Source organism: Nicotiana tabacum, chromosome 17 (genome assembly GCF_000715075.1).
Source record: "Nicotiana tabacum cultivar K326 chromosome 17, ASM71507v2, whole genome shotgun sequence".
In the NCBI taxonomy this organism is placed as follows: Eukaryota; Viridiplantae; Streptophyta; class Magnoliopsida; order Solanales; family Solanaceae; genus Nicotiana; species Nicotiana tabacum.
In genome coordinates, this window is record NC_134096.1 from 25,380,072 (window position 1) to 25,452,160 (window position 72,089).

At 36.5% G+C, this 72,089-nt stretch overlaps 3 protein-coding genes across 5 annotated transcripts; 1 reads left to right on the plus strand and 2 right to left on the minus strand.

Annotated features, from left to right (window-relative positions):
* Window positions 1-10,156: 10,156 nt before the first annotated feature.
* On the plus strand, window positions 10,157-12,217 carry LOC107779112 (uncharacterized). Its single transcript, XM_075235433.1, has 3 exons — window positions 10,157-10,684; window positions 11,099-11,311; window positions 11,918-12,217. The coding sequence occupies exons 1-3, from the start codon at window positions 10,157-10,159 to the stop codon at window positions 12,215-12,217; spliced, it is 1,041 nt and encodes a 346-aa protein (XP_075091534.1).
* Window positions 12,218-14,094: 1,877 nt separating this feature from the next.
* Window positions 14,095-18,579, minus strand: LOC107759701 (uncharacterized). The gene is made up of 4 exons (XM_075235434.1): window positions 17,790-18,579; window positions 17,285-17,310; window positions 14,610-14,719; window positions 14,095-14,245 (listed from the first exon to the last, which is right to left on the minus strand). Exons 1-4 carry the CDS (start codon window positions 18,577-18,579, stop codon window positions 14,095-14,097), a joined length of 1,077 nt encoding a protein of 358 aa, XP_075091535.1.
* A 13,694-nt stretch (window positions 18,580-32,273) lies between these two features.
* On the minus strand, window positions 32,274-42,569 carry LOC107759702 (DEAD-box ATP-dependent RNA helicase 15). Of its 3 annotated transcripts, none has more exons than XM_016577705.2 (12): window positions 42,362-42,569; window positions 42,131-42,267; window positions 40,445-40,545; window positions 36,651-36,823; window positions 36,310-36,541; window positions 35,952-36,070; window positions 35,236-35,292; window positions 34,972-35,156; window positions 33,631-33,775; window positions 33,452-33,535; window positions 33,305-33,368; window positions 32,274-32,535 (listed from the first exon to the last, which is right to left on the minus strand). In XM_016577705.2, exons 2-12 carry the CDS (start codon window positions 42,244-42,246, stop codon window positions 32,525-32,527), a joined length of 1,287 nt encoding a protein of 428 aa, XP_016433191.1. In that variant the 5' UTR covers window positions 42,247-42,267; window positions 42,362-42,569; the 3' UTR covers window positions 32,274-32,524. The 3 variants fall into 3 exon arrangements, with proteins under 3 accessions (XP_016433191.1, XP_075090217.1, XP_016433190.1); XM_075234116.1 differs by having other exon boundaries at window positions 36,651-36,926; window positions 42,131-42,282; window positions 42,362-42,568; XM_016577704.2 differs by having other exon boundaries at window positions 42,131-42,282; window positions 42,362-42,543.
* Between the last annotated feature and the right edge of the window lie 29,520 nt (window positions 42,570-72,089).

Consider the following 72,089-nt stretch of genomic DNA (forward strand, 5'->3'; position numbering starts at 1 on the left):
TTACACATTTACTCAAAGTCAACCAAAATATCTATCTGGGGCCCGCACATAGAAACCAAAAAATATTTAAAAATCCGACAACTCATTCAATTAGGAGTCCAACCATACTAATTTCATCCAATTCCAACTCTGAATCGATGTGCAAAACCCAATTGTTCTCTTTAGAAACGTTTTTGATAAAATCCCTCAATTCTTCAATCAAAACATAGATTAATTCACAAATGAACTACTGGAATCATGTCAAAATACAAAAATTGAGATTAGATACTGACCCCCTTGAAAATACGGGAAGAACTCCGTGAACATCACCTCAATCGGAGCTCTATAACTCAAGATATGCTCAAAATATCAAAAGAACGCAGTCTGAATTTTTATACACAGGCATTTCCGCTTTTGCGCCCAAAAAGGCGCACCTGCACATTTCCTGCTGTCATTTCTGCGGACCATTTTTCGCACCTGCGGGGTCACAAATACGGACCCAACTTCGCATCTGCGAAGCACCAGCACCAGCTCTCGTCTCTAACACTAAAATGAGCATAACTCCCTCATACAATGTCCAAATTCGATGATTCTTTTAGCAATGGCTCCTTAATTACAATATAGATCTAATGCTTCAATCAAAAAATAAATTGGAGCTCATTTGATAAATGTGGTACCATTTATGCTTGAAGAAATGACGTTGAAACATAAAAAAACGAGCGCAACACAATCCAGACCTATCTGAAACTCACCTGAGCCCCTCGGGACCCGTCCGAACATACCAACAAGTTCCAAAATATAATACAGACTTACTTGAGGCCTCAAATCACTCATGACAACATCAAAAACCACGAACCGCTCCTCAAATCGAACTTAATGAACTTTTAAAATTTCAACTTCCAAAACTCGTGTCGAACCATATCAAATCAACTCGAAATTAACTCAAATTTTGCACACAAGTCCCAAATAACATAACAAGGCTATTTTAATTCTCGGAACCATAATCGGAACCCGATATCATCAAAATCAACTCCAGATAAAACTTATGAACTTTTCAAAGCTTCAAATTGTCAATTTTTGCCAAATAGCGCTGAAAAATTGTACAAACATCCAAATGCAAATCCGAGAATATTCCCAAATCCAAATCACCATCTGAACCTAACGGAACCATCAAAACTCTGATCCGAGGTCAAATACACAAAAGTCAAACTTGGTCAACGCTTTCAACTTAAAGCTTCTAACATGAGATTAATTCTTCCAAATCACCTAAGAATCAAAACCGACGATTCACACAAGTCATAACCATATGAAGCTACTCAAGACTTATAATAGCTAAACGGAATGCAAATGCTCAAAACGGCTGGTCGGGTCATTACATTCTCCCCCACTTAAACTTACATTCTTCCTCAAATATGCCAAGAGTAGCTCCATGGCCATCAATTCACTGTGTAATCTTACCATGCACATACCTGGGCCACATCACCCCAATCCATAAAATTCTGTCAACTCAACATAACCGAAGATTCTTCCTTCAACATTAGCCCATAAGCCTTGGGACCCAATTTCCAACATCCGGTATTCCTTACAAGACCCAAATCTCGCATCTACCCATTTTATAAGTCTGAACAAGTTATATCAAGCCATAACCATAACACCAAGATGTAATCACATGATATACCACATAACTCACATACTCGTAGCAATAATTCTGATCACAGTAGCTTCTCAAAATAAACCTAGTACCGGTAATGAACCTCATATCAATTAAAACTTCGTTCAAAACCTTCGTACACTGCCAATGATGAAAGAAACACGTAAAAACTCATAACCACTCATCATATCAACAAGCCATGGAATTCTCTCTCGTCCAACAAGCACCAAAGCCAAATTATAAGCCGGCTTATGATATTATCCTTCCAAACATATCGTAATCAAATTCGATATTACCCATTCTAGGTCCAATGACCCCATCTTATCAAACACAACTATTCTATTAACATGTCATACCAATACAACCCAAAGCCACAAACCGTGCAATCTGTGCGCCAATAAGCAACAATACAAGTGTACTCAAACATGGAAAATGACTCAAATGAGAGAACCGTCCCACAAGCTCGACAAGTACCACAACAAATGCAATGCTATGAACCCACACACATAGTATAACCAAGATACACGAATCTATCACAAAGGAATATATCCCAACATAACCTCGCTGCAATATGTGACCCCATCCAAACACTGGTCCATATGAAATTCCTCGAGCCACAATGCTCAGAATCAACAACCACACGTAATTCAACATCAAGTACACAAAGTGCATGATCATAACCATGGAGAAGCGAATAACACAATATACCATAGCCCTAAAAGACCATAACCAAGGCGCAATCAACCATTCCACACCCCAATCACCATCTCACTCGAATTCCGCTACAAGGCCCAAATAGAACCGTGTCATGTGTGCATATAACCAACGAATCACAAACCCTCATAGCATAGAAGAGTAACACATAGAACATATCAAATCATGAACAAGATCAACTCTAACCAAATGACACACCCCTCAACACTAATAGTTAATACACATCCTCATTGAGCCTACCAATGGGCCCCCAAATCAACTCCGATCATCCCTAAATGGATAAATGGCCCTCCAAAAGTCCACAATGACCTAACCATAACACGTACCACTATCTGGCTAACTTTGGCCACATCTTCATAGTCCGCAACCCCGAAACAATCTACTTCTGAGAACTTCTAGTCTCCAAATTCATAGAACACATGAATCACCATAGCTGATCCCAACTCCACCACTCGAATGACTAACATATCTCTTATACAAAATCATCCCACGATAAATACTTTTATAATTCTCCCGTGCTACATCGCAAAATCTGAACATCAGCAGTCGATCAACCAGGCAAGTATCCCAATACCAATGAAGCATCCGTAAGTCAAAACACGATGCGCCTTCTGAAATGTGCATCCTTCTCAGGCAATACCAAGTGGTAATAGCATTCATCTAAACATCTGAAACCGTTAATCTTGTCAAAATTCATGACCTTCCCTCCAAAATTGAATTGTCGCCTTGTACATGCAAATCTCAATCCCACAGGACGCACCGCATCTATCATGCCATCATGTGAAAAGCACGAGAATCTCATTATCAACTCTGAGTCACAAGCAGAATACATGCCCGATCAGTCAAAACCTTTTCACTCGATCCAATCCAGGATAAAATTACAACACGCAACATACCCCTCATACTTGCTGATTATATCCATCTCAAATTGTGGCAGAAATCATCAAGAACACTTCAAAACCTATACCCATAACCAAGCCATTAGAACTTAATCTCTCTAACTCAACCAAGCCTCATAGGTCGCCAAGCCCAAGAGTATTGCCACAAAACACATGTACAGACTCACCACATCATAAGTACCCAAAGAACCGATTATATCTATTACCCTGTCGATCCAACCTACACCAAGTTTTCCTATTTCTTCAAGTTTCTTCTTACTTACCCTCAATTTGATACTTCTCCTTGCCAGAACACCACGATCTTTACCCAAAACTCACCATAAGATATCCTAGCATAAAACCATACCGCCCTAAGGCCCATGAGCCGATGTATTCCCTCTTAAGCACCCCCCAAAAGTACCACAACTGAAACACCCACTTTGAAGAGACCTTCTGTGAATTTAAAGTTATTCCTATTACCTTTCTGATACTGTAACGTAGAATCCAATAATGATACAGAAATATTGCGAGTCCCAACACCATCTAATGCAAATCTCAGATTCTAGCCATATACAAATCCAGAAAATTCTCAATTGCCACATATAAATCTTGAATCCATTCGAACCTTCTCGAGAGTCATCCACTCTACTCAAATCTCAATTGCACTGCCCAAACGGGTCGAACAACCCTGCACCCCATTAGCACAACAACACCTAAAGAAGTAACCTCACCTGAACGCAACTGAGTGACTCCCTTTTTTAGCACATTATATCCATCACGAATAACAAACTCAAATAATTTCAAGATTTCTATGTATCCATGAAGTGCAACACATTACGCATCCAGAAATTCCTTACTCGAATCATCCTCGAAATCAACATCTTCAAGTCATAACTAATTTTCAAACATACCTCAGGCTGAAATTACTATAACACACGCAATCTGATCGCCAATAGTAGACTCCCCCACTTGCCTCGAAGCCATAGAACAAAACATTCGATAATTTACAATATCCATACTCTATTGCTGCCATAATCTCGCACTGAAATCCAACTAAAACCTTTATGAGCTCATGCAACACAAACCATAAAATACCTCAAATCATCCGCTAAGCTTGCATTCATCCTTGTGACAGTTAGGTCAACTTTCTCAACAAACCCAAACTCAAATCGCAACACATATAACCCACTGTTAGAAAGAAACTGTCCACGTAATTATCTTAAGAGCCACACAACTTCAGAACATCCTGCAGGGGATAACCCACCTGCTTAGCCTCAATCTGGCATCTCTCTATGCCCTTTCATGGTCACAGCCATTATTCAATCACTAAATCTTCTCGAGTCTGAACTCGTTAATAAGACATACGAATCTACTTCATCTCAAAATGAACAACATGAAAGATCCATCAAACTCTCATAACTCAAGACTATACAACACATCAAAACAGAAATAAAGCACCCAATAATCCTTTCCACATATCAAGCAAACTCTTCGCTCCACATCTAAACCATTTGAACGCATACCGCAATCACGTCATACTCATCACATAGCCATTCAACCACTCACCGAGCCATAAATTTTACTCATAGGGGCACTACCGGACATATAAGTCCAAAAGCAAATGCACACACAACTGAAACTACTGAGCCTAAGTAGTGGTCTAAACATGGCCTCAATTACTCTAGACTGGACCATTACCAAAACACAAAAAACACACCTCACACCTCATCCATGGAATCACAAGTCGTCGATACACAGCTAATGTCGAATACTCACATACGCATACGAGTGAGTGGAAGGAATTCAAAGATATACGCTTCAAGCTGAATCAATGACGCACGATAAGGAAAGAAAGATGGGAAGTTTATCCTAAATGCCCTGTAGCCTTTCGAAGATAGGTATAGACGTCATCATACCGATCTACAAGACTCTACTAGACATTTGCTCATAACTTGTAGAACCCATGGACCTAGAGCTCTACCAACTTGTCACTGCCCAAAATCTAACTAGTCGTGATGGTACTTAACCCAAAGGTAAGCCAATTAAAAATAAAACAATTCAAATGAGAATTATTAAGAAAATAATGATGAAATAACTAAACTTCTATACAGCCTCCCAAGGACTGGTAGTACAAATCATGAGCTTCTAAGACTTAGAGTTTACAAAGTTGGTATTAAATAAATACATCATCTGTTCGAAATATACATAAACAGATTTATAAATCTAAAGCTACCAAGAACAAGAGGCAGCTATAATCAGAACGTAGGTAAATCTTCAATGCGAGCTCCCGCCATACACAGCAACGTCAACTCCAAAATATGCACGCAAGGTGCAGAAGTGTAGTATGAGTACAATCTACCCCATGTACTCAATAAGTAACAAATCTAACCTTAGGTTGAAAGAAGTGATGAGCTTGGAAATAGGTCAGGGTCCAACACTAATAGTCAAGAACTACTCGTAACAATATAAAAAAGCAGTGCAAGTAATAAATCAAAGATATTATGTTCATCTTGTTCACAGCTATGGAAAATATGCATGCTTTTCAGATATAACAGTAAAACCCAAGTCTTTCACCGCAATTACCAAAATATGGGTATATCAAAAATTTGTGATTTTTCCCAAAACTTTTAAACAACAGATAAGATATTTCATTATCAGATAGCATAAGGAAAGTACATCTCTATACCTACATGTCAATGTGTGTGTCAAGTCATGAATGTCACAATATCATATAGCATGAGGAAATGCATCTTTATGCCTACATGCCAAGTATGCATGTCAAATGAATGATTGCACGTTGATAATACCAAATACTGACACTCTTAGAGTACTCAATCTGTCTATCTCAAACTCCCACTCATCACACACAATCACTCAGCATTGTACGGTACTGCGCTTAGTGCTGGTATGTCAGACTCCGGAGGGGCAGATCCCACCCAAGCGCTAATTTTGATTGTGAACTCAAATCTACTCGAAATGAACTCGAATTTTTTCACACAAGTCCGAAATGACATAACGAAACTATTTCAATTCTCGGAACTACAATCTGAACCCGATTTCATCAAAATCAACTCCCAGTCAAACTTATAAACTTTCCAAACCTTTAAATTATCAATTTTTGCCAAATAGTACCGAAACCTTCTAGAAACATCCAAATGCAAATCCGGGCGTATTTCCAAGTCCAAAATTACCATCCGGACCTAACGGAATAATCAAAATTTCGATCTGGGGTCAAATACACAAATTTTAAACTTAGTCAACTCTTTCAACTTAAAGCTTCTAATATGGTTCCGGAAATTGAAATAACTATTCATTAGCATTCATAATCAAAATTAATTGCCCTTGTCCAATTACATGCAGCATGCACAACTGATCAAGAATTCATTCGAAGATCAAATGAAATTTTGATTTATTAAAAGAAAGAGTCATCTAAACACAGGGATGGCGGCTGCTTAGTTACTACTGGTTCTGCAAGTACTTCTTTCCACAAAGCAGTTATAAGCAGATTTTAATGAGCATATTGATTTTGGACCGTATGTCATCCACCAAGATTATTGCTTTTCATCTTGAATATTTCTATTGCATCTGTCTGCAATAACATAGATTCACACTCATGACTAGAAAGCAATAGAATAAGTTTTTCATGCTAGCAGAACGCAAGTAAATAGCAAAGAATTAAGTCACTATAACATCCCTCAATGTGCTCAATCGGCTCAATGGAGTTCACAACTGTTAGCACAACAGAAACTCCTAAACTGAGGTGGAATTCTAATATTGACATCAAATTAACGCATCCAATCGGGCTCACTCGGGCGCTCTCCTAGCTATGTGAGTATATGCTTCTTTTACATCAATCACAATTTTCAGGTTTTTGATTTCCTTTAAGTTAAAAAAAATTGATTTCTCTCATATCACAATGCAACTATATTTGATGATATTCTAACATGAAAAATCTAATACAAAAGCAGAAGATTATAATATTCAGAATAGCACACGAAGACACAAAGAATACAACAACAAAGAGTCGGCAAGGCAATGGAAAAAGAATATGCATCATAGTAATGAACAAGAGAGAGAGAGAGGGGGGGGGGGGGGGGGGTAGAAGAAGCAGCAGAATGAGGAGAAGAAGAAGAAGAAACATAAGAAGAAGTGTAACATTTGGAGTAAGTACTAACCTTGGTTGTTACTACAAGTAGATAAACGATTTATTAGTTGAATAGCATCTTGTTGCGCAGAGGAAGCTTCTCCAGGTGAACGAGCACTAAAATTTAACAAGTTAGGATCAAGTCGTAATCCTGGATTCAGACATCGAAGTTGTGCAACGACATTAAGTGTAATTTCTTGTTCCATAACATCCTTTTGTGCATTGAATTTTTCTTGCATTCTTTGTTGCGTCCTCTCTTCCATTTCCTACATTTTTTGCTGCATCCTCTCATCATAACATTTAAAGAGAGTCCAAAATCTCCCAAAATCTTCACTTTCTTGAGTTGATTGTATCTTTTTCATTTCAGCCTATAAATAGAATCCAACATAAGAGAGTTTAAGTAAATAAAATTAAGTCAATTTAAGAACAAATAAATGATCTCGACAAACTTTAAGTTAGAAATTTCATACAATTTTACTAATTGTATTCTCATAGTAGCCTTTGTATACTCGACCAGGTTTTTATTCATGTAGCCACAAAGATATGCTTACTTGATTATCAGAAGTTTCCTTCTTTTTTGCCTGGATACACAAAAATTGATAGAAAAAACTTTTCATGTGAAGCTAACAAGTTCATACGGGGCCCAACAATGTTTTAGTAACTACACTTTAGGAAAGTAAAAGCTGCATCACGAAGGATTAGCATAGAAGCAATTATAGACATTCCAAATTTTTCCTTCTTTAGTAGTTATTATTGATTGTTACTATTACACTGGTATTTCATCTCTCAACGTTAACAAAATTAATTACTGATAAAAGAAGGCGAAGGAGAATAAAGAGCATTATACAAAGAAACATTGAAATTATATATAAGGTCATAGCTAGCAATTAAAGAACTTGTCCATATAAATCATTGTTTGCCTTCAGAAGAAGAAGAAAACTTATTTAAAGTGTACACAAGATTACTGAGAAATAGCAACACCACAACTTCACCTAGCTGATTGAAAATAACCCACATGAAGCATGAGCTATAATTTTTTATTTTTCCTCTCGTCTTTTGCCCGGTAAGTTGTCATTGTAAGCACACTAGAGGGAGTAGATTCATGAACAAGTTGCAAAACTTTACAGCTTGTGATGACTTCTGTAACTTTAATAGCCTGTTTGGCCAAGCTTTTTTTTGAGGCAAAAGTATTTTTTTTGTCAAAAGTGCTTTTTTTCTAAAATTAAGGTGTTTGACCAAGCTTTTGAAAGGAAAAAAAGTGCTTTTGAGGAGAAGTAAAAACAGTTTTGGAGAAGCAGAAAAATGTAGTTTCTCTCCAAAAACACTTTTTTGAAAAGCACTTTTGATAAAAATACACTTAGAAGCAGTTTTTTAAAGCTTGGCCAAACACTAATTGTTGTTCAGAAGTATTTTTCAAATTAATTAGCCGAACACAAACTGGTTCTCACCAGAAGTACTTTTGAGAAAAGCACTTTTGCGAAAAAACACTTCTCAAAATAAGCTGATTTTTACATGGCAAAACGGGCTATAATTAACGAGGAAGACCACACAGAATAAAAGAAAGGAGGTGAGAAGTAAGGAAAGGGATATCAAGTTTCCATTTTTGATTTGATTAAAAGAGAGAAACTAATAAAGGTGTGTCATTGGACACTAATATGCAAAACACTTTTGTCTGTTCATAATGTTAAATGCTCTCTAGGCATAACAAAAAGTTTGATTGGAAAAAGCCTCTTTTTAAAGCTTAAATCTTTGTTGTTAACTTATTAGTCCCTTTATTTACTTATCCTTTCTTCCTCTTCCTTAAATTCGTCCAATCATATAAACAATCTATTCTCCTTCCTTACACTCTTTTCTCTCCCTTTGATCAGGCCATATTTAAAGCACAGACACACACTATGATATGATATGAATCTCCTAGATTTTAGAATACAAATGCCAAAATATTTTATCAGTCTATAGCCAGCTTAAGTTTCACCATATTGCTACTGTGTTTAACCATCACCATCTATAAATGCCAAGAACAACTGCGAAAATAATGCTACTCTGATTTCTATTGCAGAGGCCTGCTGCTTGCACTGAGCTAAGGATTATGAGTCTGCAAAATAACATAGATACTAGATGAATCTTTTTTACTATAAAGATTATCATATGAGATATCAAAGTAGTGAAGAGTTGTCTTTTTTCAAAATAAGAAAAAAGGTAAGTAGTGAAGTGTTCTCTTGAACTACAACACTTTGCTTGTCATCAGTCAACCTAGATCAAACTACTCTATTTAAAAGAAAGCTGAAAAGTGAAAATAATGAACTTTCACAGCTAAATACTTCTTCTCCTTTTTTATTTTCGGCACAGAAATTTTCAGTTATTAAGGTCCAATCAGAGTCAAGCGAGAAAATTAACAGCTGCAAATAGTCATAGATGTGAAAAAGAGATTTTACTAAAGACATGCAAGCACAAAACCAGCAAGAAACTAAGCTTGAAAACCAACAAATACCCACCAAATTCAACTACAAAGTAAAGCGTGCAACGAAGAAAAAGTAAGAAAGATAATACTCACCTGAGCTCAGGGATACAAATGAGTTGGAACCAAAAATGAAGGCAAAGAAGATGAATACAAAAGCTGAAAAGTAACTTCTTCCCCCTCTCTCCACAGAATAAATAGATAAAAATCATCAGTCGTCTCTAGTAAAATTATTCTCACTTCTTCAACACCCAATTGGATTTTAAAAGCAAACTCTTGCTTGCGTAACACCTTAAGCCCAACCAAATTGTAACAGAATTAGCAGAATCTACATGACTATTGATTCTGGACTAGTTACAAAGCGCAGGAGTTGGGGGAAGTTGTTGGCTATGAGGAGCAGTGGGGACGCGAGCTGTATGTGGACCACGACAGCGAAGTGTATTAGAGTAGCTGCGAGAGAAGTGTTAGGGGTCTCGAAGGGTTTCTCTGGCAGCCAAAAAGGTGACTGGTTGTGGAGCAAGGTGGTACAAGAGAAAGTGGAATCCAAGCAAGCGGCGTACTTAACGCTTATAGAGAGCATAGACCAGGAAGCAAGAAGGAAGAACATGGAGGGGTATAGGAGGGCTAAGAAGGAGGCGAAGTTAGCGGTTATTGCGGCTAAGACTGCGGCGTTTGGGCATTTGTATGAAGAGCTTGGGGCCAAAGGCGGGGACAAGAAGCTATACAATCTAGTCAAGGTGAGAGAGAAGAAGGCCCGTGATTTGGATCAAGTTAAGTGTATCAACGATGAGGAAGGGAGAGTTTTGATGGAAGAGGCTCAGATAAGACAAGATGGCAGACATATTTCCATAAACTCCAGGGTGATAGGGACATTCTTACTAGGGACTTGGAGAACTCTGATATGTGTCGGGATTTCGGGTATTGTAGGCGCGTAAGAGTAGAAGAGGTCGAAGGGGCTATACGAAAGATGCATAGGGGTAGAGCTACCTGATCAGATGAAATACCTGTGGAATTTTGGAAAAATACGTGTAGAGCAGGTTTGGAGTGGCTCACTAGGTTGTTCAACCTCATTTTTTACGACGAAGAAGATGCGCGATGATTGGAGGTGGAGTACGATGATTCCTCTGTATAAAAACAAGGGTGATATCCAAAGTTGCAATAATTATAGGGGGATTAAGCTACTAAGCCATACTATGAAAGTTTGGGAGAGGGTGATTGAAGTAAGGGTGAAGACCAGTGTGTCCATTTCTGAGAACTAGTTCGGTTTCATGCAGGGGCGTTCGACTATGGAATCCATTCACATTGTAAGGAGATTGGTGGAGCAGTATAGGGAGATGAATAAGGACTTGCACATGGTGTTCATTGACCTAGAGAAAACATATGACAAAGTCCCGAGAGAGGTGCTCTGGCGATGCTTGGAGGCTAAAGGGGTCTCAGTAGCCTATATTAAGGTGATTGAGGATATGTATGACGAAGCTAAGACTCGAGTTAGGGAAGCGGGGGAGACTCGAAACACTTTCCGATTAGGATGGGGTTGCACCAGGGATCAGCTCTTAGTCCATACCTATTTTCCTTGGCAATATATGCATTGACGAGAAACATTCAAGGTGAGGTATCATGGTGTATGTTATTTGTTGATATCATAGTTTTAATTGACAAGATGCGGGGTGGTGTTAACGAGAGGCTGGAGGTTTGGAGACCCTAGAGTCTTAGGGTTTCAAGTTGAGCAAGACCAAGACAGAATATATGGAGTGCAAGTTTTGCAGCGGTACCCGGGAAGGGAATATGGAGGTGAGGCTTGATACGCAAGTCATCCCCAAGAGAGGTAGTTTCAAGTATCTTGGATCTATAATACAAGATAATTGGGAGATTGATGAAGATGTCACGCATCGTATCGGAGCAGGATGGATGAAGTAGAGGCTCGCTTCCGGGGTCTTATGCGAAAAGAATGTGTCGCTGAGACTTAAAGGTAAGTTCTACAAGGTTGTAGTAAGACCGACTATGTTGTATGGAGCAGAGTGTTGGCTGGTCAAGAACTCTCATACCAAGAAGTTAAAAGTAGCTGAAATGAGGATGTTGAGATGGATGTATAGGCATACCGGTTAGATAAGATTAGGAATGAAGTTATTGGGGTAAAGGTGGGAGTGGCCCCTGTGGAAGATAAGATGCGGGAGGCAAGGTTGAGATGGTTCGGGCACATTAAGAGGAGAAGTATAGAAGCCCCAGTTAGTAGGTGTGAGCGGTTAGCCTCGGTGAGCAGCAAGAGGGGTAGAGATAGGCCTAAGAAGTCTTGGGGAGACGTTATTAGGCGGGACATGGTGCGGCTGGAGTTGATTGAAGACATGACCCTAGACAAGAGGGTGTGGAGGTCAAGGATTAGGGTAGAAGATTAGTAGGTAGTCGAGAATTTCTTTTTGTCTTACTCAGTTCGCTAGCATTAGTGTTAATATGTTATCTTTTATTCATAGATGGCTATTACTACCTAGAGTTTGACTGCATTCTTAGATTCGATATTATTTCATCTTGCTTTTATTTCAACTTATTGCAATTACCTTTCTTTTTCAGTTGTTCTCTAGCCGAGGGTCTTATCGGAAACAGCCTCTCTGACCTTCCAGGAGTAGGGATAAGGTTGCGTACATCTTACCCTCCTCATACACCACTTATAGGAAACTACTAGAATTTGTTGTTGTTGGCATCGTTGTACATGACTATTGATCATGTGATTCATGTTTCTCACACAAAATGTTCACCAAATATTTATTGATTCCTCAGTTTCAACAGTTAAATACTTTATCAATTCATTAGGAAATGAGAACAGATAAAAACTTAGTATGCTTTATTGAGTTTACGGAAAAGGGTCCAAAATGACCTTAACGTATTGGAAATGGATCAAATATGCCCTCCTTCCACATATTGGACCATAAATGTCCTTAACATTAATTTTCGGATTACAAATGCCCCTCCTTCTAACATAACTATGACATGGTATATGGGGGGCTTTGCATTAAATACGTGGCACTGGTTTATTGGTATACATAAAGCTATGAGACCCAGTACAAATAACCTGACCCATTTAGACTTACCTTAAAGCCGGAACCTTTTATCTCAAGCCTACTTTCCATCTGAAGATTGAAAGCCATTGTCACGTAAGGTTGAAATTCTCTTGCACGTTAAAAGAGAGAAAAATGGTTTAAGGATAATTTAGAGTTATACCCCTTTAATTTTTTATATTTTTCTTCTCTTTCCTTTTTTTCTTTTGTTTGAAGTGATTGTATTTTCTGTTGTTGATAAATTATAGATACTTCAACTTGGTTTTTGATTCTTATAGCGACGTATCTTTTAATTATTGGAATATCCAAAAGAATAGTGAGAGGCCGACGTCCCTTAATATATAGACCCGCTTACTAGATGAGTAAAAATTAAGTGTAAGTTAAATTCAATAATTTACTTACTCATTCATAGTATTAAACATTTGATCTCTCATGTCTATTCATGAATTTTTCTCCGGTATGTGTATTCATGAATTGTAAAATATAAGCGATGGAATGTAAATTTGGAATGAAGGAAAAAATGGGGGGAAACAGTGCTTGGAAGTCACAAAAATGGATAAGGATTCACCATTAATAACAATGAAAAATCTTTATCATCTCCTTAAAACCAAGTTAGCGGAGAAAGAAAACACCTTGAACCCATTGACAAGTGACAACCATGAAAAGTCTCCATCATCTTTTGAGTGTTGTTTTCCAAAGAGAGAGAGAAAGAGGATTTGGTTTTGAGGAAGATGAATTATTTCTCGAGAGGGTTTGGTTTTTGGATTAGTCTTGGGTTGGGTCTAATATTTCCATGTGTACCAATAAACCAGTACCACCTATTTGATAAAAGCCCCACATATGCCCTGCCATATATAGTTCTGTTAGAAGAAGGGGTATTTGTAGTCCGAAAATTAACGTTAAGAGCATTTATGATCCAATAGGTGGAAGGGGAACAAATTTGAGTAATTTTCAATATGTTAAGGGCATTTTCGACCCTTTTCCGTTGAGTTTAATCTGATTCTATCTTTCTTTCTTTTCTATGGAACACAAACAGTGGTATTTAAAGGAACATAAAGTGAGATTTAAGAAACACTTTTGAAGATCTTATCGCATAATAAAAAGTTTACCTTGTGGGAATCGGAATTTCAATAGTTAAATAAGATTCTTAAAGTGAGATTCCGAAATATATATCAACCGACTGTTTCAAGCAAAGTGATCAGTATGAAAGTGATCATTCTTCAACTGATTCTTATACGTTCTCCAAGCAACCTGAATTGTATGAAAAGCTCATGGTTTCGCTTTCCCGGGAATGTCAAAAGCTCATGGTTTCGCTTTCCCGGGAATGTCAAAAGCTCATGGTTTCGCTTTCCCGGGAATGTCATATTTTCCCTATAAATATAGTACAAGTAAGTTAGTGCAAAATAATATGAAATATCATCTACACTTATTAAAAATTAGAACCAGTATACTGTGGCGAAATAGTACCATGAAATCAAATACCAAAGGCCAAATAACTAAGCGGCCCCTTAAAGTTGGCTCCAATTTTCATTTTAATACTTTAACTAAGCTCAATACCTATTGAAACTTTAACTTCAATAAAAATGTACCTATTGAACACATATGATGACATGACACAGTGTCTGTAATTACACGCTCTTTTAAGAGCGTGAAAAGTAAAAGCAAAGGAAATACTCCTTAATTTTATTTTTTCTCCTCTCTTTAATCTTATTTTTTTGCCACCGTCATCTCTAACACGACTCCACCATAGCCACGACCTTTGACACCAAATTCCATCCCTACTAGTCCGTCACTGCCAAACCACCTAAACTTAGAAGCCTCTCCATTGTTGAGAATCTTACTCCACTGTAGTAATATTCCAATCTAAGTTTAATCATAATTTTGAACTCTAACTTTATGTGGTTAACCATAGACTATTACAGTCTATCTCGATTTTGAGATTTAGGGAATAAATTTGGAGTTCTAATTTCATTTGAGTTGGAATTTGTTAGCTGAAACCGTTTGCTGGATGAAAATTAATTTGAGGAGAAAATTTGACCTCCATTAAAGGAGCTTCGAGCTTGAATTAAAAAAAAATGTTCTGAAAACTTTGACTAGAAATCAATTGGGTGTTATAGATTCTTGTTGGAAACATTTTTGAAAATCTAAATCTAATGTTTGAGTGCATTTTAAGCTGGTTCGAATTGGGTTTTGGTTCAAATTTTTCGAAGCCTTCATTGTGAGAAAGACGACCTGACTTCCTTGAATTCATACCTATTTTTTGAATTTAATCACTGATTTATGTTCGAATTTACGAATATATTTATTTCAATTGGTTGTTGTTTGCTCAGATTAGTGATTGACGAAGAAGGGGTTCAGCGAGGAAGTGCAGTAGCTAGGGAATTAGGCCGGTGAGAAGTTGGGGACGATGGTAGGTGGGGGGTTGCAGCGAAGGGGTTGTGGAGGGCCTTTTTCTTTTCTTTTTCTCTGTTCAAATTTGATTTTTTTGTCTTGCTGATATGTCATTTTCTCATTGGTCTTGTTTGTCAGGTAGATAGCAAGTGATATTCACGCCCCAAACACAATGTAGAATTATTAAATTTGTGTTTAATCGGTACACTTTTATTAAAGTTGAAGTGTTCAATATGTATTGAGCTTAGTTGAGGTGTTAAAATGGAAATTGGAGCCAACTTTAAGGGACCTACTAGATATTTGGCCAATACCAAAATACTTGATTGTAGGTTTGTCAGTTAAAGTGTAATATTCTTGTCACACTTTATCTCTGCCTCCTTTTTATTTTAGTTTTATTGAACTCTGTAGTTCATCAAATTAGAAATTTTACTTAAAAGATGTGACATATTGGGTGTGTTTGGTAGGACGGAAAATATTTTCTTATTTTTCACTGTTTGGTGGCAAAAAATAGTTTGAAAAATATTTTTCTAGACATCATATTTTTCTGAAATTGGAGGAAGATGACTTCCCTAAAAAAAGTTAGAAAAATATTTTTCAAAAACTCCGCTTACCCTCACATCTCACCCCAACCCCCTCCCCCTTCTCTCCCCTACCCCACCTCCCCCCCCTCAAAAGGCTTGTTTTCATATTTCAGTTTGTTTTTCTTTTCCATCACCACGCACCCTGTTACCCCCCCACCCCTCCCGGGCGTCCCCCCTCCAAAAAAAACATTTAATTTTATTTTTAATTTTTAATTTTCTGTTAATTGATTTTTTTTACACCACCCACCCCCCCCCCCCACCCACAAAAAAAACAGAGTTGTGAATTTGTTTTTTGTATTTTTAATTTTCTTGTTTTCACTCGTTTTTTCTGCACCACCCACCCTAACCCCCTCAACACCACCCTCCCCCCCCCCCCCGAATCAATTTTTTTTATTACTATTTGTTTTTCAAGAAAATATTTCTCGGAACATTTTTCGTTAAACCAAACACACCCGTTATCTTTTTTTTATTGAGTTGGTTAAATAAGATCAATAATCATCATGAACTTATACTTTTTCAAATACAAGATTAAATATAGGAGTAATATTATGTTATTTTAAAGTTTAATACTCGCTAATATTAAAAGCATGGAGATACTTAGTGAAATATAGTTCGTCTTTTTTATTTTTTAAAATAAATTGTATACGTTGGACAAAATAAATATTTAGTCATTTTCCTAATTATAAATTTTTTGACTATCAACCTTTTTCTTATTTGAAATTGTAAGAAATCATTTAGTTTTTATTTATTTCTTAAATTTCGTGTTCAATTAAATACTGTCCTGTAAAATATAAGTTTAGATCTCATCGTCATCAAGTTATGATGTTGAGGAAATTAACAATTTTTTAAAAAATATTGTATAAATTTTTAATCCTACTAGGATGATCTTCATTCTAATACTACGCTGCATTTCGGTTTCCGCTTCTTTTTTCTCGAAATTTACCTAAGAATAATCCCTACTTCAGAGTTCTTTGACAAGTATGCTGTCATTAGATGGACTTACAAATTTTTTTTTCTTGTTTTTTTTTCAACAATAAAATACCACTCGCACTAAGAGATTAATAAATTGGCAAGCTTCTTAGGGATTTTAAAAGAATGGATCTTTCTTCTAGGAGTCAACCTCAGACTCTTTCTCTGCTTTGACAATAATTCAATAATAAATCCTCCGATGAAACCTGAAGGTTAATACTCTAGTCGGTTCATTATAAGTGATCATTTTACTTTTTTATTTATTTTTGTCCAAAATAAGTGTCAATTTACATAATTAAGAAGGAATTAATTTTATTTTTTCAAAATTTGCCCTTATTCACATATTCCAATATGTCAAGGTAACAATTAATTAAGATTAATTTAGTGAATACAATTTTTTTAGGAATTCGTATTTCCTTAATTGGTATGCCAAATATAAAATGGTCGCGAACCGAAATGAGTAACATACTTCTGTTTCAAGAATTGCAGGAATGTCTACACAAAAACATTTAAAAACAGAAACAAGTCCTAAACTTTCATTAGAATAGTTAAATACTACTTCCGGTCTATAATATTTGTATTTTAAGAAAGAGTTTTTGACACTCTTTAAAAAAAAATACATCTGTCTTTAATCATAGCAGTGTCTTTCTAAACTACTATCATTTATCTCATCTTAAACATCTCACTTAATTAACAATCAACTAATGAAACATTAAGGATATTTTTTGGAAAAAATAAGAAGAAACGTCAATATGTTGTACCATGCAGTAAATATGAAGAAACAAGTGCCATCAGTAACTGGAAAATTTAATTTTTGAAACACTGATCACAAAGTATAGAGTAGTTGTATAGATTGTGATAAAATATCTTTAATCTATAGTTTTGCATCATATTTGTTGACCGTAGTAATGACTTCTAATAAAATTTATCAAGATGATCTCTACGTTCATACTTTCGTGCCCAAACATGTTTACCATTTATCCTAAACTTAGCAATGGAACCTCTGCTCAAAATCCGATCAATGGTTGAAACATCACGCACTACCATTCGAGCATACAAAGAATGATCTGATGAAGAAGCCGATGGCACTACCATATGAACGTGCTCAACGCAATCAATCTCATAGTAAGAATTAAAGAGTTCCCTCACTTCTGCTTCAGTAACAGGAAATCCCCTTGAAAATGTTAAAAACATAGTCCTATCGTCAACTGGTGCGTCATTCTTTAAGGACCAACCCCATAATCCTCTGCTTTGGATAATTGAATCTAGGGATCTTGGCACCACTGTTATTGCACCAAATGTTGGATGAGGAAATCCAGGGATCGGAATGATATGTTGTTCAGGCAAGATATGTTGCAAGATGTCAGCAAATATAATAGCACAGACCTTGTTCAACAATGTCTTCATTCCACTTATCATAGTAAACCTCTGTTGATAAAATGTTGTGAATGAAATTGTTCTCTTCAATATTATAGCAGTAAAAGGCATGTCCCCTACATCATTAGGCCCCGGGGGTACCTTCGATTCGAGCCATTTTAAACATGTAGCACCTTCTTCAGCCAAATTATTCACAATTTCAACGGGTAACTTCACCATTTTCTCTATTATGCTTGGAAAATGTACATCTTCTAACCATAGCCACATAGCCATGATCAAAAGGGACTCTCCTGGATCGCGAGACAGGCACACGACTAGCCGAGTGAAGACTTCTCTATCAATTTTGTGGAACAAATGAAGGTCGTCGAGTGTAATCTCTGATGACATTGTTGGAAAAAGCAGGAAAATATAAAATCTTGTCTCTATGTTCCTAGGTGGCTACAAAATCCTTATATATGACATTGGTATTCAATGAGTTCCTATCTACAGACCTTTCAGTTCCATCTGTAGAGCCAAAAAGAATTTCAAGAATCCAAGCCTTGGAAGAATAAAATTTTCTTTCCCACAATCATGTATTTCTTGAGGATCATTAAAGAGATTAGTTTACCACTTACAAACACAAGGCTAAAGCAGTTCAATTAATTAGATTAACTAAATCTAGTCTAACTTTATTAATGATCACACTGAACTTAAAATATGAAGAATGTCATTGACCAAAAAACTGTTTGGATTTAGCACCCTATCATTTAGTTTTTGCAAACATAATTAATTATAGTAGAGGTTTGGGAAAGACTGAGGATAGAGTTCAAACGAAATATCACATCCCTGACAAAGTGATCTGCCAAAGTCCCGAGGTTATTTATATTAGTAGTGTTTTAAAGGCTTTTTTGGGATTTGCATTGAGCGTAGCTGTCACGATCCGGAATTCCCAACCTCGGGACCGTGATGACGCCTAACATCTACTTGTTTGACAAGCGGAAGTTAGATAATTAATTAACCAGTTTTAGCAATTTTTACAAGGTGATGATAATTGACAATTAATAAACTCATAAATGAACATTGTATCAATATAAATAATACGGTATCAAACTACTCCCAGAAATCCGGAGTCAAAAGTAGATGAGTGTCTAGAATACAACAAACATGGTTTGAAGTAAAACATAATATTGTCTGAAACTGGAATAACAATAAAACATGATAGAAGAGAACTTCGGGGACTGCGGACCCCAACAGCTCTATCTCAAATCTCATGTAGTTGTTAAATCCGAGTAGTCTCCGCTACGCGCCGCTGGGATCAACATGGATATCTGCACACAAAGTGCAGAAGTGTAGCATGAGTACAACCGACCCCATGTACTCTGTACGCGCCGAGCCTAACCTCGATAAAGTAGTGACGAGGCTATGGCAAGTTACTCACAATGAACCTGTACGAAATAATAATAACAGAAAACAGGAGTAGAAATAAAGAAGTAAACTCATATAACCGGACACGAAGGTCAACTGCCAAAGGGCCCCAGAATAACAGAATCTCAAACCCCGTATCACAATATCAAGAATAAACTCTACAGCCACAACACAACTACAACACATCAAATCCGTTACGGCGTGCAACCCGATCTAACACAATATCTTTCTCATTGTACAACTCATTTCCAATATCATATCATATCATTTCTTGTTCCGTTGCGGTGTGCAACCCAATCCCCCAATATCAAATAATTTCAGTACCGTTGTAACATGCAACCCGATCCCCCAGTATCAATTTATCAACATAAACAACTCAACACCACTATTCACGAAATATCAACACAACATCAAAATGGAACCAGCGGAACGATATGGAACTATCAGTACAAAGAAAATTAGTCAATACTTCGAAATCCTCAAACATTGGCAAAGCATTAATACCAAAATAGCTAATGGCCCACGTAATCGAAAAAATATATAATGGAGTGCATCAAATAATATAAGAAAAATAAATTCAAGTAAAGCAGGTGACAATGGGAATATACAATTAGGACAAGTATGAACATGTAGCAGGTAAGCAGATATTGAGTGAGAAATGAACAAATCAAGCAACAATTGAATAACAATTAACAAGTAAAGCATAGATGTCAAGTAAGAACGTCTAACAATTAGAACATTAGAACATATAACAAGAGATAACATGGAATAAATGATGACATAGAAATAAACATCCTAATCCCGCATGTTAAATCTCATGACGGCGCATATACACTCGTCACCTTGCATATGCGACGTTTCCCCATATAATTCACATAGAAAATAGTTCAACAAGTCCTAATTCCCTCAAGTCAAGGTTAGACACAATACTTACCTCACTCTGCAACCAAGTCAATCAACCAACCACAGCCTTGCCTTTTGAACAAGCCTCCAAACCAACCAAATCTAACCAATTATCGATCAAACAATTCAAAATAAGCTTTAGAAACTACTCACAAAGGAAAAAGGTACAATCTTTGATGAATTTGAAAAAATCAACAAAAGTCAACCCCGGGCCCACTTGATCAAAATTTCAGATTCGGACCAAATTGTGATTACCCATTCATCCCCGAGCCCGATTAAGTAATTTGTTTCAAAATACGACCTCAATTTGAGGTCTAAATCTCAATTTTACAAAATTCTCAAATTCTACCCAAATCCCTAATTTCTACCATGAAAATCCTAGATTTGATGTTAAAAACTCATGAAAAGTAATGGGGAATTGAAAGAAAATAAATTAAAGTTGCTTACCAATGAATTTGGGAAGACGAAATTCTTGAAAAATTGCCCCTAGAGTGTTTAGGATTGAGAAATGGTGTAAAATAAGCTAAGTCCCATTTTTCCCTCTTTTACCCAGCTGCAGGTGTCGCATTTGCGAACTCTTGTTCGATGGTTCGCAAATGCGACGCTCGCAAATGCGAACAATTGTCCGCTAAAGTAAACTATCCAACAGTCCCCAGGTGTCACATTTGCAACATAAAATATCGCATTTGCGATGAAGCACAAATCACAAAAGCGAGATAGAAGTCGCATTTGTGAAAACTGTCCAACCTAGCTTCTAGTAGCATTTGCGGCCTACCCATCGCAAAAGCGGACCACCTACCTCCCATTTGCGATAGGGACTTCGCATTTACGAGGAAAACATCCCCCTACCCAAATGTCGCATTTATGAGTCCGACTTCGCAAAATTGGGACTCACAATTGCGAACATGTCATCGCGATTGCGAGACCTACAGATCTGAAGCACCAGCTAACACACCACCAATCCAAAACCTTTTGAATCACCTCTGAAACTCACTTGAGCCCCTCGGACTCCAAACCAAACATGCAAACAAGTCTAAAATATCATACGAACTCGCTCGCTCGCGCAATCAAAATACCAAAATAACATCTAGAACCACGAATCGGACATCAAAACACATGAAATTCAAAAGAAAACTCAAGAACCTTTAGAATCACAACCAAGCGTCTGAATCCTATCACACCAACTCGGAAATGCACCAAATTTTGCAGACAAGTTTCAAATAATAAAACATGCCTATTCCAAGTCCCAAAACCAATATCCAAACCCGATAACCATAAAGTCAACTTACAGTCAAACCTAAGGAATTTCCAAATATTCAAATTGCTAACTTTCGGCAAAACAAGTCAAATCAACCTAGGGACCTCCGAATTCAATTTCGGGCATACGCCCAAGTCCAAAATCACAATACGAACCTAGGGAATCGTCAAAATACAGATCCAGAGCCGTTTACCAAAATATTTACCGTGGTCAACTCTAGCCTTTTTTGAGTTAAAATTTTCATTTTCTCCAAAATTTCACAAAAATGTTTTTTAAAAAGCGACACGGACCACGCACGCAAACCAAGAAATATCAAATGAAGTTACTAAAGGTCTCGGAACACGGAAATAAAAGCTAGTACTCAAAATGACTTATCGGGTCGTCACAGTAGCACTTGCAAAATGCCTTGAGGCACGCATGTGGGGTTTAGTTTGTAGGCTTATGCTCTAAGTGCCTAGCAGTGCTCTAAGCACATCTAACGCTCAACTCTTAGTATGTGCTCTAATTTTTTTTATGCAAATTATATGTCAAATTTTCTAATTAGCATTGTGGATTGTCAAAACTTTTAGCACATGAGTGCTAAAAGTTCTATTCATCTACAGACATATGAAAATTGAGAGTAACTCAAATAATGATTCATAGTATTGCATATTTTATGATTGAGAATATCATGAGGGTGAACATCATTTAATCAATTCTTCTGCAAAAAATAAAAACGAAATTTATATATGTGTTACTCGTGTTCATGCCTTAGTTCTTTTTCTCTCAAAATTATCTGTTGTTTTGTTATGTGAAAGCAATTTTATATTTATTCTGGAAAGAGTTTAAGAAGGAAGCAATTTTGTATTTATTTTGTTATTTTAAAGAATTTAGTACTGATAAAATTTATTGATTACTTATTTTTATGAAGGTAAAATGTGTAGTTTGACCATTGTTTTTACTTGTATAACCATGCTAAAAAAATGTCTATGATTTAAAATTTTCTAGAACTATTAATGTATTCTTCATATTTTTAGGTATCGAATCATACTTATGCAACCGAGTCTATAGCAGAAGAACTCGATCATGTCATCATGTTCACCGAGCACCTGGGAAAGAAGGTATATATAGTTATGGGGATGAGCCCTGAACTCAAAATAAAAATAATTGAATTCCTTAAGGCTAACTTTGATTGCTTTGCATGGTCACAATTGGACGTGAAAGGTATATTACTCGATGTTACAACTTATAAACCAAGCCTTGTAACGATCTGATAGCCTTGTAACGAATCGATCAGTCATTTTATATATTGTGGTCATGTTTCCCTATTTATTGCCTCGTTTATGTTCATTTGTGATTATTTGACTTGTCGGGGTGGTTGGATTGATTTCGAAAAAGTTTCGTAGTGAATTGGGACACTTAGTCCCAAGGTTGAAAGCTTAAGTTGAAGGAGTTGGCCGGAGTTTGACTTGTGTGTAGACGACTCCAGAATAGAGTTTTGATGGTTCCAATAGTTTAGTATGGTGATTATGGATATAGGCATATGTCTAGATGTTGATTCGTAGGTCCGTAGGTTGATTGATATTTTTTCGCGAAAGTTGGAAAGTTGAAGGTTTGGAAGGTTGAGAGGTTTGACCTAGAGTTGACTTTATTGATATCGGGTTCAGATTTTAGTTCGGGGAGTTTGAATGGATCCGTTGTGTCATTTGGGAATTGCATGCAAAATTTGAGGTCATTCAGAGTTGTTTATGCTTGATCGGCGTAAGTTTTGAATTTGGAAATGTTCATTAGCTCTTTAGACTTGAATTGAGATGTGATTTGTAATTTTGATGTTGTTTGAGTGATTTGAGACCTCGAGTAGGTTCGTGTTATATTTTGGGATCGGTTAGTGTGTTTGGAGGGGCTTTCGAGGGCCTCGGGCGTGTTTCGGATGGGCTACGGACCATTCCACCATGTTTTTGGACTACTGATGTTCTCAGGTCAGGTTTCCTTCTATGCATTCGTGATATGGTGGTCGCATTCGCGAAGGGTTAAAGGGGAATGGGCAGTCGACATTCTTCGCATTCGCGATCGAGCTCTGCGTTCGCGAAGCAGCCAAGTGCTGGGAGGAGCTTAGCCTACACGTTCGTGAGGACTAGGCCACGTTCCCGGAGGCTTGGATGTTTGCTTCATCGCATTCACGATATGGAGAACGCGGACGCAAAGGCCTTTTTCTAGGAAGATTATTTTTGGTCTTTGCGAATGCGATGGGGGTACCGCATTCGAGATTAGTAGCGTGGGCAGATCTATCTAATACTTTATTTCGAGGGTTTGAGTTATTATATCACATTTTGAGTTATAGAGCTCGGTTTTGGGTGATGTAGGAGGGGATTTTCACGATTTGGGTCGGGATAAGTATTTTTTACTCGTATTTGTCCATTTTTCATGATTCCATCTTTATTTTTATCATTTAGTTGGTGATTTGAATTGGAGAAATTGGGACTTTTTGTAAAAACGTTTCTAAAACATAAATTGATGATTTCCGATTTGAGGTTGGAATTGGATGATTTTAGTATGGTTGGACTCGTATTGGAATGGGTGTTCAAAATTTATGAGTTTGGTTGGGTTACGAGGTGTGGGTCCGGGGTTGCCTTTTTTAATTGACTTTTTTATTTTCATTAAATATCTAATCTTTATTATCCGAAATTGCTTCCTATGGCTTTTATTTATGATATTAACTTATTTTGGCTATATTTGAGCCATTCGGAGTTGGATTTGCGCGGGAAGGGCTTGTTAGTGGACTGGTTTAGCTTGTTTGAGATAAGTATCTTGTCTAACTTTGTGGGGGGAACTACCACATAGGATTTGGTTAAATTGCATTATTTGAATTACGTGGAAGGCATGTACACGAGGTGATGAGCATGTACACGGCCTTATATGTGGAAATTGACCCGTTTTAACTCTTAGGTTACTTATATGTATTTATTTAAAGTTGTTATCACTTGTTTTATCTTTTGTTGTTGAGTTCATTCTTATATGTTTTAATTGTAGTTGTTATTACATGTTCTATCTTTCGGGTTAACTCTTATATGCCTTAATTATAGTTGTTATTACATATTCTATCTTTACTTGTCAAGTTTCATCTTATATGTCTTAATTAAAGTTGTTAACACATGTTCTCCTTTCATTGTTGAGTTTGCTCTTATATGCATTTAATTGAGGTTGTTGTTGCGCGTCATACCTTTCATTGTTGAGATTATTCTTATGCATTGATTTGAAGTTGTAGTTATTGAGATCTATTAACATGTTCTAATTAAAGTTGGTGTTTTATGGAATATCCTTTATTGTTGAATTGTTTCCCGATTCATTTTGTTGTTATTGTGATTCTTGTGCACATTGTGCTTGATCTGTGGGCTATGTGTTATGGTTACATTGGTATTGTTGATTTTGGTAATGTTGCGGCATATTGGCACGTGTGGTGCGAGTTGATTGGTGTGTTGTGATATTGATGCGCATGCAGTGGTATAAGGGCAGTTTATTGATGCTCATGTGACGAGATAAGGTGGGATTTATGCGTGTGTTACTAGTAAGAGAAATTACTTAAAGTCACGCTGCGAGATAAGGGAGCTAAAGCGCGTGAAGTTATTTCAGAAAAAATATTTTTAAAATAAATGCAAGGCTCACACGGCCATATAAGGAATATTGTGATTGTGACTTCTCAAATATGAATATGAGGTGTGGTACCTCGGTGTGATTTTTGTTGCACATTCTATGTTGGAACGGCTTGTTGAATTGAATGATTATTGTTTTCTTTAGTTCATTTCACTTGTATTTTAACTGTATTTGATCATATGTTATTTTTATCATATGATCACTCTTTGTTGTCATTCATTGCTTTTACTCTTGTTGTTAGCCTTATATTATTATTGTGCTTTGTTGTCATTTGTTGCTTTTACTTCTCGTTGTTAGATTATATTCATATTTCGTACAGGTTTTTATGTCTAGTAGGTGTCTTGACCTGACCTCGTCACTACTTCACCGAGGTTAGGCTTGATACTTATTGGGTACCGTTGTGGTGTATTCATGCTAGGCTTCTGCACATTTTTGTGCAGATCCAGGTACATCTGCATGTGTCAGACGCTAGTGAGTTGATTCAGACACTGCGGAGACTTCAAGATATACCTGCTTGACGCCCACAGGCCTCAGAGTCACCTTCTAGTAATCTTATGCTACTGTTTATTTTATTTCCGAACAGTATTGTACTATAGATTCTTAGTGTATTTTAGTAAAACTTATGACTCTGTACCACCGATTTTGGGATTGTATGGCTATTGGTCCATTTTAGTTTTTATTATGTTATTTTTATCAGTTCAAATCAATAGCTTAGTCGTTATTTATGTTGAATTTCCATCATGTGTTAGGCTTACCTAGTCTTAGAGACTAGGTGCCATCATGATTCCTAAGATGGGATTTTGGGGTCGTGACAAGTTGGCATTCCCATCATGTGTTAGGCTTATTATTGGGAATTGATTTCTATAACTTTGTTTGACGTTATTGAGTTATTTTTAACTAGATTCGAGCCGGTTGGAGGTGATTTCTAAGGGGAGGGCGATTTTAGAATGCTAATTTGGGCTTGTTGAGATAAGTATATTGCTTAATCTTGTGCGAGGGAATAACCATTGGGATTAGACGCTATTTGTCTAATTTCTGTAAAGCAACATATATGTGAGGTGACAAGTGTATATGCGGGTGTTATGTATAAAAAATAATCGGATTAGACTCTAGGCTTCTATTATAACTTAATTTGATTGTGTGCTCTCTATAATTCATGTGTAATCCTTTGTATGACTACGTGCGCTTATACTTTTATGCTATTGGTCATGTTTTAAGATTATTATTTCCTAATTGGCCAAGAAGAAAATTTGTGGAATCATTGCTATATTGATTTAGCTGTAGTCATATTTTACATCTTGAGCGCCCATCCGCACTTTACTATTATTCTGTCTTTGTGCACATTATTGATTACTTGTGAGCATATGTCTCTTTGATGATTAATTGTTATCTTGGATTGTTATGATTTTGGCACATATCGATATGTTGAGCGGATTGGTTTGGTCTTGGCATGAGGTCTCTTTCGTTCGGATATTGTGATGTGATGATGTAGAGGCACGAGAACTTTGTCGTGCGATTATGATAATATTGTGGTTGTTTTGGCACGAGGTCTTTACCGTGCAGTTGTGATGATATTTTTATTATTATGGCACGAGATCTTTACCATGCGCTTATTGTTATGAAACGAGGTTTTTGCCGTGTGGCATGTAGATATGGATCCATATCCCTAGGGTACATATGGTCGGGGCTCCCGAGGTACATATGAATGAGCCGGGGATCCCGAGGTACATATGGTCGGCCCTTCCGATTTCTCTCTTGATGGCATACACGCGGATTGTGGTACTTTGACTGATGTTCATTTATTCTGTTGTGGAGGCAGATGATGATGAGTGGACTATGCAAGTGAATCCTTTATACCTTGTTGTGTTTTTATGTTGAATTTTTAACATGCTATTCTATGCCTTTGTTATTTGTTGGTGACTCGAATGTCAAGATTGATTTACCTATATTGAATTGATATCTCTTAATTTGTGAAGTTGATGATTTTGCACTTCGTTATATTCTTGTTGCAAGTTATTGTATATATTGCACAAGTTCTTTGATTAGTGAGTATCACATGACTTGAACCTCGCCACTACTTCACCGAGGTTAGTCTTGATACTTATTGAGTACACATTGCCTCGTACTTATGCTACGATTTTATACATTTTTGTACAGAACCGGGTGTTGGCAGCAGCGGACCCAGGGAGTGAGTACTTTTTGTTGATTAAGAGGATTCACGGTAGTGTTGCATCGCAAACCTTTGAGGATTCACGGTAGTGTTCAGACAATATTGTACTATTGAGACATATTATATATTCAGTTATAGAGCTCATGACTCTGTACTACCTGATTTGAGGAGTTGGTATTATGTATCACTATTTTGGTTGTTCATGGAGATTTATTCCACTATTTATGTTATTCGAACTTATTATATCTCATTTTGTTTTATTGAATCCTTATTGTATGTTGTTTACCTAACCTTTGGGGTTAGGTATCATCACGACCCTCAGTGGATTTTTGGATCGTGGCACTATATTCTATATTGCCTAAAATTTTATATATATATTTACTTTATGTTTTATAAATTCCATTATCTTCTGCAAATATTACTAATTATAATTTGAACATTTACTGTTCTTTTTCGTAATTTGATACAAAAAAATACTTTTTTAGAAAAATCGGCCAAATACAATTTACTTATCAAATATTGTAAAAAGCGCTTCTAAAATGAATTGGCCTAACACACAAACTACTATTCTCCAAAAATATTTTTTTGGGAAGCACTTTTCAAAATAAGTAAATTTTGGATGTTTGGCTAAACAGGCTATTAAATTTTTTGAAAACGATAACATATATCTTTAGCACAAAGGTTGTGCTAAATCCAACATTACAATTGACAAAACAAAAAATATAGCTTCTTCTAGTTCCTAATACATGGATTCTATGATATCTAACGGTGAATCAACATCCTGTACAAAATCTTCTTTACACCAAAAGTAAAACAAAAAAAGGCACTTCATCTTAATTTTCTGTAAAGAATTGTTGTTCCCTTCAAAACACCTATTGTTTCTTTCCTTCCAAATGGTCCACCATTGTTTATGTCTATTTGACCCAGCAAAACAATTCCAGCAAGCAAGCAGCTCCCTTGTAGTCCTAGACTTGACAATCGTTTCATACTCAAAAAATAGTTGCCAGAGAACTCTAGCCACCATGCAATGTATATACCTTGAGCACAATGTCCTTCCCCTTCTCTTTAAATTGTCTTGTGTTTGCAAGCATCTCTGACAACTAGCCATACAAAACAAGCTATTTTAGGTGATATTCTCACTTCACATACTGCTTTCCAACTCCACAACTGAACTTACTGACCAGGGTGATAAGAAAGGTATATGCTAAATTCATTGCAAATTGGCCCTTACTGTGTCTTTTCCATTTATACCTATCCTCCTCTTCTGTTATCCCCTTGAAATGACCAAGTACTCTCAACAATTAAATGAATATGGGAAATTCCCAATTATTAAGTTGTCTCCTAAAGTTGAAGTTCCATCCTTTCTAGTCCCAATAGTCTCCCACTATGGTTTCTGGATTCAGACTAAAAACATTCATATTATTGAACAAGTCTTTCACAGGTCCATGTCCCAACTAATTGTCATTCCAAAAGGATGTCTTCCTTCCATTTCCTACTAAGATGTCAATATTTGGGACCAAAAGAGGCCAATAAGCCCTGATAGACCTCTATAACTGACCCCATAAGGTTTAGTAATTGCCCTTGAAACCCATTCAAGACCATATTTTTCAGTGATTACTTCTTTCCATAAGGTTTGCTCCTTCATACTAAATCTCGAAAGCCATTTCATAAGTAGACTTTTATTGTGTAGTTTTAAATTTCTTATGCCTAGGCCCCCATATTTCTTGCTGAGTATATGGTTCATCCACTTAAATAAATGGAAAACTTTCTTCTCTTTGTTGCCTTGCCAATGAATTTCGCTCCCACAATACACCCAAGAACACCTGCCAACCTTTGTATATCAATTACCTCATTAACTAGGAAAAGAAAACTCTTCCTCCAGTTTACATGAAGACCAGAAGTTATTTCCAGTCCCCCTCCCCTACTTTCCACCTTAAACCTAGACAGCCATCCATTGTTATTGGCTAACTTCATCACGCTATTTAAACCTTTAATTGCAATTAAGAACAGAAAAGGGGAGATAGGGTCTTCCTATCTCAACCCTCTACGTGAAGGAAAACAACTTTCAGTATAGCCATTGATCAAAACAGAAAATTTGACTAAACGTATGCAAATTAGAATCCACTTGATCCTTTTTCTACTAAAACCCATATCCCTCAACATTTTGAGAAAAAAAATCCAGTTCATATGATCATAAGTTTTCTTTATATCAGGCTTGCATAATATCCCAGGTGTCATCCTCTTTAATATGGAGTCAACACATTCATTAGCCACCAGAGTTGCATCCATCATCTGTCTCCCTTTTATGAAGGTCATTTGTTGTCCGTCTACCAACTTGGAAATTACTGTTTTTAGTCTCTTGGTCAGTACCTTGGAGATTATTTTATACACAGACCACATTAGGCTAATAGGCCTAAAATCTCTTGCTACTCTGCCACCAATCTTCTTTGGTATAAGAGCTATATATATGATGCATTGAAACTCTTCTCAAAGTATTCCGGTGTTTGAAAAAATTTCATTATTCTCATAACGTCATCCTTTACAACATCCCAACAGGAATGAAAGAAACTCATAGTGTATCCATCTGGGCCAGGTGATTTGTCTAAAGCACATAGCTTGATACCTGTCCACACCAAACGGGCTCTTAATGAACCTTAAATTTCTAATTAATGGTGCCAAAACGCTCCTGAACCCTTCGGGATCTGAATCACTCATATTTGTAAGTACCGAAATATTAAATGAACTTACAGGAAGTATCAAATCAGAAAACGTGATGCTAAAACGACGACGGTTGGGTCGTTGCAATACCAAACCCCGAGGTAAACGCAAATGTATAATTAAGGTGAATAGTTGATATTTGCTCAATCTCCAAGCTAGTTGTCAACTTCCCTCCCAATTCCCAAATAATTGATAGCAAATTGAATAATTCTATACTTAATACTTCTTCCATTTCAATTTATATGTCTTAGTTATTGAGGAGTTTACGAGGTTCATCTTTGACCACGATTTTCTTAAATTTTGATAAGTATTTTGAAATATAAATTATTATGACTTATAATACTTTATATGTAGTTTCTAAATATGTAATTTTATTTAAAAATTTTGAAAAATCCATGTCTAAAATTCATGGTCAAAGTTAAGAATTTTGACCCTTGTACTCCAAATCAAGCCAGATAATGGAGTAGCAATTTAGTGAGAGAGACTAAAGAGATCTTATTAAAATTTGTGTGAAATATGAAGAAGGAGAAGGGGTTAATTTTATAAACTTAGGAGTCGTTTGTTGCTGGTTAGAGTTATGCATGTATTAGTAACGCAAGAATTAGTTATGTTGAGATTAGCTTTGCAGGATTTAGTAATACATGAATCAGTTATACAGAGTTTAGTTATGGAGGGATTAATCATGCAAGAATTAGTGATTCAATAATTGTAATATAGAGATTATTATTTGTTGAATGATTAATTTGTTTTTATTATTCAATGTATAATTTTAAATATCCTTGCCTTTTAAAGAAACTAAAATTTATGTAACTATTTATCCTTGACCATCTTAACTTTGTATATTTTACTAAGCATGTAAAAAGAAGGAAGAACCATACTTCTAAAATAGAAGGAAAAATACAAATTAAATATTGTAGTACACAATGTTTTCTTAGTATGGGCTGTGAGATTCACAGTATATTTATCGTTTTAGTTTTAGGCTTTTAACTAGTTTGTTTGCCATTACAATTAAGAGGAGCTCCGTAAAATGCTTTATGCTACAAATTAAATATGAGGATTTTTTGGTCTTATCCATGTATTACTAATACATGTATTTGTTATTTAATATTCTACCACAGATAGTTGTATAAACTTATCCATGTATTTATACCACAAAGGGAAAAAGGAACCAAACATAACATAAGTTGTGCTGAAAATTATACAGGTTAGGAAGAAAACAATCTCACATGGTATAAATTATGTTGAATTTTATGTTGGTTGGAGATGAACAACCAAATAATTAACATACAAGTTTATGCATGTATTATGGTGCTTATGCTTCATACACCCCTTAGGGATTAAAACAAAATGGCGTTTCTAGCCGTTGCCGACAGCCATTATTGCAAAAATATGTCTGTTGAGTAACGGCTAGGAATGACTAGATTTTTTTATTTTTTTTTAAATTAGGCAGGACCAAGACGGACCGAGTCAGGACTGATCCGGACAGGCCTTTAGCAGGCTTGATCGGGCCGGTCTAATGGGGGACCAAAACCAAACGGATAGCCCTTTATCCTCTTGAATAGCTTCTTCTTACGGAATGTATCTCTCAGTTTCTTTTCTTTCTTTCTTTTTACCTAACACGAACGGATAGCTATTTGAGTGATAAAAATTAAAGATGCTGGTTGTAACACAGGAGATGCACAATGTAGAGCAAGCATCGCTAACTAATGCGAAACAGCTATAATAATGATAATAATACATGAAATGAGAGAGACAACCAGTTTTTAACTCCCTAGCTAGTTAAAGAGGACCATGCATTTTCTTAGAAAGGTGATCTGATCCCCACTTAATTTGTTTAATAACTATATATACTATATCCATCGGATTATCAACAGAGCTCTTCCACGTGGCAATTCAGCTTCATCTGCTGGGGCAACGATATGAGAAATTTTTTGTACTCTCAGCAGAAAATAGTTTTCGAAGCAAATAAGGTTCAAGTAATATTAACTACAGTAAAGGTTCTAGAAACTGACATGAATTGATCTAGCAACTAGGCAGCAGCAGGTCATATCAATTACATACTAGAACAAGTACGGGTTCCATTAGCTACAGCAATCTAAAAGGCATAGAGGCAGCTACCAGTTCTTCAAATGACTTGGTTCAAATCACGACGCTGGTTGTTGAACGAAAGCAAGCATAACCACCTCATTGTTAATTCCGTTGTCTTCATGGAACATAAACGTGAATATTTTCCAGGATGACCTCATCATCTATGATGGCACTGCACACACAAGACAACAGTTTTTGAGCACCCTAAAGCGATTAGAAGCAGTAAAAGATATTGTAAATTGGAGAGAAATAAATCCAGCAAAAGCGAAAGCAATTAAGATGACACTTAGTTTTGATCTTTCACAACATTAGCCCACGAGGAAACAGATTTAGTAATAAAAATGTTAAAGGGCCAAAATACCCAGTAAATTTTCCAAATCCAGTGCAGCAAAGGATTCTTCTACTCAATTCAAAATTTTCACTAAAGAAGTTACACTTACGCTTTTAAAACCCACGCAAAAGTTACATGATTAAGTCCACTCTCTATAGTAGTAACTACAAAAGGCAAACCTACGTGTAAATTTGATGAATATTCATTTTATACGACCTTACTATAATACGTCCGCTAAATGGATAGTTGATGGTAGATTAGCAAATCAAGTTGCTTATATATTTTATTGATAACCAATTAAGTTTTTCTTATATATGGACGGATTGTTCTCCTTTCATCCTTATATTCGTTATCAGCTTTAAGAACAGAAACCCTTATCCATACAACCCAAGCAGTTCGCATAATGGACTATTTTTCATCTCTACTTTATAACTCCCAATTTATACTCAACCTCTAAGCAGATTAATAGATTAGCTCCTAAGGCCTATATATATCAAAAGACATTCTGCACTTGCTTCCATAATATAACGAATAAAGCAACAAACATCCCAAGAAATTAAAGCAAACATTAATGCTATAATGCTTAAGCAAGTATCAAGTAATGGCATACTGTATGTAGAAGTATCAATCTGCTCCGGAAGCTCTTTTATATCCACTTCGAACCTCTCCTGAACCTATAATTAGTAAAACACAAGAACTCAGAATAATAGGAACACAAGAATACAATATAAGAGGATAAATATCAAAGGTCCCTAACCTGGTTAAGAACATCAGAATCTGATGCAGACGACACAAATGTGATGGCAAGACCTTTAGTTCCAAACCTACCAGCTCTACCAACCTATACATTTATAAATTTAAGATAATTATGAGTACCTGCATAAGATGTAGAAATTAAAACACCAAAAGCCAAAGAACCCAAAAGATGGGAATTACTCTGTGAAGATAAGTGTCTGCGGAATCTGGCATGTCATAGTTAACAACGATATTAACCCTTTCAATGTCAATGCCCCTGCCAACCAAATCAGTTGCAACAAGAATTCTCTTGTGCCCCTCCTTGAAATTCTTGTAGCGAGTCAATCTACTCAACAGAGACAAGTTATGTATTAAACTTACATCATGTACAACTTAATAAGAAAATTAAGTGCGGCACAATATGCTTGTTGCAGCCTTCTGATTCAACTCAACTTCGATATAAGCAATAGTGATGAAAAATTAAACACGATATTTGCAAGTTTTAATCACTTCACAAGGGAAGAGTTAGAAAAAAGTAGAACACTAATAAAGCAGGCTATCAGATATTCAATCATGTGTTGTCAAAGCGTGCTTAAGCCCTGAAGCGAGGCTCAAAACACATTGAGCGCTTCTCCTCGCTTTGTGGGCGCTTTAGTGTCGCATCAAAGCTCTAAGGCATACTTTTCCTTGTCAATGAGTGTAATCCTGAAAAGGCGACCTTAAACAATTGATACTTCACTTTATCGTGCATTTTTTTCAATTTCTCTGTCTATATATTTGGTATTCATGCTTATAATGATTAGTCTTGGACTACCTACATATTTTTACTTTTTCTCCCGTTGCGCCTTTTTTCATTAAAGTCCACTCTATTTGCGCTTTGCGTTTAAAGCCCCAACGGACCTTGGAGCTTTTTTGCGCTTTTCGCCTTTGATAATACTGAATTTTTAATCACATAGATCTTGTTGAACAGATATCAAGATACATCTTAACTTCCCCATATAATCTTTATTAGCAATTTAGCATTGCTAATAAACTGGACCTTGGGAATAGCTCTGTAGGTATTATTTATTTAGCAACTTCTTTCTTTTCAACTCTGTACGAGGCTTGCTCATATTTCATCTTTTTTGATGAAATTCATATCATTCTTTTAGATGTGCAGATTAGGGTTAATGGTCGCAAGGTTCAAGTACTCAGTTTTTACTTTTTCTGTCTCTTCCACTGTTCCAACTGTGAAGCTGGAGTTTAGCGGTTCAACCAAAGTAGATTTTTATAGGAAAGATTTTGAGGATGTGTGCGCTTTTATATACTAATGCTTTTTATTTTTCGGCTAAATTTGGAAGTTATATGATATGTTGCAATTCTATGACGACTCAGATTTTCTTGTCTTAACTAGGTTTACATGGATTATGATGTTGCTCGATGTAGAGAATGCTTTATATGCAATTAAGTACAGGGATCTTTTGGGTTTAACGAAAATTAAGTACATCTCTATGTGCATAAGCAGATAAAGTGGAGAGTTCTTGAAATAATAGCTATACAGACCTCTCTTCCTGAGTCATGCCAGAGTGGATGCAGATAGATGGAAAATTGCACTCAACAAGCAACTTGTTCAGCTGTGCTGCTCTGCTCACGCTCTTGACAAATATAACAACTTGATTGAAGTCCAAAGCATCCAGCAGGTCATTCAGCTTCCGGTTCTTCTCCGTTTCGCTCAATTTGATGTAGTGCTGTCATGAAATAGAAACAAGGTAAGAAGACGACTAATTTTAAGAAATGGTGTACCATGTCCAGGTTCCAAAGATGTACCTGTACAAGTCCATGAAGGGTCAACTTGGCCTCGTCGTCTACATAAATTTCCATTGGCTGAAAGGAATAAATGTCATACCAAAGCATATTAGGAGCTCCGTGAAGCTAATGGTATCCAGTACGAAATGAATAGGATGAAGATCCCCCTGAATCAAGATTCCAGTCCATTTTTCTGAATTTTCTCCTTGCAGATAGTGTAAAAGCACACCAACGATTTCCCAAGGTTGCTAAACATGTATTCTTACAGTGCTGAGAGAAAACCACTGTAAAGCTGCAACCATCAACCCCACCCATTTTACTCCATTTCCACTATAGATCTTCCCCAAACCTTGATCTTTTCGACTATCTCACAAGCAAAACGAAAAATGAAAAGATAAATAGGGACAAAAACAAGCGAAAACCACCATAAAGCTGCAACCATCAACCCCACCCATTTGACTCCATTTCCACTATAGATCTTCCCAAAACCTCGATCTTTTCGACTATCTCACAAGCAAAATGAAAAATGGAAAGATAAATAGGGACAAAAACAAGCGAACTAAAAGCTTAGTGCAGTTATCAGATTTCCCGCTCAACTACTCGACTCTAATAATCCCTCATCTTTGAGCTCCCTTATAAACTATGCTTTGACCAGATACAACTTATCTCCTGCAGAAAGCTGAAATTATGTTAAATCGGTAGACTTCTAAATTGAAGAACTTGGCACAGGACATTACATCTTGCATAAATTTCTTGCAAACAGGGCGAATCTCTTTGCTGAGTGTTGCTGAAAACATCATTACTTGCTTGTCATGAGGAGTCATCTTGAAGATTGTCTGCACATCTCTTCTCATGTCTGAACAAAACACAGGTAAATCAGCAAAAGAGCTATTGAAAGAGAGAACATGTCAAGTTAACAACAGGAATCATGAATTACAGTATCCAGCTAATACATCCTATATGTTGCGCGGACTCTCCAAAATGCTGCCATACCCATGTCGGATCCTCCAAAAATACACTACTTTTGAAGGATCCGACAACCTGAGATATTTTCAGAGAGTCCGAGCAACATAGAATTTATTTATTTATACATACCAAGTGATTCAAGCATTTTGTCGCATTCATCCAGTATAAAATGCCTCACGTTCCTCAAAGACAGGTCCTTGTCTCTAGCCAATGCAAGTATTCTTCCAGGAGTTCCAACAACTATATGAGGGCATTCATTCTTCAGAAGCTCCTTGTGAAGTTTGATATTGACACCACCATAGAAAACAGCAACCTTGATATCAGGCAAATACGTGCTGAACCTCTCAAATTCATGACAGATCTGCAGCAACCAAACAACCCCACACAAAAATATCTTTAACTTGGCATAGATTGGCAAGCAGAAGAAATTCTGAAACAAAAATTGCGTATTTCATAATTTCAATACATACCTGATAAGCCAATTCCCTTGTGTGACATAGAACCATGGCAGCAACCTGACCAGCAACAGGTTCAATCTGTTGCAGAGTTGAAAGAACAAAAACAGCAGTTTTGCCCATTCCAGATTTAGCTTGACAAATAACATCCATGCCTAGGATTGCTTGTGGAATACACTCATGTTGCACTGATGAAGAACCAAATAAATTGGAGCCAAGGAGACCTCAGTTTCAGTTCAAAAAAGTTTATCATTGTACACCTCCAAAATAGTAGTGATAGTGATGATTTACCTGAAAACAGAAGATAAAAAGAAATCATCATTAACTACCTAAAAGACAAGGAACAGCATAACAAGTAAAATGAAAAGCGAATCGAAAATATATATGAAAAAGATAGAACTAAAATCTCCACATTCAGCAATATCTAAAAAGATATATATACTGATCAAAAAATAAAAAATACCACACTCCAGAACTTCCGAATGGAATTTCTTTCACACCCACCAAGCTTGCTTTGGTAAAAGCTATATGCTTCAATGCAAAGGATGAGATAACATGACTGCCTTCACAACTTTAAAATTAGATGATTCAACTCAAGACTGTTAACCTACCAAAAACTCATTAAGTTGAATGCAGGCCCAACACGAAGCCTTTATATTGCTCGGCAGGATTTGAAATTGCACAAATGAATTCATATTTTTATCAGCTCCAGAATACTACTACAATTCCCGATCTTTTCTTGCTAATGGTGGTTCTTCAGAAGATCATGTCCAAATTGTTGTTAACTCCAGTACATTTGTAGGTATAAATAAGTAGATACTTCCACTTCGTAAATGAAGAAGATGAATATAAGACTTGTTCCAGTAGAAGCTAGTCGTATATAGTTTTCACCATACTTATACAATGATAAATGACTAAATAAATAACTCAAAATCGCATGTACTTTCTACCAGTGACTTGCATAAGCACCTTAACATCAATGTTTTTAAAAGCGGGGGCGTGAGGTGAGGCGTTTTACCTCTAACGAGGCGAGGCGTAAGCCCCGAGACATGGGGCGTAAGTCCCACGGATATTTAAATTTTATTAATTTTACGATAGTAAAAAATAAAAAATAATTATAAAAATTACATTAAAATCACAAAAATATAACAAATAATCTATTTAAAATATTTATGAATTATAATTCAACTATGAATAATACGAAAAAGTATGACATATATCATAATATGCAAATTAGCTGCAATGTCGTTACAACTCAAACATCAAAAGTAATGCATTCGATACGAAATCTTGTATGTATCTCTTAAGAAGTAATGAATCTTGAAAGAATTTCGATATTATAATTTGATTTTTTTTTTTAAATACTCCTTTTACTTAATATGCTTTCTATTTGAAAGAGAATTTATATAAAAACATAATTCACAATTTAAATATGATTCTCTAGCATCATTTATTTTTAAGTTTCAACAAGCTAATAAAATGACACATAATTCATCATACAATACCATGATAACTAATAATTTGTAAATAGTTACTAGCTAATACTGAGCAATTAAATTAATAAGTATCGTGTCTCATAAACGTGAAAAAAATAATATTTAGGAAAATAATTATAAAAAAATTATGGACTATTATATAATAAAGACATAACAAAAGTTAATAAATAAATACTTTTTAAATGAAAGATTTATTTAAAATTTACTATCATAGCAATCTTAGCGGATAAAGTGCAATAATTTTATTTTAATTATGACATAAAATACTATCAACTTAATGATATGATTAAAAAAAGTAAGTTTGAATAGTCAACGAATTATTAAGAAAATTTGAGGGTTTACAAGGTTAGTTACACACAATTGCATAAAGTTCTATTAGGTGAGCCCAGTACAGTAGGCGTTGGGCGTGTTCGGGGCGTAAGCCCCGACGGCTGACACGTAAGTCTCACGGATCTAAACCCCACCCATAAGCCCATGGGCGTTTTACGAGTGCTCCGCCCTGGGGCTCGCCCCAGGCGAGTCCCAATTCTGCCTTTTAAAACAGAGTTTAACATCCAAATCTAAGGCACATAAAAGGCAACACTATCAGAAAAAATAAGAATAGCAGTGGAGCACCCTGTTATGATCAAAGAAAGGATTATCAGCCAAAGAGTCTTTGCAAATAAGGTTTTGAGTTATAAGTTATCAAAGTCTTTGCTCACGCATTAGGGTAAAGTTGTTTTGTTCAGAGTCAAAGGAAAGTAAGCATAAAATATCACTTTATAACTCGAATGATTACATTTGTCAATCTTATAGAAGGTTGGCTGGTTAGATCTATATGAACTAGGAGTCAGGTTAGTCAGTTTCCCGATTGTTAGACCAACTTGTCTGAACTTTCTTGCTTTTTTAAGCTCATCTTGACCTATCTATGCTCACTGTGTTGGTGTCTGATAAGCAATTTCCCTCATATTTCTTTTTAGAAGAACCTACTTTAGCTATATTTACAAGCACCAATAACGGCACCCTGAAACTGACACCACCGGTATCTAAAGCCATCAATATGGGCTTGGCCCGTTGGCTGGCCCAGCCCATGATTTAGAAGGGTTGGGCTAAAAATTTTGGAGCCCATTTAAAACCGAGGCTTTTAAGCCCGGCCCAAGTAAGCCCGCAACCCGTGGCGCTTGATCGAGGCTGGGCCAGCCTGTGGGCCTACCAAATATTTAATTAGAAGAATAAAATTAAAGGAAAATATGGAACTAAAAACAATAAAAAGAGTAGCCCAAACTTAAAAGTTTATTAATCTCATCATATTAAAAGATTAAAGTCCTAAGATTTATTCATATTACTGTAGTAGCATTGGAAGCAACATTCTACATTGGTGGGCGTGTTCTCACCAAGTATATAAGTTGCACCCTTCATGGAAATGTCCAACACATGTTACTACTCGAAATTGGTTGCACTGATGTTCCCAAACTCAAACTGGTAAAAAATTTAATGTGATTTTAAATACTATTAATTCTTAAAAAAAGTATTTCTTAATGTTTAATTAATTAGCATTGCATATGGAATTTTAGATGTAGATGAAAATAAAGATGATGTGATGGCGTAGGATATGTCATAAGTCCCCATGGAAGTTTTTTGAGTAGTTTGTTTTGAGTTTTGACGTTTAATGAATAGAATATTATCATCCCTCAGTGTTTTATTGTGATCTATTGAAACAATGTCAAAAGTTATTAAGTTTTGCAGAAACTTTTTGAACAACAAGATATTTTTTCATTTATATATATATATATATATTTTATGTTGCATTGTTTAGGTTAGAACCTACATTTTAAAAATATATTTTTAAAATAACGGGCCAGCCAGTGGGGCCCACAGCCCACGTAGGACTGGGCTGGGCTGAGCATTTTAAGGTCCATGAAAATGGCGGGGCGGGCCTATTAAATTTTGCAGAAACTTTTTGTACAACAAGATATTTTTTCATTTATATATATATATATATAATGCTGCATTGTTTAGGTTAGAACCTACATTTTAAAAATATATTTTTAAAATGACAGGCCAGCCAGTGGGGCCCACAGCCCACGTAGGACTGGGCCGGGCTGAGCATTTTAAGGTCCATGAAAATGGTGGGCCGGGCCGTCATATGTCGAAGCCCGCATAGGGCCATATTGACAGCTCTACTGGTATCTACTTGTATATCTTCTTATCTATTCAGGGTAAAGAAGGTAAAAGAGAAGAAAAATGTTCTCACAACCCAAATTAACAATACAACGAACAAACTAACAAAAACATTTTCTGTAAAATAAAGTGCCCACATATGAGATGACTTGCCTTCAGACGGATGCTCAAACCCTGAATCCACAATCGCCCGCAATAGCTCTGGCTTTAGCAGAAAGTCTCTGAATCCGGAACTGTGAATGCCAACGTAACCCCTGCATTGAGAAAAATAAAGCATTCCAAACTTAGTCAAGAGTGTAATTACAATAGCTACACTACTATGGTCTTTCTTCTCACCTTTATGAGCCGAGAGTCTACCGGAAACAATCTCTCTACCTTCTTAGAGTAGGGTAAAGACTACGAAAGGGTTTATTGTTGTTGTTGCACTACTAAACCAAAACTATGCATCAATACCAAACTAGTTCAGATCAGCTACATAAATACAAGCATTCCTATGCATTTACCCATTATATTCCATAGAACACAATCCAAGCTTGGGAAAAAAATATCCAAAAAAATGGTCAAGCAGAAATATAAGCACACTTACAGAAATGTCAAAATTTTATATATATATATATATATATATGGGGGGGGGGGGGGTGTCTTGCTAACGTATTACCTTTTCATGTAGTATGTTAGCAAGGTACCCATTTTCATTTTTCCAAAAAATACCATTGCATTTTTATTAATAGCAGGGGAAATGTTTGTCTTTTCACACAAAAGAACACCTAATTCTCCTTCCCCCCTCTTTGTGCCTTTTCCTTCTTTCCATCGTTCAGGGAGAAATCAAAGCAGAAATAGATAAACAATTGAATCAAAGGCCAAAACCCAGAATAGCTCTTCTAATTTTTATTCCATCCACAGCAATTTGACCATGGGATTTAATGGCGTGGTGAAAAAAATTGTATCAATTTCTCTTTTGGAGATGGAATTTTATTATAGCATCCATTTGTAGAGTAAAAAAATTGGAGAAAGAGCGTATATTTTTAAGATTTTATCATATATAGGAGATAGAGAGAAAGCTATTATCAATACTATAAGAAGAAACAGTAGCAATTATTACTTCAAGAATGCACGCTATCGGCAGCTGACAACCAAAATCTAACTCTGTTTAATATTACAGAATGCAAAACCCATATTCCATCTTCAATTATTTTTTCACCCAGCTAATGAGTACAGAAAAGCCCCCATTTTAAGTATCGCAAAACCCATATTCCATCAACTTCTAACCCCAGATGGATTTCAATTGCAGAAGTCATTGCTAAAAGAAAATTCTCTGCTTAAAGAGAAAACATCTCCCAGAATGCAAATTACTAAAAGGTTGTTTTGTTTTTCCGCTAAAATGGAAGTAGATATTGAAGAAGAGCACGGGAGTTAATTTTATGAGTTAAAACGACGACAAGGAGTTAGAGATTTCCGGATTCTTGCTAACATGTAGCATGTTAAAGTAGTATGTTAGCAAGACCCTATATATATATACACACACACACTCACTATGTCCTATTTTATGTGGCAAATTTTTCCTTTATAGTTTTTCCAAAAAGGATAGACATCTATCTTTCTATATTGGAAACAATTTAACTTTAAGCTTCTTAGTTTACCAAGATTTGTTTTAGACAACATGTTTCAATATCTGCATGCTACATGCGTGCTATAAACACCAAAAACAGGTGCTTTTTTCCAGTTGGGACGGAGGGACTAATACATATAATACGTGTGTGTATATGAACACCAGAAACAGCACACATGTAAGAACAACCAACGGTAACAGAAAATTCAGACGTGAAGAGTAAAGCTCACTTCTTGGCGGACTCGCCGCTAACTTTAGCGGAGATGGAATCAGGGGCTTTTTCGTCATCTTCTTCGTAGTCGAGAAGCTCCTCCTCATAAGCATCGTTCTCCTTTGAGTCTCCCATTATTCCCTACTACTGCTCTACCTGAAACGCACAGATCTAAGCCACAAAAGCAGGAGGAAATTCCGATTCAGTACACACAAAAAAAATCATTCATTTTGAAGAAAGAACTAATTACCTTTTTGGATCTTTGAAGATGGTTGAGCTCCTTGGGGGATTAGGGTTAGGGTATGGAGCGTCTGCAAAGAAAAACGTTAGGAGAAAATAGCAAAACCAAAATTGTGTTGAGAGAGAAAGAGAGTGGGGGCAGTGATAGGGTTTGGCACTAGAGAGGACAGCGTAACAATTATTTTTGTGTTTGTTATGGTTACGGATTTCAAGATGTTATCCTTTCATTTGTCCAAAGAGAGAAATACAGAAACAGACCACAAATATCTCTATCTCTCTCTATGAAAAACACCAGTAAAATTGGGAATGATATTTTTATAAATTTATAACCTGTTTGGCCAAGCTTCTTTTTGGCTAAAGTGCTAAATTGAGGTGTTTGGCCAAACTTTATAATTGTAATTTACTTATATTCCTAATATTTAAGACTTTAAAAATCAACTAATTTTTATTTATTAAATTCTTCCTTATTTGAACTAGGTAGAAACTCTTAATATTAAGGAATCTAAAATTGAGTTTTATTTTACTTATATAATTGTTTTTCATATTTAAATTGTGTAAGTATTTTCCTTAAATGTTTTCAAGTTTTTAACACGTTAGAAATTTTGTCTTCTACGTGAGAATCGTCAAACATGGCAATTCCATCTTTTCCGAATTTGTTTGAACCATCTCGAGTATTGTTAATTTGAATACTTCACATGCGCACAAAGTATAATTTTTAATATAAAAGTTAAATAATTAATGATGGATAACATGTATATTATATCATACAACAATAACAATAACCTAGTAAAATCTCATTAATGGGGTCTGGCGAGGGTAGTATGTACGCAGACCTTACCCCTACCCCAAAGGAGTAGAGAGGTTATTTCCGAAAGACCATCGGCTCAAGGAAACAAAAAGACAAAAGGACAAAAGGAGACAATATTAGTATCACCACAACAATCATATGAAAAATAGGAACACCATGAAATGCAGAAGAAAGATGCAAAGCAAAAGCGATAGCTAGTAAATAGAACATGCACTGAAAAGCGAAGTAGTAAAACACAACATTATCACTAGCTATCTTAGACAAAAACCCTACCTGGCTAGTCCTACAATGATACGAGTCGCTTACAACCGGAAAATGCTCAGAGTCGCTTCCTAGTGTCCTAACTTGAGTCTTAGCCCCATCATACATGTCCTTAATCGTCATAATGTAGGGAACCGACACACTTTTTGCCTCCACGCATCTCCAGAGAACTTCTCTAGGAACCTTGTCATACGCTTTCTCTAGGTCAATAAAGACCATGTGCAGATCCTTCTTCCTCTCTCTGTACAGTTCCACCAACCTCCTAACAAGGTGTATAGCTTTTGTAGTCGAACGACCCGATATGAACCCGAACTGGTTGTCGGATACAGACACTGTCATCCTCACCCTCACTTCAACCACCCTCTCCCACGCTTTCATGGTATGACTCAGTAATTTGATACCCCTATAATTGTTACAACTCTGGATATCACCTTTGTTCTTATACAATGGGACCACCATACTCCACCTTCACTCATCCGGAATCCTCTTCGCTTTAAAAATAACATTAAACAACCTAGTCAACCACTCCAAACCTGCTCTCCCCACACACTTCCAAAATTCTACCGGAATTTCGTCTGGCCCGGTCGCTCTGCCCCTACTCATCTTACGCATAGCTCCCACGACCTCATCAACCTCGATACGCCTACAATACCCAAAGTCACGGTGACTCTCGGAATGCTCCAATTCGCCTAGCACAATATCCTGATCCCCTTCTTCATTTAGAAGTTTATGAAAGTAAGTATGCCATCTCCTCTTAATTTGGGCATATTCCATTAATACTCTACCATCTTCGTCCTTGATGCATCTCACTTGGTCCAAATCCCGAGCCCTCCTCTCTCTTAACTTGGCCAGCAGGAATAACTTCTTCTCCCCGCCTTTTTCCCCAGTTCCTCATACATACGACCATAAGCCATAGTCTTAGCCTCTGTGACCGCCAGCTTAGCCTCCTTCTTAGCTGTCTTATACCTCTCCATGCATGCTGGCCTCTCCTCCTCATCTATGCTTCCCACTAACTTCAGGTACGCCGCCTTCTTAGCTTCCACTTTACCTTGAACCACTTCATTCCACCACTAGTCTCATTTGTGCCCACCAAAGACGCCCTTCGAGACTCCTAACACCTCTCTTGCAGCCTCCCTAATACAGTATGTTGTCGCTGACCACATAGTGCTCGCATCACCACTGCTTCTCCAACCTCCCATAGCCGACAACCGCCTCTCCAACTCTTGGGCTTTATCCTTAGTTAAGGTTCCCCACCTGATTCTCGGACTTCCATGAGTAGACATTTTCCTCATTTTTAACATAATACCAACGTCCATCTCCAAGAGCCTATGTTGTGTCGCGAGTATCTAACCCGGAATCACCTTGCAATCCTTGTACAGTCCTCTGTCACCTCTCCTGAGGAGGAGATAGTCAATCTGAGTCTTCGCCACCGCATTTTGAAAAGTAACCAAATGCCTTTCCCTCTTTGGAAAGCTAGAGTTCGCAATCACCAACCCAAAAGCCTTAACGAAGTCCAACAGCGATGTACCTCCTCCGTTCCTCTCCCCAAAACCGAAGCCTCCATGCACCTCGCCATAACTACATGCAGTCGACCCAATATGCCCATTGAAATCCCCTCCTATGAATAGCTTCTCAGTAGGCGGAACCTGGCGCACAGTCTCATCTAACCCCTCCCAAAAGCGTCGTTTAACCTCCTCATCTAGGCCCACATGCGGCGCATAGGCGCTAACGACGTTTAGGGTGCACTCTCCAACCACCAACTTAATAATCATCAATCTATCATTCACTCGTCTAACCTCGACCACAGACTCCCTGAGTTCCCTATCCACTAAGATGCCCACTTCATTCTTACCTTTCTGGACTCCTGAGTACCAAAGTTTATACCCCGTCCGCGTCCTTCGTCCTCGACCCTACCCACATAGTCTCCTGGACACACGCTATATTGACCCTCCTCTTCTGGAGGATCTTCTCCAACTCTATAGACTTACCCGTCAATGTACCTACGTTCCATGACCCAATTCTCAACCTACAGACACCCTTGTTCCCTTTACCTCCCTTGCCTCCCGCCCCACCCCCCGTTTCCCCCGAGGACCTCCTGTCCCACCCCCGTTCCCCCGAGGACATGACCTCACTCGACCATTCCATACCACAGCCACTACACATATGGCAGAGTAAGGGGAATCATTATCACACACAATATAACAGGCCAAACCAGAAGAAGACAAGTTGCAATTACAGGCACACTAATACGGTGAATAAACTAATACGAACTAAGCTGACAACAATTTAACTAACACAATAAAGGGAAACTGGGAAACGGGAGGTACCAACTCACACGAGTCCAATATTAACAAATAGCAAATTCTAAGCAAGAACAATAGAACCTGAAGTCACAACGAGTGCCGAGAAAGGTGTTGTCCACAACAACTACGTTTTGGAAGTTCCCGCCCACTTCGCCCGAGGCTTGCTGAAAAATTGTCTCGGTCGCCGCCGCCGCTATGCTAGGTCAGTGCCCCAGAAAATAGGGGGACGAGGTGGAAGAGAAAAGGTATAGGGGAGAGAAGGAAGGGAGAAGAAGAAAAGGGAAATATAAGGGGGGGGGGGGCAGATCTAGAAAGCAAAAAGGGGGGACAAGAAAATAAGAAAAAAGGGGAGGGAGGAAGGGAAGTAACGGGGAAGAAGGAGAAAGTGGGAGAGAGAAAGGAGAGAGAAAGAGAGGAAAAGAAGACAAGGGATGGGATGGGGTGGGGTGGGGGCCGGGGGTCTTACCTTACAAAAGCGAGATCAGAAGAGAGTACCGTATATTATATCATACACATTAAATATAATTTTGTCATTTAGTTATTTTTTAATATTTATAACTTTAAAATTAACAAAAAAATATTGCTATAACAATCATAAATATTAAATACAAATGAACTAAGTTGCAGCCTATTTTAACAATATTTGTTTGAATTAAAGAATGGGAATGTTAAGGTATATTATCTCATGTTTCGAATGATAAATCCAATCAAAAGTACTATATTGCCAATTCAAATGAGATAAATGAGTTTGGATATATTGATGAACAAGAATACTTCAAATGAGAAAGTTTACACAAAAATAAGTAAGGATTAATTGTTACTAAAATTGATATATCAGTCGATACTCCTTCTACATTTGATGATATTTTAGGTTCTTAGGATATGTGCCATTTTCTTAGTAAATATATACGATGTATAGATCTCTTTTTACATGTTACTATCATTAGCGTTAACAATTTAAAATTTATTACAATATTAGTTAATAACCAAAAACACAAAAGAGAATTTGTATTTTTTTTTTTTGAAAGGAGAAGAAAAAGGAACATATCTTTTGGAACTTTGATATGAAGAAATACTTGAGGGGATATTTAATAGTAAGAGAAAAAAATGTTGTAAGATTTTGGTCAAATGCCAGATATTTAAATACGGAGATACAATCTATTCTTAAAAGTTTGATTAAGAGATAGGTGACAAGCTCAAAGATCGAATGACTATAATAGTTCATTAATCACAATTAATATAAAAGTATATTTGAAAAGTTTTGTATAGTTATTAGGCGAGGAAAAGTAATTAAGATTATCTCATTAATTCTACTAATGTTTAGATGTTAGTTTATAGTGAGCTTTGAATAAACTAGAGTCGTGTCACTTAACATTTTGATAAAATCAATGATGGACAATATTTTTTCATATTCAAATTGATTATGAATTCGACTTTTTTCTTTATCTATCTATATGTCATTAACATGATTTATATTTCAAGAACATACACTTTTAAAAAATTTATTTTGTTTATTATTTTTAAATTATATACTCATTGATGTAGGTACGCGCGCAACGCGCGTACACTAAAACTAGTTATTATAAAAGCATGAATAATTTATGTCAAATATTGAACGAATAAAATATTTCCGAAACATTGATGGAACTTGTATAATCATAAATATTTATATAATTTAAGGATATAATTATAAATCATCTAAAGTTGAAATTCTTTTCCTATTTAAATTATACATACGGAGCTTACAGAGTTGATTTCGGGTCAAATTCTTTTGGGACTTTATCATTATCCTGCTTCTTCTTGGATAACTGATGCTTCGTATAGTAGCTTCTTTTTGGACAGCAATATTCTTCCTTCAAATGCTGCATCGTAACTGTTGCAATACAACCTTTGGAATCTAAAATCAATTAAGACTTTGTATCTATGACTCCACGTCAGATAAACTTTATTTTATTCCTTCAAACAAGAATTTTATTTGGAATAAAATTAAAATATTAGGACTTGGACTATGAAGTAAAATTGTGAAAGGAATATGAACTTGAGATGGAGAAAAAGTTGAAACAACATAGCTGAAGAAAAGTATTTAAACTAACAGAAATTATTTCACGAGTAAATTTTCCAAAACCATATCAAATCGATACTATCATATAATGGCTTAACTATATGTTTTAGAATCACGACGGATTCCTTTTAAATTACAATTATAGCAGTTCTAATTTCAACTTTGTTCATGTGGGATAAGAATAATAAAAAGGTAGAGATCATGATATTATGACCGTTTTGAGATGACTTTTATTGTCATGATATACATGTTCATATCTTGAATATGTACAGTTATATTAACAGTTGTCTCATGTCATTGATCACGTGTTTTATTCTATATTTATACATGTAGGATCGTCAATAAGATAAAGAGCACAGTGATGCTTTGTTGATGCTGATCAAAAAGTGTAACGATCCGATCGGTCGTTTTAAGTATTATAATCCCATTTTCTCATTTACTGCTCAATTTATGCTTTACAATTATTTTATGACTTACCGAGTTAGTTGGTTTCGGGTCCGGAAGAAATTCGGAGTGGAATGAGACACTTAGTCTCTTAATTTAAAAAAGTTGACCGGATACTGACTTATGCGTAAACGACCTCGGAATTTAATTCTGATGATTCCAATAGCTCCGTATCGTGATTTTGGACTTAGGAGCGTGTCCGGAAAATTATTTGGAGGTCCGTAGGTGGAATTAGGCTTGAAATGGTAAAAATCGAATTTTTGGAAAGTTTGACCGGGGGTTGACTTTTTGATATCGGGGTCGGAATCCGATTCTGAAAATTGAAATACCTTCATTATGTCATTTATGACTTGTGTGCAAAATTTGAGGTCAATCGGACGTGATTTGGAAGGTTTCGACATTGTTTGTAGAAATTTAAAATTTCAAAGTTCATTAGGCTTGAATTGGGATATAATTTGTGGTTTTAGCACTGTTTGAGGTAATTTGAGGGTTCGATTAAGTTCGTATGATGTTATGGGACTTGACAGTATGTTTGGTTGAGGTTCCGGGGACCTCGGGTGAGTTTCGGATGCTTAACGGATCATTTTTTAACTTGGCTTTGATAGCTGAAGTTCTGGTTTCAATAGGTTCTGGTTTCCTTGTACGCGATCGCATAGATTTATTCGCGATCGCGTAGCTATGCGAGTTTGTTATTCGCGAACACGTGAAGAAGGTCGTGTTCGCGTAGAGTAAGTGGAGCAGAAATAGAGGTCACACGTTTTGTGCTTCGCGATCGCGTAGGCCTGTGAGAGTGAGCTTCGCGATCGCGGACGCGTAGAGTAAGTGGAGCAGAAATAGAGGTCACACGTTTTTGCTGCGCGATAGCGTAGGCCTGTGAGAGTGAGCTTCGCGATCGCGTGGAAAAGTCCGCGATCGCGTAGGGTTAAATCTGGGCAGTGTGAATTTGTGCTTCGCGATTGAGTGTGGTTGTCCACGATAGCGTAGAGCAAATGACTGGGCATATAGTTTAAATTCTGGAAATGGGACTTCGTCCCATTTTTCAATTTTACCGATTTGAAGCTCGGAGAGAGAGAATTTTCAGGAGATTTTCAAGAAAATCAACGGGATAAGTGTTCTTAACTCAATATTAGTTAAATTACCTGAATCCATGGTTGTTTTTGACATTTAAATTAAGTTGGAAGATTTAGAAAAACCTCTTGATTTAAATTGAAGATTTGAGGGTCGAGTTGAGGTCGAATTTTGATAAAATTTAAATGGTTAGACTCGTGGTTGAATGAGCTTTCAGATTGTGCAACTTTTGTCGGATTCCGAGACGTAGGCCCCACGGGCGATTTTTGAGCTAAATTTCCGATATTGTTGGAAAATTAATATTTTCTTATGGAATTAATTCCAATAATTTTTTTTGACTGAATCGAATTATTTGTGGCTAGATTCAAGGCGTTTGGAGGCCAATTCACGAGGAAATGACATTGCAGAATAAAGAATTACATGGCTTGAAGTAAGTAACAATTTTAAATATGGTCCTGAGGGTATGAAAGCCTAGATTATTGTATTATGTGAGTATTTTGTAGGTGACGCACATGCTAGGTGGCGGGCGTATGGGCGTGCACCGTGGGAATTGGGACTTGGGCCATTCCGTGAAACTGGAACGTTGAATAAGCTTGTCGTTAGCTATGTGCCCTTTCTGTGCTATAAAAATTTGACAGTGAAGCATGCTTAGGCTATGTGTTGGTGATGTAAAGACCACAGAGGTCTTGTACATGTTTAATTATCTGCTAAATTATTGTTTTATACTCATTCACAGTTTACTTATTTATTTTATCTCAGTCTCTATTATTCATTATTGATGCATCGTATTATTGTTATTTTGGCTGAGTATCATGACTATTGAGAGCCCGAGAGACTGGAGAGATTTATGACTGAGTGAGGCCGAAGGCCTGATTGTGAGATATTATACTATAGCACGTGAGTTGTCCGTGCAACATGTGAGTTATCCGTGCGGATCCTTTTATTATACTATAGCACGTGAGTTGTCCGTGCGGATCCAGATATTTATACTATGGCACGTGAGTTGTCCGTGCAACACGTGAGTTGTCCGTGTAGATTATAGTGCTTAGGCTGTAGGAGCCCCTCCAGAGTCTGTACACCCCCAGTGAGCGCGGGTACCCATTGAGTGTGAGTGCCGAGGGATGAGAGCCGAGTGGTTGAGCTGTTGTGACGAGTTGAGTGATTGTTGCCCTGAGAGGCTGTACTTGCTTTTCATTGTTTTTGCACTTAGTTGTTATCTGTCATTGTGAAATTCTCTGAATGATTTTTATATCCGGATTACATGAACTTGAACTGTATAAAATTGATTTGACTTAAACTGTTGGATTTGAAAGCATGTCTATTCTTGCTGGAATTACTGAAAGTGAACTATAAATGTGTAGCTCGTCACTATCTTCAGTTCCTTATTTATTATTTTTACTTGCTGAGTTGGTTATACTCATACTACACCATGCACTTCGTGTGCAGATTCAGGTGTTTCCGGCCATAGCGGGTGTTGATTTCTTTCGCACATTTAATTTTTCAGAGATTCAGAGGTAGATGTCGTGTTTCGTAGACCTTGTTTCTCCTTCCATATCTTCTTGTTTACTGTATTTGGTCTCAGACTATTATAGACCGTATTTTCCAGACCTGCATTCATATTAGATGCTCATGTACTGAGTGACACCAGGTTTTGGGAGTATTTATATTTGTACTTGTGAGACTTCTTCCGCTGAATTTAATCATTATGTTTTCAAATTTAAAAGATATGTAGTTTATTGAGATTGTCGGCTTGCCTAGTATTGAGATAGGCGCCATCACGATGGGTGAGATTTTGGGTCGTGACAAGTTGGTATCAGAGCCTAGGTTACATAGGTCTCACGAGTCATGAGCAGATTTCGTAGAGTCTTGCGGATCGGTACAGAGACATATGTACTTATCTTCGAGAGGCTGCAGAACCCTTAGAAAAATTTCACTTTCTTGTATTCTGTCGTGCGAATTTATTGGTTCCGGAAACTAAATTTTTGTTATTCTACTCTCTCACATATGGTGAGGACACGTACTACAGGATCAGACGATCAGCCACCAGTGCCACCAGTTAGGGCCGCGAGAGGTCGGGGTCGTGGTAGAGGCCGGGGCCGAGGTAGAGGTCGAGGTATAACTCCTGCAGCAGTTGGAGCAGCACCTGTAGTACCACCAGTTGCTCCAGCTCAGGAGCAGATTCCGGATACAGTTGAGCCAGTGGGACTAGATCAGGCGCCAACTACACCTATTGTGATTCGAGGCCTTCAGGAGGCTCTAGCCCATATATTGACAGTTTGTACTGGTCTTGCTCAGGTGGTTTTGGCTCAGATCGCACCTGCCACTTCTCAGGGCGGGAAGGTACTCATACCCATGTTGCTCGTACTCCAGACCAGGTAGTACAGGGACTTCAGATACCGGGGGCACTACCAGCCCAGCCGGCTGTAGCTGCTCAGGCCCCGGTAGTTCCTGTTATGGCAGATGATAAGCAGAGGTGACTTGAGAGATTTGAGAGGCTTCGACCTCCACCATATAGCGGTACTGAGTTAGAGGATGCTCAGGGTTTTCTGGATAGGTGTCAACGGATGCTTCAGACAGTGGGTATTCTAGAGACCAGTGGCGTCTCATTCACTACTTTTTAGTTTTCTGGGACTGCCTTCAGATGGTGGGAGGCTTATGAGGGGTGCATGCCAGTTGGTGCAGTAACACTTACATGGCAGGAGTTCTCCGTTCTCTTTTTGGAGAAGTTTGTGCCGCAGTCTCGCAGAGAGGAACTGCACAGATAGTTTGAGCAGTTACGTCAATATGGTATGTCTGTGACGCAATACGAGATGAGATTTTATGAGTTGGCTCGTCACGCAGTCTGGTTGGTTCCCACTGATAGGGAGAGGATTAGGAGGTTCATTGATGGTCTCACATATCATATGCGGTTACATATGACTAGGGAGAGGGTATCTGTTGCTACTTTTGATGAGGTAGTTGATATTGCTCGGCAGATAGAGATGGTTCATAGCTAGGAACGTGGAGAGAGGGAGGCTAAGAGGCCTTGTGGTCCAGGTGATTATAACGGTTCTCTTTCAGGGGGTCAGTTTTACCGTGGTAGGGGTCGTTCTTACAAACACGCTCAGACGGGTCGTCCAGCTCATCGTGGTGCATCAGCTAGCCACAGTTCTTACAGTGCTCACTCAGGCCAGTCTTCATTCAGTGCACTACCAGTGCAGAGTTCTCATCATGCCTCGTCCGCTCAGGCTTCTACAGGTAATTCCTCGGATTATTAGGAGCAACAGTTCAGTAAGAGGAGGGATTGTTTCGAGTGCAGAGAATTTGGTCATTTCAAGAGAGATTGTCCTAGGTTGTTGAGTGGGACTCCACAGTAGAGTTCTCGACTGACCGCACCAGCACCAACAGTTCCACCACCCGCCCAGCCAGCTCGGGGTGGGGGTCAGGCAGCTAGGGGTCGCCCAAGAGGGGGAGGCCGATTAGGTGGCGGTCAGGCCTAATTTTATGTTTTTCCTACGAGGTCAGATGTTGTTGCTTCAGATGCAGTGATCACAGGTATTGTTTCAGTGTGCCACAGGGAGGCTTCTATATTATTTGACCCTGGTTCCACTTATTCATATGTATCATTGTATTTTACTCGTTATTTGGATATGCCCCATGAGTCCTTAGTTTCACCCGTTCGTGTATCTACACCGGTGGGCGATATTATTACTGTGGACCGTGTGTATCGGTCGTGTGTGGTAATTATTGGGGAACTAGAGACTAGAGTCGATCTTTTATTACTTGGTATGGTTGATTTCGATGTAATTCTGGGTATGGATTGGTTGTCTCCATGTCATGCTATTCTAGACTGTCACGCAAAAAACGTGACATTAACGATGTCGGGGTTACCGAAGGTTGAATGGAGAGGTTCTCTAGATTTTCTTCCTAGTAGGGTAATTTCTTATTTGAAGGCCCAACGTATGGTTGGGAAGGGGTGTTTGTCATATTTGGCCTTTGTGAGAGATGTTGATGCAGATATTCCTACTATTGATTCAGTACCGGTAGTATGAGACTTTCCGGATGTATTTCTTGCAAACCTGCCGTGTATGCCACCCGACATAGATATTGATTTCGGTATTGATTTGGTGTCAGGCACTCAGCCCATTTCTATTCCTCTGTATCGTATATCACCAGCTGAGTTAAAAGAATTGAAAGAGCAACTTCAGGAACTCCTTGATAAGGGGTTTATTAGGTCTAGTGTGTCACCTTGGGGTGCACCGGTTTTGTTTGTGAAAAAGAAAGATGGTACTATACGGATGTGCATTGATTAAAGACAGCTGAACAAAGTTACAATCAAGAACAAATATCTTTTGCCGCGTATCGATGATTTATTTGACCAGCTTCAGGGAGCGAAGGTGTTCTCCAAAATTGATTTGAGATCGGGGTATCACTAGTTAAAAATTCGGGATTCGGATATTCTAAAGACGACATTCAGAACTCGTTATGGCCACTATGAATTTCTTGTGATCTCTTTTGGGCTAACCAATGCCCTAACAACATTTATGCACTTGATGAATAGTGTATTCCATCCATATCTTGATTCATTTGTCATAGTATTTATTGATGATATCCTAGTGTACTCACGTAGCCAGGAGGAGCATGCATAACACTTAGGTATTGTATTACAAAGATTGAGAGAGGAGAGACTTTATGCCAAATTCTCAAGTGTGAGTTCTAGCTTAGTTCGGTGGCATTCTTGGGACATATAGTCCAATGAAGGAATTAAGGTGGATCCGAAGAAAATAGAGACAGTTCAGAGTTGGCCCAGGCTATCTTCAATTACTGAGATTCGGAGTTTTCTCGGCTTGGCCGGTTATTATCGTCACTTCGTGGAGGGTTTCTCGTCTATTGCATCTCCTATGACTAAATTGACCCAGAAAGGTGCTCCGTTCAGGTGGTCGGATGAGTGTGAATAGAGCTTTCAGAAGCTCAAGATAACTTTGACTACAACTCCAGTATTGGTATTGCCTACAGGTTCAGAGTCTTATACTGTGTATTGTGATGCGTCGCGTATTGGTCTCGGCGCAGTGCTTATGCAAGACGGTAGGGTGATTACCTATGCGTCCAGACAGTTAAAGGTACATGAGAAGAATTATTCGGTTCATGATCTTGAGTTATCAGTTATTGTTCATGCCTTGAAAATTTAGCGGCATTACTTGTACGGTGTCCAGTGTGAGGTATATATACCGATCATCGGAGTTTACAACATTTATTTATATAGAAGGATCTTAATTTGCGGCAGCGAAGGTGGTTGGAGTTGCTTAAGAATTATGACATCATCATTCTCTATCACCCCGGATATGCCAATGTGGTGGCCGATGCCTTGAGTCGTAAGGCGGAGAGTTTGGACAACTTAGCATACTTACCGATAGCAGAGAGGCCTTTAGCTTTAGATGTTCAGGCCTTGGCCAACCAGTTTGTTAGATTGGATATTTCCGAGCCGAATCGAGTTTTGGCTTGTGTGGTTTCTCGGTCTTCTTTATATGATTGCATCAGAGAGCGCCAGTATGATGATCCACATCTGCTCGTTCTTAAGGACACAGTTCAGCACGATGATGCCAAGGAAGTCACTATTGGAGATGACGGTGTATTACTGATGCAGGGCAGGCTATGTGTGCCTAACGTAGATAGTTTGCATGCGTTGATTCTCCAGGAAGCTCACAGTTCGTGGTACTCCATTCATCCAGGTACCACGAAGATGTATTATGATTTGAGGCAACATTATTGGTGGAGGCGAATGAAGAAAGATATAGTTGGGTTTGTAGCTCGATGTTTAAATTGTCAACAGGTAAAATACGAGCATCAAAGATCGGGAGGATTACTTTAGAGACTTAAAATTCCAAAGTGGAAATGGGAGAGTATTACCATGGACTTCGTAGTTGGGATTCCATGGACTTTGAGAAAGTTTGATGCGGTTTGGGTGATTATAGATCGGTTGACTAAGTCCGCGCATTTTATTCTAGTTGGTACCAATTATTCTTTGGAGCGGTTGGCTGAGATTTATATCCGTGAGATTGTTTGCCTACACGGTGTGCCAGTGTCCATTATTGTAGATCGGGGCACGCATTTTACATCACAGATTTGGAGAGTAGTGCAGAGAGAATTGGGCACATATATTTAGTTGAGTACAACATTTCACCCACAGACGGACGGACAGTCCGAGCGCACTATTCATATATTGGAGGATATGCTACGCGCTTGTATCATTGATTTTGAAGGTTCTCAGGATAAATTTCTGTCACTGGTAGAGTTTGCTTACAATAACAACTACCAATCGAGCATTCATATGGCTCCTTATGAAGCTTTGTATGGGAGATGGTGCCGGTCTCCGGTGGATTGGTTTGAGCCGGGTGAGGCTAGGCTATTGGGTACTGACTTGGTTTAGGATGCTTTAGAGAAGGTCAAAGTGATTCAGGAATAGCTTCGCATAGCGCAGTCTAGACAGAAGAGTTATACCGACAGGAAGGTTCGTGATGTTGTTTACATGGTTGGGGAGAGGGTTCTGCTCAAGATTTCACCCATGAAGGGTGTGTTGAGGTTCGGAAAGAAGGGCAAGTTGAGCCCTCGGTATATTGGGCCTTTTGAGATACTTAAGAAGATTGGAGAGGTGGCTTATGAACTTGCCTTGCCACCTAGTCTATCAGGTGTTCGTCCAGTATTCTATGTATCCATACTCCGAAAGTATTTCGGGTTTTTTTTCTCATATTTTGGATTTCAGTACAGTGCAGCTGGACGGTAATTTGATTTATGATGTGGAGCCGATGGCTATTTTAGACCGGCAGGTTCAAAAGTTGAGGTCAAAAGACATAACATCAGTGAAGGTACAATGGAGAGGCCAGCCAGTCGGAGAAGCTACTTGGGAGATTGAGCAGGAGATGCAGAGCAAATATCCATACCTATTTGAGACTCCAGGTATGATTCTAAACCCGTTCGAGGACGAACGTTTGTTTAAGAGGGGGAGAATGTAATGACACGGCCGATCGTTTTGAGTATTATAACCTTATTTTCCCATTTACTGCTCAATTTATGCTTTACAGTCATTTTATGACTTACTGAGTTAGTTGGTTCAGGTTCGGAAATTATTCAGAGTGGAATGAGACACTTAGCTAGCGTTTGGCCATAGATTCCCAAAATTTATTCTGAAAAATCTTATTTGGGTGAAATTTGGTTTGAAGATGAAAATGTGTTTGGACATCTGTTTTGGGTGAAGTTTGGTTTGGAAAAACATGAAATATGACTTATACCCACAGGTTTTAAAAACTATCACAAATACCCTATAATATCATTATCACTAACATTCATTATATTATCGCAAACCATAGTCTTGAACATAAATAAATTTGATACAAAATTATCATTTTTATAATGAACTGCATGATACACTATCAGATGACCGAGAAGACGAAGCAACATCATTACAAAATAATAAATTGTGGGCTATTTTATAAAATATAAAAGCTTGGGGCAATTTTTAAAAATATAATAGTGATATTTTGGCCCAAAATCAGCTATTGAGCTAGTTTGGGATTTAGGATTTGGGACTTGGGATTTGACCAAAATATAGACAAAATATATGGCCAAACATGTGTTTGCCAAATAAAACCCAAGTTTATTTTGGCAAAATCTATGGCCAAATGAGTCCTTAGTCTCTTAATTTAAAACTTAAGTTGAAAAAGTTGACCGGATATTGACTTATGTGTAAATGACCTCGGAATTTAATTCTTATAATTCCAATAGCTCCGTATCGTGATTTTGGACTTAGGAGTGTGTCCGAAAAATTATTTGGAGGTCCGTAGTGAAATTAGGCTTGAAATGGCGAAAGTCGAATTTTTGGAAAGTTTGACCGGGGGGTTGACTTTTCGATATCGGGGTCGAAATCCGATTCTGAAAATTGGAATACCTCCATTATGTCATTTATGACTTGTGTGCAAAATTTGAGGTCAATCGGACGTGATTTGATAGGTTTCGGCGTTGTTTGTAGAAATTTGAAATTTCAAAGTTCATTAGGCTTGAATTGGGGTATGATTCGTTGTATGGGACTTGACGGTATGTTTGGTTTAGGTCCCGGGGACCGCGGGTGAGTTTTGGATGCTTAACGGATCATTTTTAGACTTGGCTTGATAGCTGAAGTTCTGGTTTCAGCAGGTTCTGGTTTCCTTGTACGCGATCGCAGGGATTCATTCGCGACCGCGTAAGATTATTTGAGGTAGTGATGATTTTGTTCTTCGCGATCGCGTGAAGAGGGCTGCGATCGCATAGCTATACGGGTTTGTTATTCACGAACGCGTGAAGAAGGTCGCGTTCGCGTAGAGTAAGTGGAGCAGAAGTAGAGGTCACGCGTTTTGTGCTTCGCGATCGCATGGAAGAGTCAACGATCGCGTAGGCCTGTGAGAGTGAGCTTCGCAATCGCGTGGAAAAGTCCGCTATCGCATAGGGTTAAATCTGGGCAGTGTGAATTTGTGCTTCGCGATTGTGTGTGGTTGTCCACGATCGCGTAGAGCAAATGACTGGGCAGCGAGTTTAAATTCTGGAAATGGGACTTCGTCCCATTTTCCATTTTTACCGATTTGGAGCTCGTAGAGAGAGAATGTTCGAGAGATTTTCAAGGAAATCAACGAGGTAAGTGTTCCTAACTCAATATTAGTTAAATTACCCAAATTCATGGTTGTTTTTGATATTTAATTAGTGAATTAAGCCGGAAGATTTAGAAAACCCTCTTGGTTTAAATCGAAGATTTGAGGGTCGAGTTGAGGTCAAATTTTGGTAAAATTGGTATGATTAGACTCGTGGTTGAATAGGATTTTGGATTGTGTAACGTTTGTCGGATTCCGAAACGTGGGCCCCACTGGCGATTTTTGAGCTAAATTTCGGATTTTGTTGGAAAATTAGTATTTTCTTATGAAATTAATTGCAATAAATTTTATTGGCTGAATCGAATTATTTGTGGCTAGATTCGAGGCGTTTGGAGGCCAATTCACGAGGAAATGACATTGCAGAATAAAGAATTACACGGCTTGAAGTAAGTAATAATTTTAAATATGGTTTTGAGGGTATGAAACCCCAGATTATTGTATTATGTGAGTATTTTGGAGGTGACGCACATGCTAGGTGGCGGGCGTGTGGGCGTGCACCGTGGGAATTGGGACTTGGGCCATTCCGTGAAACTGGAACATTGAATAAGCTTGTCGTTAGCTATGTGCCCTTTCTGTGCTATAAAAATTTGACAGTGAAGCATGCTTAGGCTATGTGTTGGTGCTGTAAAGACCACAAAGGTCTTGTACATGTTTAATTATCTGCTAAATTGTTGTTTTATACTCATTCACAATTTACTTATTTATTTTATCTCAGTCTCTATTATTCATTATTGATGCATCGTATTATTGTTATTTTGGCTGAGTATCATGACTATTGAGAGCCCGAGAGACTGGAGAGATTTATGACTGAGTGAGGCCGAAGGCCTGATTGTGAGATATTATACTATAGCACGTGAGTTGTCCGTGCAACATGTGAGTTATCCGTGCGGATCCTTTTATTATACTATAGCACGTGAGTTGTCCGTGCGGATCCAGATATTTATACTATGGCACGTGAGTTGTCCGTGCAACACGTGAGTTGTCCGTGCAGATTATAGCGATTGGGCTGTAGGAGCCCCTCCGGAGTCTGCACACCCCAGTGAGCGCGGGTACCCATTGAGTGTGAGTGTCGAGGGATGAGAGCTGAGGGATGAGAGCCGAGTGGCTGAGCTGTTGTGACGAGTTGAGTGATTGTTGCCCTGAGAGGCTGTACTTGCTTTTTATTATTTTTGCACTTAGTTGATATCTGTCATTGTTGTAAAATTCTCCGAAAGATTTTTATATCCGGATTATATAAACTTGAACTGTATAAAATTGATTTGACTTAAACTGCTGGATTTGAAAGCATGTCTATTCTTGATGGAATTACTGAAAGTGAACTATAACTGTGTAGCTCGTCACTATCTTCAGTTCCTTATTTATTATTGTTACTTGTTGAGTTGGTTGTACTCATACTACACCATGCACTTCGTGTGCAGATTCAGGTATTCCCGGCCATAGCGGGTGTTGATTTCTTTCGCACAGTTGATTTTCCGGAGATTCAGAGGTAGCTGCCGTGTTTCGCATACCTTGTCTCTCCTTCCCTATCTCCTTGTTTACTTTATTTGGTCTCAGACTATTATAGACCGTATTTTCAGACTTGCATTCATGTTAGATGCTCATGTACTGAGTGACACCGGGTTTTGGGAGTATTTATATTTGTACTTGTGAGATTTCTTCCGTTGAATTTAATCATTATGTTTTCAAATTTAAAAGATATGTGGTTTATTGAGATTGTCGGTTTGCCTAGTATTGAGATAGGCGGCATCACGACGGGTGAGATTTTGGGTCGTGACAAAAAGATATCTATTTCAAACTAGATAAAAGCAAAGTCTTTAAAAGATGGTTGATTTTGAAGAAAAATGCATCCACCATGTTACTGAAAAATTAGATATCTCAAATGGCTTACATAATTTACAAGGATGGCAAGTAGAAGTTTTTACAATAATCCCATATTTTCTAATAAACTTTCCTCCAAATAAATAAAGGATATTCTCTCAAATACACTTTTGTTTTGCAATGACAATAAATGAAGCACATGCCTAAACAATAACACAATAAGTTTTCTCACACGAACAATTATATATGGACTTTCAACAGATATCAATATGACAATAACAAGAGTTCCGGTGATGAATGATGACAGAACAACCCAAGTGATAGAAGGAACATACACTAAAAACATCAAGTAATAGGTAAGATACGACATAAATATTATGTAGCTTAACTAAATTTATTATCTTTATAGTTCAGACGATATCCAATCATTTTGAATTCAAGTACTATGTTAATGGAAGTAACATTGGTTTCAACATTCAAATGATATTTGCATTTTTTCCATGTCATTACTTTATAATATGATCATGTTTCTTGTAAATAATATCTTCTTCATTATAATTATATATTCTTTCGCATAAATAATGGACTGGAGATTTACGTGCAACGCACGTGTATAGAAACTAGTCTATATTATATTAAAAGCACGAAGGGCCTTAGCGAAATGTCGTTTGCCTTTTTTACTCTTTAAAAATAGAATTTACACTAGACAAAATAGTCATTTAATTATTTTTATAATATTTAGGACCTTAACTTCAACTAACATTATGTTTATTTATTTTTTTGTTAATTAAAGTATGTATGAATGTAACGACCCGACTTGTCGTTTTAAGAATTAACGTCTCGTTTGGTGACTTAAGGTCTCGAGCAGTTTCGCAATATGTATTATGACCCGCGAGTGTGGTCGAGTTGAATTACTGAAGATTCGGAATTAAATTAAAAGAACAATCCTTATTTAGAAGCTTAAATGTAAAGAGTGGACCGAAGAGTTGACTTTTAAGCAAACTTCTCCGGAATAGAATTTTGATGATGTCAATATCTCCGTATGGCGATTATGGACTTAGGAGCGTGTCCGAAAAATTATTTGGAGGTCTGTAGTGGAATTAGGCTTGAAATGACGAAAGATGAATTTTTGGAAAGTTTAACCGGGGGGTTGACTTTTTGATATCGAGGTCGGAATCCGATTCTGGAAATTGGAATAGCTTCATTGTGCCATTTCTGACTTGTGTACAAAATTTGAGGTCATTCGGACGTGGTTTGGGAGGTTTTGGCGTTATTTGTGGAATTCGAAAATTTCTAAATTCATTATGCTTGAATCCGTGTGTAATTAGTATTTTTGGTATTGTTGAAGGTGATTTGAAGGTTTGACTAAGTACGTATGATATTATGGGACGCTTTGGTATGTTTGGTTGAGGTCCCGAGGACCTCGGGTGTGTTTCGGATCATTTTGGGCTATTTTGGATGCTGATTTGCTGATATCTGGTGTTCTTCGCTTTCGCGATGAAGGAAATCTCTGCTGTAATAGTCTGACTTTGGAGGCCCATATCTCGAAATCTATAAGAAATTTGGAGATGATCTAAAAATGAAAGTTATAGCCCTTTGTGTCTAGTTTTCATAAAGGTAAACCATTTATCATTTAGAGTTGTGTACCAAAAGTTATGGTGGATATACTACAGGCTGTCTGGGAAGAGTTTGAAAATCTCTGTTGCACAAGGCTGACTTTGGAAGCTTATATCTAGTAATATATTAGGAATAAGGAGATGAGAAACAAATGAAAGTTATAGTTCGTTGAGTCTAGTTTCTAGAAAGTTAAACCATTTGTCAGTTGGAGTTTTGTACAAAAAGTTATGACCATTATACTAGAGGCTGTCTGAGAAGAGTTTGAAAATGGTTGTTGGAGAATTTATTCATCGCGAATGCGAAGAACAAATCCATGGGCAGCAGAATAAAGTCCAAATTCGTCTCATTCTTCCATTTTTGGACCAAGGAAGCTCGGGTGAGGCGATTGTTTGAGAGTTTTTCAAGGAAAATATTAGGGTAAGAATTTCTAACTTGATTTTGGTTAAATTACATGAATCTAGTGTTGTTTTTATCACTAAATTAGTGAATTGGGTTGAAAATTGTAGAAATCCTTTAGACTTTAATTTAAGATTTGAAGGGCGATCCGTCATCGGAATTTGATAATTTTGGTATGGTTAAATTTGTATAGGAATGAGTGTTCGTATTTTGTAAAAAATTTGTCGGGTTCCGAGGGGCGGGCCCTGCGCTGACTTTTTAGAATAAAATTTTAAGTTGGTGTTTTATTATCCGGAATTATTTCCGATGAATTTTAATGAAGTGGTACAATTAATTTGGATAGATTTGAGCTGTCCGGAGGTCAATTCAAGCAAGAAGGCGATTTTGGAATATCGGCATAACTTCAATAAGGTAAGTATCTTGCCTAACCTCGAGTGGGGGAATTACCCCTTAGGCATTGAGTCTTATGTAGAAATTGTGTGATTTGAAAGCTGTGTACGCGAGGTGACGAGTATGTACTCAGGCTTATATGTGCAAATTTTATTGGTTTAAAGTTTTAGGCATTTTTATGTATTAAATTAGATAATTGTTGGCATTAGTAAATTCTTGAATTATCACTCCTCATTCCTTATTTGTCAAGTTTGTATTTTATATAATAACTTGGTGTTATTGTCATTTGGATTTTATGTGAATTACGTGTGTTTGTTGATTTGATATTTTTCTTGGAATTAAATTCATGATGGAATTCTTATCTGCAAATATTTATTAAATAAATTTAAATTGAGGAGTTAATATAATTATCAAGAATTTGGATTGATGAAGGTGTTTCCCTATACTTAGTATTTTTCACCTATGTTGATTGTTTTGAGGTTTTATATACGTTTTGTGGAGCCTTGGGCTATTTGTTGAAGAATTTATTGATTCTGCTACATATTTGAAATTTGGTTTTGGTTAGTGACAAATTGTGATATGAATTGTTGTATTGTGTTGTGGTTTAAACACTCTCCTTGATGTTATTTATGCTTCCTACCTTGCTTGTTAATGATATACATGTACTTGGTAAGGAAGAGTGTAAAGCACGAAGGGTGATGTCGTGCCATTTGAGAGTGTAAAGTACGAAGGGAGAGTGTAAAGCACGAAGGGTGATGCCGTGCCATTTGAGAATGTAAAGCACGAAGGGTGATGCCGTGCCATTTGAGAGTATAAAGCACAAAGGGTGATGCCGTGCTATTTCATTTATATTATCAGGTGAGGATGAGAGTAAAAGCACGAAGGGTGATGCCGTACAATTATTTTTATATTATCATATATTCATGGCACGAAGGGTATTTCCGTGCATGCGAGGACGAGAGACATACATTATATTGTGATATCGTTTTGTTGTGTATACATTCATGCCTTTATCTTGAGATGTTATTGTGCACCTTTATTTTCTATGTGACTTGTAGTCGTTGTTGCTTCCTGTGTGCCTTCATTTTATTTCTTTTATTGTTATTGGCATTTCTCCCACCTAGTTGATACTGTTATATGTATGCACGGTGAGAAAGATATAAATGCACGAAGGGTGTTACCGTACTAATTGATTTGATCTACATATATGTATTGGGTGAGAACGAGACAAGTGCACAAAGGTATTGGCGTGCCATTTGATGTGATACATTGAATATATTTCTCATGCCATGAAAAACAAGGTAACTTTTATTTGAAAGAAGTATATTTGAAAGATATTTACATGAAAGAATTATATTGGAAGGATATTTACTTAAAAGAATTATATTAGAAAAATATTTATTTGAAAGAATTATATTAGAAAGATAATTACTTGAAAGAAGTATATTTGAAAGAATTATAATGGAATGATATTTATTTGAAGGAAGTATATTCGAAATATATTTATTGAAAATGATTATATTCTAGAGACTTTTATTGAAAAACTTATAGATAAAAGATGTATATTGAAAGGACTTGATTAATTGGTTGTACCTATGTTTATTATTCCTTTGAGTAATATTTACAGTATTCCTGTTGTCTTGCTGTTTAAATCACTAGTTGATTTGTGTTGCTATCACTGCTATTTGTTTTCTATTATTTTGTATATCATATTGCATATGTTATTAGATTAGTGAGTGTCTTGAATGTACCTCGTCTCTACTCCACCGATGTTAGTCTTGATACTTACTGGGTACCGACCGTGGTGTACTCATACTACACTTCTGTACATTTTTGTGCAGAGTCAGGTATTAGAGATATCGGACTCGGACAGAGTTAGAGTGAGATCGCAAGGATTCAAGGTAGAGCTGCTTGGTCGTCCCAGTTCCTTGGAATCTTTCCATTTTATTATACTGTTATTTATTATTCAAACAGTATTGAGTATTCGATCCTTGCGATCATTTCATGTATTCAGTTAGATTTCGTGACTCAGTACTACCAGTTTTGGGAAGTTTTTAAAATTATTTCCACTTTTGATTTCGACACGTGTATTAAATTATATCTTTATAAAAAAATGGCTTAAATTATGATTATAATCGACTTACTTAGTCTTAGAGACTAAGTGCCATCACGACGCTTGTGGTAAGATTTTTGGGTCGTGATAATGAAGTCCTCCAATTTTTGGTATTTGAAGTTTAAGTTTATATGGCACTTATTTACTTGCCATTTATATTTAGCATATTAACCAAGTAAACTATCAATTGATTTAGTCTTCGTTACAATCCGATACTTTATTGAATTGATACCATAATTAATGATTCACGTACCATCCATTAATTCCTTGCTATTTAGTGTATTTTACTTTTTTGTCCGGTAATTTACAAAAATAGATAGGCTATATTGGTATGAAACATACTGAAAATAGAAAAAGATTAGCACAGACTCTTTAATGCCAAGATTCAAAAGGATTCTAAGAAAATACTGAAACAACCCGCATCCAAGTAATTCTAGGAGTTTTCATCTCAAATGTATATATAAACAGGCGGTGAAACTCAAATATGATCGTTTAGAGCATATTAAAATCTCAAGTCAAACAATCTTACACCAAGCGCCCAACAAATGAATATATTCGCATCTAGGATTTCTTTTTACTTAAAATCCGTCGGTATTTTTCTTTTCTCTTTACTTTGTATCTTCTTTGCGCTTTTGAATCTCTTTTATCTATTGTAGTCATACGTTTACCGTCAACTTAAGTTCATTGCTTCAAGTGTTTTCTTATTGTGTCCTTAATCTGCTTTGTTTGATTTGTTCTTTGTAATTTGTTTGATTTTGTGATTTTTCCTTAAATTGAAACATGTTATATGTTTTTCTATGTAATTACCATTATTTATGTTTGCTACTAAATTGTAGACTAGCTTTTCAAGTCGTTAATTTGGAGTTCGCTTTTTCTTCTCTTATAGGATACAACTAAGCTATCTTGGAAATTAGGAAGAACAGAAAGATAATGAAGATTGTCCGGCATCCGCCACCTCTTTTGATTTGTTTGCACAAACATCATAATATAATATGTTGAATTTAATTTCGAAAAATTTGTCAATCACATTGAGCGATTGATGTATAACTTCTTCATGTTTAACTCAATGTACACTTTTACCTTTTTTCCTTTTCTAAATTTAGAAAGGTCTATATAAAGGTAGGATTGGCAATGAAAATGGTCAATATTTTAATTTTTTTTTTGGTTAAAAAGATACATATATTAGTACTGCCAGATACTATTAGTACATTATTTGGAGTTTCTTGTGTAACAAGGCTGGAAAAATATATTAATAGGGTATGTACTTTTTTCTAATTATCTCTATAAACTATTGAGATGATTCTTTTATTATTTTATATGAATTAGAAGATGCACTAATAAAGCATAGAAACAACTTAGTTTTGCACCAAATTCGTATAAACAGTGGAATGAGATATTCTTTTACAAGAATTATTTACTTATTTTTGGACGAACTTATACTGGAATAGGACTAAATCCAGGAAGCAATATCCACGTGGTCATATTACATGATCAATGTTTATCACAAAAGAAATAAAAATACTACAACGTACAAAAAAAAACTAGAAAATAAAAAAGTAAAACAAAAAGCAGTTTGTAAAATTTACGTTATTCTTCCCAAGAAGTTAGTATTTCTCCTTTAGTTTTATAATATAGTTCAATTTGTTTTACAAGTTGATATTATTATAGTTACTTTTATTTTATAGTGGTGTATCTAAACTGATAATGGATCATTGTCCTTCACTTATTAAAGCAAAACTCTCCTCACATAAATAATTAAGACGTTTTTCTTATTTTTTTTCTTCTAACAATTTTGTAGGCAAATCAAATATTTTATATATGCACGAGGAAGAAGAACCCACCGGAGAAAGAGAAAAAGAGCAGGAGAGACGTGTGGAAGAATAAGCCCAATAAGAGAGAGAGAGCAAAGAAGAGAGAGAACCAAAATTTACTTACATAATACTGCAGAGAAGAAGCCATATTTCCAAGTGAGTCTGTACCATTAACACGTGGAACATAGTGAAGAACTAGAATAGAATTTCAAACTTGCCCTCACTTTTAATTTAATTACATAATTGTCTTTTCGTCGTATCTTAGTACCTTCACTTATATAGGTAAAATATGAAGCAGAGAATGTCAACATAAAAAATAAGATTAATTGGTTACCTCTCACATGCTTTCCTGATCTCATATAGTGAGACTTGAATACCATCTATAGGACGTAATTATAAGAAGATAGGAAAATAATGAGGGACTCAATCTCCAAATGAGGCTTAACAGTTGCAGTAGAAATCCACGCTTTGAAAAATTGATAATAAATTATTGTTTCTAACTTTCCGTGTTGCTACCCATTTCATAAGTATCGGGGCATGTTAATTTATCTAAAAAATAAAAATTAAATATATGGTTCACAGTAGGAAGTTTGTATGTTGTGAGTTAACAAATGAAAACAGATAACAAGAGAAAAAGAATTTTCGTATAGTATCTTTTGTTGATAAAAAAAATATTTGTTATTTGACCCTGTTTATATCTTTTAAAATGTGTGTTCTTCCTAAAACCGAAAAGGAAATAAATCTTAAGTTGAATATTCACTAAGAGCAAAATTTTTTCCTTTATTGAGTAGCTAAATAGGTTGCACTATTTTCAGAGATTTATACATTTTCTTTAATTTTGTATTTTAATACTCAAATATAATTTTTATTATAATATTTATGTCATTTTGAAAAATAGTCATACTCATTAAACTGGGGTACACGTACAACGCGCGTACTCTAAGACTAGTTAAATTAAAAGAACGAAGGTCCTTAGTGAAATGTCATTCACCTTTTTTACCCTTTTAAAATAGAGTTCGCATTGGACAAGATAGTCATTTAATTGATTTTTCTAATATTTATGAATAACATTTAATTAATTTTTTACTATTTAGAAATAGTAATTTAATCATTTCCCTTATAACTATTTTTAAAAAAATCATTAATAATTCCTTATTTGAACTAAGTAAGAAGTTCTAATATTTAGAATTATTAGGACTTTAAAGTTCGTTAAAAAAGAGAAGGAAAAATTCAAATAGTCCAAACTTATCAACTAAGCCATATAAAATCATAAAAGCAGACGTAAGAATAATCTATATACTAACTATTAAAAGTATATGGAAAATTTTGTTTTCCTACAAGGAAACTCCACAACAATTTTTGTATTTTTCGTCCTTTGTATTTTAATCATACAAGGCCAACGTCTTATATCCTTTTATACTGTTATTCTAAAATTTTCAAACGATTAATATTTATTTAAAAGCTTGATCATTAAATTATATATTTTTTCTATTTTTAAAATTTAGTATCTATCATTAACTTTAGAAATAGTAATCCTTGTTGAAAAAGATAGTAATCATCTATTTGTGATAGGAAATTGACAACTATTTATTGGAAAGAAAACAAAGAAAAGCTAGATAATATAAAGGAAAAAATAAAAACAATTTTTTATTTGACTATTGATTTCAAGAGTCATCAAAGAGGACATAAAGAAAAACTAAGAAACCAAAAATAGATGTGGTATTTATTTATATTACCAAACCAAATTGTGAATAAGTTGAAGGCAACGGAAGTTGTTATGAGGTGAGTCACCAATAATGATAACAATTATATATATATATATATATATATATATATATATATATATATATATAGAGAGAGAGAGAGAGAGAGAGATAAGAGAAATCGATCTGACCACGAAAAAGGAAAAAAAGGAAGAATTTATTATATCAAAAATATTATTTATAAGAAAAATTGATTAAGATAGAATCAAATAGTTTGTAGAACATATTGATTTTGAAGAAAAATACACCATCATATTATTTGAGAAATTTTGTATTTTAAGGAAAATTTCCATGCTTCTTTCTCAATGCATTTACCAAAACAAAAAAAAAGTAGGAAGAACCAAAGTAAAGAACTAATAGTTCAAAATGCCAATTTAAAGTTACACAACCTTTTTACTCTTGAATCATATAATATTATATGTAAAAAATATAAATACTCATTCTAATAGATACTATTAGGTATAATTTCTCCAATTACACCATAACTAGGGGTGGACGTTCGATATGATATTTATGAATTACGGTACTTCGGTATTCGGTATATCAATTGTGCATACTAAATACCATACCAAAGTAGTTCGATACGGTTCGATATTTTCTTTTTTGGTTCGGTACAATTTCGATATCGCACTGTCCCTATCTAACGTGACAAGAAGTGGCACTGGCCTAAGGGCAACATGGCTTCCAAATTTCTGCCATCTTTCGGTTGTCTTGCGTTTAATAAAAGTTCTTCTTAGTCATTACATGGAGCAAATGAAGTCATCACCATATGATCTAAATTTAAAGCTTAATTAGAAGGAGAATATTATTTTGCAGATGAACAACTTTTACAAATAACCATAACTTGATGTGCATAAATAAGCACCAATCACTTAGTGTTGTTTAAAAAGAGGGATGTGAAGGGTAGTGTTGTATGCTGCGTAACTGTAAGCCTAAGGGACTAAGGCCTAAAGGAATTAGGGGGCTTGGGGGGTTGGGCTTAAACTTATTGGACGGGAAAATAGAAATAGAAGCAGACTTAGATTTAAATAATTCAGTATTTCGATATACCGAAATATCAAAACCTCAATATCGAGGACCGTATCGAATACCGAATAATCGAAAAATTGATACCGAACTATACCAAAATACCAAATAAACCAATATCAAAATACCGAATTAATTCAGTCCGGTTCGAAATTCGATTTTTCATATTTTATGCCCACCCCTACCCCTAACCATACTCTTTAATTAAACATCATATTTTAAAAATACTTACGATAAGGCATTTAATGTAATATATCGAGTTCGAATACCTAATTTTAGAGTAGATGAAGAAATTATTTTTTTAATCTTCTATATAAATTAATTTCTTTATATCACGTATATTTTGCTAATTAATCTAAGAAAACAGACAATCGCACAACTTTTATAAATTGGAGGCAAATCCAAAAATCATAGGTAAATTCTCTGACTCTCGACTTTCGGCCACTACTCTCCATTTTCAAGCTAAAGCAAAACCTTACAAGAAAAAAATGAATATTAATCAAGCTTTTGATCGAACCCTACTTCAATCGGGGCATTTTCATAACCATCCATCATGGGTTTGATGAGCTTGAATTGTCCTGAGACTCAATAATTTCTCTTTAGGCTTGCAATATTCGAGCCTGCCTTATAAATTATTTTTTTAGAGAAGCGTGAAGGTCATAGATGTGTTGAAATATTGTTTTGAGTAACATGAATATACATCAACACCTTCTACTTCTCTCTGGAGATTTCTTCGGCGAATACATAACCCATATGAAAAAATTATAAATATGGCATTTGATGACTTAAATATGGCGTAATTTCTTATTTTATCTAGTTAACTAAATAGAACTGACATACATTATTTTCAGGAACTTATACTATTTTATAATTTGTATTTAATAATTAAAATATATTATTTAATAATATTTGTGTGATTTTTAAATTTTGTACTCACCGATATTAGGGTACATGTGCAACACGTGTACTCTAAGACTAATATATATTAAAAGTACGAAATCCCTTAACGAAATATCGTTTGCCTTTTTTACCCTTGAAAACTAAATTTCACATAGACAAAATCATAATTTGGTGATATTCTTAATAACTAAACTTTTAAAATCAACTAAAATTTGATTATTAAATTTTTTTTTATTTGAGTTATGTAAGAAGTCTTAATATTTAGGACTCTAAATTATTGTTTGGGAGAAATAGGTATATTACGTTTTCTTTTCCTTATATATGTTGACGGCACTTTATGCGTGAATATGTTTCACATACATTCTTCTTTTATTAGGACACTTATAATTGTAAGGAGAAATTTTTATATATATGTTGTTACTATATAAAGTAAGAGGTTTTTACTTACATATAAATATTTATTATAATTACTTAATGTTGTTGTTGATAAGTTGTGTCACAACCCAAAATCTCACTTGTCGTGATGACGCCTATCTCAATACTAGGCAAGCCAAAAATCCTAATAAACCACCATTTCTTTTAAATTTGAAAACGAAATGATTAATTCAGCGGAAGAAATCTCAAATTTTCAAATATATCACTCCCAAAATCCGGTGTCACCGAGTACATGAACATCTAATATGAATACAATGTCTGATTGATAAAAAGTCACTGTCTGAAAGTATAGAACAATACAATAACTGAAGGAAAGAGAGACAAAGTCAGCGGACGCCAAACAACTACCTTGATAGTCTCCAACTGATAGTACTTTGAAATCTAACAATCTCCGTGTCCGAAAGCACCTGAATCTGCACACGAGGTGCAGAGTGTAGTATGAGTACAACTAACTCAATAAGTAACAAGGCTAACCTCTGGGCTGAAAGAAATGATGAGCTCCGCAGGTACAGTCCAGTAAAAATAATGGTACAGAAATATAGGCATACTTTCAAGTTCAACAGTAAACTCAGTACAAGTGAAATAGATCAATACTGCATGATATGAGGCATATGACATCTCAGTAGAAAGACCTTAAGTAAATACTGGTCACAAATTATCCGGGCACTTGGTACTATTTATGGACGATCCAGCCCAGGGGTGTTCCAACCCGTATATATATACACATCGACTGATAATCAGTCACCCAGTATCGTATAAGGCCAATACAGCCTTGGGATAATTTATCCCTAAATATAAATGATACTGACAAGATCCATTTCCACATAACTCATTACAATACAAATAAGTAAGGCAAGTCCATGCCATGGGAAATCCATCCCGAATATCGATGATCATCTACGCTCACTGGGGAGGGTGTACAGATTCCGGAGGGGCTCCTTCAGCCCAAGCGTAATACAAAGCCAATATGGCCTACTGCAGGCGGGCAATTCCGATTCGTATAATAACAAAGTCTTTAAGGCCTGATACAGGCGGGGAGCTCCGATCCATAAAATAGTAAAGCCAATAAGGCTTGCTGCAGGCGGGCATCCCCGATCCATAAAATAGTAAAGCCAATAAGGCCTGCTGCAGGCGGGCAACCTCGATCCATAAAATAGTAAAGCCAATAAGTCCTGCTGCAGGCGGGCAACCTCGATCCATAAAATAGTAAAGCCAATAAGGCATGCTGCATGCGAGCAACCCCGATCCAGAACAATAATATTGTATAAAGCCATTCTGGCCTTCTGCATTGCGCAACTCAATCCCATAAATATCCTCACAATGGACAATTATTACTGAGTGTGAAATGTATATTTTAGAACAATTAATTCAACAACAATACGACCCTATGAGTCCAAAAAAATTAGCACATAGCCTAAACATAATCTTTATTACTAGCCTCAGCTTAATTTCTCTATCAAGTGCCACATGTTCAGATAATAACATGATTCTTTAATTTTACTACTTTACAAGATTTATTCAAGACACACTTTCGGTGGTGCATGTCTACATGTTTGTCACCTATCATGTGTGTTACCTCCAAACAATTCATATCATACCAAATTCGGGGATTCATACCCTCAGAACCAAGTTTATAAGTGTTACTTACATCAAGCCATGAAATTCTTATTCTGCAATGGCCTTTCCTCGTGAATTGGTCTCCAAACGCTTCGAATCTAGCTATAAATAATTCGTTTCAGTCAATAAAATTTATTGGAATTAATTCCATAAGAAAATAATAATTTTCCATAAAAAATCAGAAAATTAGCTCAAAAATCCCCCATGGGGCCCACGTCTCGAAACTCGACAAACGTTACAAAATCCAGAAGT

What these genes read in the sequence shown, in the direction of transcription:
- LOC107759702 (XM_016577705.2), bottom strand. Translation starts at nt 42,246, where the DNA reads ATGGGAGACTCAAAGGAGAACGATGCTTATGAGGAGGAGCTTCTCGAC. An exon ending in CAAGGGAATTGGCTTATCAG is followed by an intron (nt 36,542 to 36,650) that starts GTATGTATTGAA and finishes TGGTTGCTGCAG; the next exon opens with ATCTGTCATGAATTTGAGAG. An exon ending in CAGACACTTATCTTCACAGA is followed by an intron (nt 33,536 to 33,630) that starts GTAATTCCCATC and finishes ATAAATGTATAG; the next exon opens with GTTGGTAGAGCTGGTAGGTT.
- LOC107759701 (XM_075235434.1), bottom strand. Translation starts at nt 18,579, where the DNA reads ATGTCATCAGAGATTACACTCGACGACCTTCATTTGTTCCACAAAATT. An exon ending in TGCTAAGTTTAGGATAAATG is followed by an intron (nt 17,311 to 17,789) that starts GTAAACATGTTT and finishes GTTTTTGTGTAG; the next exon opens with ACATTCCTGCAATTCTTGAA. An exon ending in CTGCAATTCTTGAAACAGAA is followed by an intron (nt 14,720 to 17,284) that starts GTATGTTACTCA and finishes ATATTACTACAG; the next exon opens with TGGAGTAAGATTCTCAACAA.
- LOC107779112 (XM_075235433.1), top strand. Translation starts at nt 10,157, where the DNA reads ATGACTATTGATTCTGGACTAGTTACAAAGCGCAGGAGTTGGGGGAAG. An exon ending in ATATTTCCATAAACTCCAGG is followed by an intron (nt 10,685 to 11,098) that starts GTGATAGGGACA and finishes GGTTTCATGCAG; the next exon opens with GGGCGTTCGACTATGGAATC. An exon ending in ATGACGAAGCTAAGACTCGA is followed by an intron (nt 11,312 to 11,917) that starts GTTAGGGAAGCG and finishes ATGGATGTATAG; the next exon opens with GCATACCGGTTAGATAAGAT.